Source organism: Populus euphratica, unplaced genomic scaffold, assembly GCF_000495115.2.
Source record: "Populus euphratica unplaced genomic scaffold, PopEup_1.0 scaffold212.1, whole genome shotgun sequence".
NCBI lineage: Eukaryota > Viridiplantae > Streptophyta > Magnoliopsida > Malpighiales > Salicaceae > Populus > Populus euphratica.
The window spans coordinates 337,390-409,478 of record NW_011499976.1 but is presented as its reverse complement, the minus strand read 5'-3'; the positions used below and the strand labels follow the sequence as shown (position 1 = coordinate 409,478).

General features: G+C 31.0%; 7 protein-coding genes across 12 annotated transcripts; 4 read left to right on the top strand and 3 right to left on the bottom strand.

Moving 5' to 3' along the window:
- The first annotated feature begins 9,658 nt into the window (after nt 1–9,658).
- On the top strand, nt 9,659–12,022 carry LOC105139556 (probable inactive receptor kinase At2g26730). The gene is made up of 2 exons (XM_011046032.1): nt 9,659–10,952; nt 11,417–12,022. The coding sequence occupies exons 1-2, from the start codon at nt 9,659–9,661 to the stop codon at nt 11,959–11,961; spliced, it is 1,839 nt and encodes a 612-aa protein (XP_011044334.1). The 3' UTR covers nt 11,962–12,022.
- Nucleotides 12,023–15,912: 3,890 nt separating this feature from the next.
- LOC105139555 (RING-H2 finger protein ATL46-like) lies at nt 15,913–17,615 on the top strand. The gene has a single exon (XM_011046031.1). It carries the CDS (start codon nt 16,122–16,124, stop codon nt 17,247–17,249), a length of 1,128 nt encoding a protein of 375 aa, XP_011044333.1. The 5' UTR covers nt 15,913–16,121; the 3' UTR covers nt 17,250–17,615.
- A 7,627-nt stretch (nt 17,616–25,242) lies between these two features.
- LOC105139553 (RING-H2 finger protein ATL46-like) lies at nt 25,243–26,943 on the top strand. Its single transcript, XM_011046030.1, has one exon. It carries the CDS (start codon nt 25,450–25,452, stop codon nt 26,575–26,577), a length of 1,128 nt encoding a protein of 375 aa, XP_011044332.1. The 5' UTR covers nt 25,243–25,449; the 3' UTR covers nt 26,578–26,943.
- Nucleotides 26,944–35,676: 8,733 nt separating this feature from the next.
- On the bottom strand, nt 35,677–37,026 carry LOC105139552 (uncharacterized). Its single transcript, XM_011046029.1, has 2 exons — nt 36,259–37,026; nt 35,677–35,879 (listed from the first exon to the last, which is right to left on the bottom strand). The coding sequence occupies exon 1, from the start codon at nt 36,913–36,915 to the stop codon at nt 36,397–36,399; it is 519 nt and encodes a 172-aa protein (XP_011044331.1). The 5' UTR covers nt 36,916–37,026; the 3' UTR covers nt 35,677–35,879; nt 36,259–36,396.
- Nucleotides 37,027–44,136: 7,110 nt separating this feature from the next.
- LOC105139551 (uncharacterized) lies at nt 44,137–45,425 on the bottom strand. Its single transcript, XM_011046028.1, has 3 exons — nt 45,214–45,425; nt 45,038–45,108; nt 44,137–44,775 (listed from the first exon to the last, which is right to left on the bottom strand). Exons 1-3 carry the CDS (start codon nt 45,274–45,276, stop codon nt 44,370–44,372), a joined length of 540 nt encoding a protein of 179 aa, XP_011044330.1. The 5' UTR covers nt 45,277–45,425; the 3' UTR covers nt 44,137–44,369.
- Nucleotides 45,426–45,959: 534 nt separating this feature from the next.
- LOC105139550 (probable alpha,alpha-trehalose-phosphate synthase [UDP-forming] 9) lies at nt 45,960–52,490 on the bottom strand. 6 transcript variants are annotated; one of them, XM_011046023.1, is made up of 6 exons: nt 52,078–52,463; nt 51,778–51,842; nt 50,532–50,953; nt 47,392–49,495; nt 46,888–47,161; nt 45,960–46,793 (listed from the first exon to the last, which is right to left on the bottom strand). In XM_011046023.1, the coding sequence occupies exons 4-6, from the start codon at nt 49,368–49,370 to the stop codon at nt 46,473–46,475; spliced, it is 2,574 nt and encodes an 857-aa protein (XP_011044325.1). In that variant the 5' UTR covers nt 49,371–49,495; nt 50,532–50,953; nt 51,778–51,842; nt 52,078–52,463; the 3' UTR covers nt 45,960–46,472. The 6 variants fall into 6 exon arrangements, with proteins under 6 accessions (XP_011044325.1, XP_011044326.1, XP_011044329.1 ...); XM_011046024.1 differs by having other exon boundaries at nt 50,808–50,953; XM_011046027.1 differs by lacking the exon at nt 52,078–52,463 and adding an exon at nt 51,968–52,049.
- A 14,149-nt stretch (nt 52,491–66,639) lies between these two features.
- LOC105139549 (uncharacterized) lies at nt 66,640–69,706 on the top strand. The gene is made up of 4 exons (XM_011046020.1): nt 66,640–67,078; nt 67,461–67,541; nt 68,976–69,115; nt 69,209–69,706. Exons 1-4 carry the CDS (start codon nt 66,761–66,763, stop codon nt 69,456–69,458), a joined length of 789 nt encoding a protein of 262 aa, XP_011044322.1. The 5' UTR covers nt 66,640–66,760; the 3' UTR covers nt 69,459–69,706.
- The last annotated feature ends 2,383 nt before the right edge of the window (nt 69,707–72,089 follow it).

Genomic DNA, 72,089 nt, shown 5'->3' with positions numbered 1-72,089 from the left:
TTATGAGACTTATTAAAAAATTGAGTTTGAAATATAATTTTTATAAAATAGTTTTTATATGATTTTTTAACTAAATTTTGTAAAACTCTATCTGTTTTTTGTGTTTTAAAAAGATATTTTTTAAAATTTATTTTTTTTTCTTTATTTCAATTTTTTTTTTGTATTTTCATATTATTTTGATGCATTGATATCAAAAATAATTTTTTAAAAATAAAAAAATTATTTTGATGCATTTCCAAGTAAAAAACATTTTTGAAAAAGTAACCACAACCAAAGATTTTATACATGTTTTTTGATGCACATAAATCTCAACTATAATTTTTATCAAACATGTATCTAAATTCAGCTAACAATACTTAATCATATTTTTTTAAAATTTATTTTTTTAAATTACAATACTTAATCATATTTTTTTAAAATTTATTTTTTAAATTACAATCATAAAAACTACTTGAAAAACAAACACACTCATACTCAATGCCATTCCTTCGTGATTATTTTATTTGGGAGTTTGCAATTTTTTTGTTATGAAAAACAAACACACTCATAGTCAATGCCATTCCTTCGTGACTATTTTATTTGGGAGTTTGCAATATTTTTTGTTATGTTTTTTTTAAATATATATGTTTTTTATAATTAAATTAATATATTTTCAATGTTATTTTATGGTTTTGATACGATAATATTAAAAATAAAAAAAATTATATTAATATCTTTTCAACTAAATAATATTTTTAAAAATCACTATCTAATATAATACTTAAACATGTTGTCTAGAAGAAAACTAGATTATTAACTTATGCTATGTTATGAATTAAGTTAATTTTTTCTTGAATGTAAAAAAATTATTAAGATATTATTAATGTTTTTTTAGTTAAAAAAATCAAATTATATGGAGGTTGACTCGATGTGATTTAGTTGACTTTATGGATAAAAAAAAAAAATCAAATGACTTATAAAAACATAGTTTGACCCAAAATTTTTTCAAGAAGATATCTTTTATTTAATAAGATAACAACATATTGAATTGACTTGGGTCAACTTAGGTGAAAATATCAAATCCATGATTGACTTATGAGATTGATAATTACAAAGAAAACAAATTATAAACCCTAATTATCAAAACACTAACAACAAATACTTTTGCTTTTGTATTAACAAACCTTTTTTTTCCCCTTTATCCCTTATATGAGTTTTCTCGTATAACTCTATTGGAGTCAATTCTTGTTCAAGCTATTTTTCTTGCAAATTAAATATTTGATTAAAAGTCTCATAAACAAACATGTAATTAAAGCTTCAAGAAAAATAATAAATTATATAACAACAAGCTCTTATTAGATACTTTGTATGATTGATAAATATAATCACATATTTAGTATGCTTTCTCGTTAACAAGTTTTTTTATTATTTATTTTGTGTAACAGATCATGAGCACTTTGTAAAATTTTTTGATACCATAAATTTTTGATACAATGCCCAATTACTCTTTATGACATGCCTCGACTTATAACTTTTCCACTTCTCCACACCCTCCAATCTAGCCTTCTTAATTGCTTGTTTATGGGCATTGTCGCGGGGGCGCGAGCCGACGAGACGTCATCGAGTGATGGTGAAGGCTTTTTGTCGTGCCTCCTATGTGAGGTGTGGTGTGTTGGGAAGATCTTTTGGATTTAATCATAAAATCATGATTAAGGTTCAGGAGTCGCCACCTAGTATGATGATCACTATAAACCTATGGTCTGTGAGAGTCTAAGCAAGGGACTGGTTGTGCAAGGGGAAGACGAATCACCCCTAGTGCACCTTACTAAAGGTAAGCTGCATTGTTGTTTGATTGTTTTTCTAGGTCAAGTTTCTATTCGTTGGTTTTTTCTAATGTTCAAGGCAAATCTCCTATTGTGCAAGGGGAAGACGAATCACCCCTAGTGCACCTTACTAAAGGTAAGCTGCATTGTTGTTTGATTGTTTTTCTAGGTCAAGTTTCTATTCGTTGGTTTTTTCTAATGTTCAAGGCAAATCTCCTTTCATGAGAGAGTCTCTACCTTATCAGGTAAAACTCTAACCATTCTAAAGTCTGAATTTTAGCATTGCATTTATTTGCACCCTGTATCTTTAATACCTAACAATGTATTTTATCGTATAATTTTACACCCACAAATATGAAAGTCTACATTTGGACCCTAAAAGAATTGGAAAAAGGTTTTTTTTTTAAATATTTTGGCCAAACCCCTAAAAGAATTGGAAAAAGGTTTTTTTTTTTTTTTAAATATTTTGGCCAAACCTAAATGGATGATTATAAACTGATTATGATATCCATTTTTGGATTTTTTTTTAAAACATGGAAAAGATGTAATGTTTTTATTTTTTTATGAAAAATATGCTTGGAAAAATTTTAAGATTTGGCCATATGCATGAAAACAAAATCTTTTTTTTTTGGTTTTTTTAAAAGGGAAATTAATTTAAAAGTTTTTGAGGTTTTTTTTTGAAAATTTTTTGAAGGAAAAAATGAGTATTTTAATATTGGATTTGTATTTTACAATATAAATATGCAACCCGATATTATAAAAAATTAGTAAAAAAAATATTTTTAAAAATCATAATTTTTTGAAAGGATTTTTGAAAATTCTTTTTGAAAATTTTTGTTTATTTTATTTTATTATTGTTTTAGCTAACATTATATATTAATTAATTAATTAATTATTATTTAAACATGTGAGTTGGGCCAGCTCAGATAATTGGGCTAAGCACAGACCCAAAAACAAATGGGCTGATATTGGCCCTAAATGGTTGGGCCAAACTTGACCAGCTCAGATAATTGGGCTAAGCACAGACCCAAAAACAAATGGGCTGATATTGGCCCTAAATGGTTGGGCCAAACTCGACCCAATATATATATATATATGTTAAATTTTAGGGACGGGCTAGACCCAGCCTAACCAATTGGGTTGGGCTAGGACAAGTCCAGCCCAAAGCAATTTAGTCATTAGCACAACCTAGTGACTAAGTTGCATGAGATAGTGCAACTTGAATTATAATTCAGGTTGCACTGTTCTCATGCGGTAGTAGCAAGGAGGAAGAAGAAGAAGAGAGGAGGGAGGCTTACCTAGCATTAAAGGAGTTGGTGGCCTGATTGGTGGTGCACGGTGCGACTGGAGGTGGTGAGGCTAGAGGCGGGCTTTAGTTGCAGCTCAAAGAAGAGGAAGAAGCAAAGGCATGTAAAAGAGAAAGGAAGGTTGCTGTTGGAGTGATTGAGGAGAGAGCTACTGCTCTGGCTGCCTTTGGGAAGGACAAAAGCTTCTGGGCAAAGTGGTTATCGTCATTACTGCTACCAGGTTCACTGTGGTAGAGAAGAAGACTTTTATGAAAAAGAGGGAGAAGTGGTGTAACCACCACATGAGATGGTTTGATGGCTACTGGAGGTGGGGAAGATGGTGAGAAGATGGGTGGTGATGGCTGAAAGCCACGGTGGAGAGAGAAAGAAGAGAAAAGATCGGTTGCAGGAAAACTGAAGAGGGAAGGCTGGTTTTTGGCCAACTTTGCGTTCAATTTTCTTCTTCCTCTTGAAAGTGAAATTTGATCCTATTTATATGGGTGGAAGAGGGTAATCTTATCTTTATAGGGGTATAATTTTTAGCCCTTGATTTTATTGGCAAGGATCCCAACCGCTGGCTCAAAGTAGGCATAGTGCAGTGTCAAATCTACAGCTGCAGGCTACCTGAGGTGGCCTTTTTGGGGTGGTGTCACTTCTGTTTATTTGCCAATGAGCTGGTGATGACCATACCCAGATGTAGAGGCATTTCTGCTGATTAGTTTCATGCAAGGTTTGGCAAATTTGGTAAATGTTAGGTATGTTAAATGCACCTGTAAAGTCAGTGATGGGACTAGTTTTTTCAAAAAAAATGAAGAAGATAATGAATAGTGACCAGACGACACGTTGTCTGGTCCTCTCTCTCTTTGTTTTTTTTTCTTAAATTAAAACGATGCCGTTTTAGGTTTTAAATAGGGATTTCTCTGAAGTTCAAAGCAGTAGTTGAGCTTTCAATTTTATGCAACTGTACCCTTAATTGACCTTAAACTTTTGATTTAATGCAATTACATCCATGTTGAACTTCAATTGGAACCTTGGATTTACACGCTTTTTGCACATTGGTTCTTGATCTTGGATTTACGCAATTTAACCACTAATTGACCATTAAAATTTTAATTTCTTTAATTTAACCCCTGATTTTTGTCAATTAGGCCCCTATAATCCGACACCTTTTGTAAATTGGTCATTGGCTGCTAATTTCTTCAATTTAACTCCTACTTGACCCTAAAACTTCAATTTCCTTGTAATTTGCCCCTTATTTCAATCAATTAACTTGCTAAAAATTAAATTTGATCTCTTAAAATTCTAATCCTCTCAATTAAACCCAAATTAGGCCTGTAGACTTAATTGTTCATCAATTAAGCCCCAAATAAAATTTATTTGTCCCATTTAAAGTATAATTAAGTCCTTACACTTAATTAAATCCTTCAATTGGACCCAAATTTATTCTTAAACATAATTAAAATTCAATTTGGCTCATGATTAAATCAAATTAGCCTATTAAAAATTTAATTATATCATTGGTCTTAATTTTTATTTAAATTAATTTAATAATCATTTAATTTAACCTTGAACATTTTTTCTCCATTCTTAGGCATAATGGGGTACAATTAGGTTCTGAATTTTCTTCAAAAATTACAGCTTGATTTTTTTATATTTTTGTAGTCCTCCTTATTATGCTCTCTCCACATTTCCTGCCTTTATTTTATTTTTTAATTTATATTCTAAAAAAAACAATGATTTTTTAGGGAATAACCTAGAATTAGGTTATGACAGTTACCCTTCTCTAACCTAGAATTGGGTTATGACAGTTACCCTTCTTTTTATAATGCTTATGATAGAAAGTCTCGTAAGAGACTTTTGATAATAAGCTTTGTAAAGAAAAAAAAAGAAAGAGAGATAACAGACTCGTTGAGAAAGAGAGATAACAGACTCACCCTATCAAGAGATGATTAACCTTTATGGAACTATTTGAAGTGAAGGCTAGAAAGCACATCTAGAGGGATGATTAAAAGGCTCGTTGACACACTCTGATGAAACGGATAAGACTGTAGAGTGCACTATCTGGAAAGGTTGAGAGCTCAAAGAGGCACTCAAATGGAAGGAGGTATGACTATAAAGCGTATTAATTAAGATGATCGAGGGTTCGAAGATGCACTCAAATGGAAAGAGGTAGGGCTATAAAGTGCATTAGTTGAGATGGTCGAGAGCTAAAAGGATCTCTCAAAAAGAGGTAGGGTCAAGAAACTCACCACCTGGGAGATTATATCTCAAATGCGCATTTGAAAGGGAGATAAGGTTATGAAGCGCAATGTCGAGAGTTGAGGGATTAAGGGCTCACTTGAAAAGAGATAGGGTCAGAAAAGTACACTACACAAGAGGTAATGCGTTATGATATTGGGACATCAATTTGTTAAAAGTGACAGTAATGCATTATGACCAAGATGCATGTATACTTGTGAAATATAGGTCCCTTTTCTTCACTCATTTCCCTTCTTGAAAATTCGAGTCTTTGTAGTAAGGTTTGGTGGCTTTTCTGCTTTGGCTTACTTGAGCAATATCTTGTGATCTTAACTTTCGAGAAGGATATGACATGAGTATATCTCTTTGCCCATAGATCTTTATCTGAAGGATCACCATATCTCCTGTTTTATTAGAAAGGGAATCATTGAGCCAACCTTATATGTTTTGCTAGATTGCCCCTCAGTTTGATCATGCCTGCAAATGTTTGTTTGGGGGTTTTCTTTAGGGATGAGGCCATGTGAAAGAAGATTTAGTTATTTACAAGGAGTTGTTTTCATGAAGAATTTTTGGAATTTCAAAGCTATTCTGAAAGTCATTTTGATGTTTGTTCAAAACAAACTTGTTTTGAAAAATTCAAATGATTCTTATGGATAGGTTTGCATGAGCGTTGAAAAATTTTGTTTTGCTTTTGGTGAAAATGTGAAGTAATGGGTTTAAGATCCAGTCCGAGGGTTTTAAAAAACTGATTTTCAAAGAATTTATTTTGCTCCCATGAGTAATGACTTATTTTGTATGGGAAAACAAAGTTTATCGATCCGAATTGCCTGTCTTTGATCATGAAGGGTTTAATTGGGCACATAATGTAGGTTTTGGCTATGAAGAAAAAGATATTTATAGGCTCAAAAAGTGTTTAAGGGACTTTAATACTACAGATCACTAGTACTTATATCCCTAACTTCTTTTCTTTTCTTTTTTAAATTTTTTGGGCCTTAGAATTGATTTGCAAAATGGTGCCCCCCTTAGGTTTGGGCTTCTTTCTTTTTTCATTTTGTTTTGAGCATCATCTTGTTAGTAATTTTTGTGGCATGCTCAAATCTTTTTGACTTTTTTAAACTCTTTTATACCCCCTAGTTTTGTTTGAGCACTTTTGATTATTGATGATTTTCTATCATACCTCCTAGTGTTGTTTGGGCACTTTTATCATTGAGAATTTTTATGCTCTCCCTAGATTTGTTTGAGCACTTTTAGTCATTAAAGCTTTCTTTGCACTTGCCCCCCAGTGTAGAGTGTGATTTCAACCAAGGTTTACACTCTTACATTTCATGGTGGACTTGCTGTGGCAATAATTTTATTTTTTTTAGTCCTCAAACTTTTTGTAGTTCCATCATTTTTTAGGCCAAATTGAAGCCTAATTGCATCAAATTTTTTGAGCAAATGCAAGATTGAAAGAAAATGGACTAAAGTGAAAATAAAGGGAATTGGTGGTAATTTAAAAAATGGCATGAAAAATTCACTTTGATCTTCATACTTTTTATAATAAAAATTTTTAGTTTGTATATTTTTGAAAATTTAATTTTGTTCCAAAAATTTATTTTTTATTTTTATTTTTACATCTCTAGTTTAAAAGAAAAAAGAGAAAGTGGGTAAATTTTGGTGATAGAAAGATAAAGTCTTGGTTGACACTAATTTCAGATATGAAAAAGATTAATTTTAGTGTCAATGAGTTCCATTAGATGAGGAGAGATTATCATAGGTGTCAAATTTGTTGAGCAAATGCAAGACTGAAAGAAGGGGGGCTAAAGGGAAAAAATAGAGAAAATTGGTGGTAGTTTAAAAAATGGCATGAAGAGTTCACTTTGATCCTCGTACTTTTACATTAAAAACTTTCAGTTCATATAGTTTTTGAAAATTCAATTTTAGTCCAATTTTTTTTATTTTTAAGTCCCTAATTTGAGAGAAAATAGAGAAAGTGGCTAGAATCTGGTTATAGAGAAAGTCTTGGTTTACATTAATTTGAGAGAAAGTTTTGGTCGACACTAATTCCAAACACAAAAAGAATTGATTTTGGTGTCAATGTGTTTCATTAGATAAGGAGAGTTTATCGTAGGTGTTATGTGCCTTTAACTTTGCCTGCTTTGGTCGATTTGAGATCAATAATGTTTCTGGTTTCTAGTTTTTACTTTGGTTGACACTAATTTTTAAGTTTCTAGTTTAAGAGAGAAAAAATCTAGGTTAACACTAATTCAAAACATGAAAAAGGTCAATTTTGGTTCAGTAAGTTCCATTAGATGAGGAGAGTTTATCATAGGTATTATGTGCCCTTAACTTTGCTTGCTTTGGTTGATTTAAGATCAAGAATGTTTCTAGTTTCAGGTTGTTTTGGGTTTTTGGGTTGATTTTTAGGTTTTTTTACAGTCATATACCGGTTTATCAAGGTGTTTATTGTGTTTTATAAGTGTCTTTGCATAAAAAAAGGTTAAAAATAGGTTTGTAAGTCTAAAAATCATCAACCTCATTTTTCTAGCCATCTTTGTGGCTCGAGTTGAGGAAAAGACAAGAGAACACATCGCCTATTTATATTTAAAAAAAAAACTAAGGTAAACAACAGGTCATCCACCCTTTAATAAAAAAAATTACACACCTGGGCTTTTTAAAGCTTAGGTGCGCTCAACCATCTATATCAGGCTCATGTTTATGCTTTTTTTTTAATCTTTTTTTTAATCTTTTTTTATTGGCACCTTTTTTTAATATTTTTTTATTGGTTATTTTTTTTTAATTTTAATAATCTTTTGTAGTGTTTTTGGATAAAATATGATTTAAGTTTCACTTAGTTTACTGGTATAATTTCATTATGTTAAGATGCATTCTTTCTCTATAAGCCTGCTTAATGTTTATCCTTTAATTTTATTTAATTATTATTATTATTATTATTGAATAAAACATTATTATTATTATTATTACTATTATTATTATTGAATAAAACATTCATTTCAAGAAATAATATTATTAAATATAATCAAGTTTATTACTCATGTTTCGAATTTAGATATCTATAGTCACATTCACATCTCAACTTTTTAAATTGATCTTTGATCAAATATCACTTTTTTTTTACTTGGTTTCACATAAAATTATAATATATTTTTTTTAATATGTGAGGCCTCGTATAATTTTTTTCTTTGGTTTTGTTCAATCACTTTAACATCTATGTCTAATTTTATTATCATTTGATTAAATAAAAAATTTATTCTAAAAAATAAAGTTATTAAACACAATTAGTTACATGGTCTTTGTTACAATGTCATATATTTTGATCTATAGTCTTTAGTTATGATTTTTTTTTATTTTATTGGCACAAATAATTGTTTAATTAAATAAAAAATTTATTTTAAAAAATAAAGTTATTAAACACAATTGAATACAGATTTGTATTGTAAGATGGAATATCTTGATTTATATCTATCTTTTGATTTATCCACTATAATCTTTATTTATTATTAATAGTAATTAAATAAAAAAATTATTTTAAAAAATAAAGTTATTAAACATAATTGAATACAGATTTGTATTGTAAGATGGAATATCTTGATTTATATCTATCTTTTGATTTATCCACTATAATCTTTATTTATTATTAATATTTTTTTTATATTTATTGACACAAATAATTTTTTATTTATTTAATTAAATGCAAGTTTAATTTTTCTATTTTTGATTTGGAATTTTTATGGCAAAAAATACATTGATATATATATATGTCTTAAAAATAAAATTATTTAATCCAAATCCCGGGTCCAATTACTAATTGATAATCTAGAAGCTGTTGAAAAAGTATTAGCTACAAAGGTCAGACAACCACATGGAGAACAGAAATGCTATAGCATCAACGAGAAGGTTTCTTCTTCTTTGTTATTAGCCAGCAAATTCCAGTGAGAATCAGATCAGCAAGAAAGTTACAACTGTATCATTTTGATTTGTTTAGTGAAACATCAAACACTATTAATTTTGTAGAAATCAACCGAGATGGACACAAAATTGAATATAATTTTGACCCCTCAATTCTGCCGACTCCTGATTCGAAGATCTTGTTTCAGGCCTTTTGGCATGTTGTTTCTTCAGGACCTTACGGCAACAAAATTTAGAATAATGCTACCTCTCTTTAGAAATTCAGCCAACTGGCACTGAAAACTGGTTTAAGCAACCGCATCGATTTGGTTGCTTTCTCCTTTGTTTTACATACCTAGCCAGCCAATCTGAGGCCACTACCAAGGAGGAAACCACAATATAGTTCCATTTTTGCTGAACTCACTTAGTTCATCCAAAAAACATATGGATCGAATTCTCATCTGGGTGTTCCCCATTTTGATCTTCCTCGTTCTTCCAAAGTCCAATTCAGAAGATGAAAATGTCAAAAAGGCACTGCTGCAATTCATGGAGAAACTTTCAGCAGGACATGAGCAAAATGATCAGAATTGGGGTTGGGACATCAATTCGGATCCCTGCAATAGCACATGGAAAGGTGTGGACTGCTTGGGATCGCAAAATGTTAAGAGGATTGTTCTTAATAAGTTCAACTTAACAGGAATATTTGATGCTGCTTCTGTCTGCACAGCGAAGTCTCTTCATGTCTTGAGCCTGAAAGAGAATAATATTTCTGGCTTCATACCTGACGAGATAGGAAGTTGCAAACGTCTAAGCCACTTGTACGTAGGCGGGAACCGATTTACTGGTTATATTCCTGACACTATTTCCCAGTTACGTAACTTGAAAAGGCTTGATATATCCAACAACAACTTCTCTGGTGAGCTTCCTGATATGTCCCGAGTATCAGGCCTGCTAACCTTCTTTGCTGAAAACAATCAGCTCAGTGGGGCAATACCGGATTTTGATTTCTCCTATCTCAAGGAATTCAGTGTCGCCAACAATAATTTCAGTGGTCCAATTCCTGATGTCAAAAGCAAGTTTGGGGCAGACAGCTTCACAGGTAACCCTGAATTATGTGGGACACTATTATCAAAAGCCTGCCGACCATCCCCTCCACCGTCAAAAAAGGGATCAAAGCACTCATCAGCTGATCGGTTCCTTATCTTCTCAGGCTATATACTACTTGCCGTGGTTGTGCTGCTCATATTTGCTTTATATTTATTTAAGAAAAATAAATCTAAGGAAGAAACGGTTAAGGTAGTCAAGATGGGGAAGGTAGCTAATGCGAGTGAAGAGCCTAGTAGAACTTCAAGTGAATCCAAGACTGGTGGTAGTAGATCAGAGTATTCAATAACATCCGTTGAGGCTGGAACGACATCATCATCACTTGTGGTTCTTCCCAGTCCTGTGGTGAAGGATTTGAAATTTGAGGACTTGCTTCGAGCTCCAGCTGAGTTGCTAGGTAGAGGAAAGCATGGAAGTTTATACAAGGTCATGCTCGATAATGCTACGATCTTGGCACTGAAAAGGATCAAAGACTTGGGGATTTCTGCAGAAGACTTCAAGAGCAGAATCCAGAGGATAGACCAAGTGAAGCATCCCAGAGTATTGCCTCCAGTAGCCTTTTATTGCTCCAAGCAAGAGAAGCTCCTGGTATACGAGTATCAGCAGAATGGCAGTCTCTTCAAGCTTCTCCATGGTAAGTCTAGTATTCTAAATTGTAAGATTACCACATTTTAAAGGTGGAAACTGGAAACGCACTCGTAGGATATAAATGACATTGCAAAACAGGAAAAAAATATATTAGAGATTATAGGATAAGGGTAGTTTAAATTTCCACAATATTAAGTGCACCATGGGGATGTAACTAGAGGAAATACAGGACAAGTTGCTGAAAAATCCCACAGGAAAAACATTTAACCGAGAGAAATGGTAAATTTCAGTCTGATTGGTGTTTCCTGGGCTGTTTGATAAATGAATTCAAGTTAAATTTTCAATCAAAACACCAGACCATGCCACAGATTTGAATATTCTTGATTTGTTTTTTCATTTTTGGCTTTGGCTTCCTTCTCTCACGCCCAAGCAATTTTATAAGTATAAAACAATAATATAAGCTTAAATACAGGAAAATATAATAACTTCGAATTGTTGTTGATGGTTCAGGATCCCAGAATGGTCAAGTATTTGACTGGGGAAGCAGACTCAATGTTGCAGCTACTATTGCAGAGTCCTTAGCATACATGCACGAGCAGCTTCAAGAAGGTGGGATTGCTCACGGGAACCTGAAATCCACCAACATTTTATTCAACAATAAAATGGAGCCCTGCATTAGTGAATATGGTCTTATTGTGGTTCAAGGCCAAGACCAAGACCAATCATTCCTTTCCCAGTCTGATAGCTTCAAGTTGGATGTTTATGGCTTTGGTGTGGTTCTTCTTGAGCTTTTGACAGGGAAACTAGTCCAAAACAATGGCTTTGATTTGGCAAGTTGGGTGCATTCAGTGGTTAGAGAAAAATGGACAGCTGAAGTTTTTGACAGGGCCTTGATCTCAGAAGGTGCTTGTGAAGAGAGGATGTTGAACCTGTTGCAGGTAGCATTGAAGTGCATAAATCCATCTCCAAATGAGAGGCCAAGCACAAACCAAATTTCAGCTATGATAAACACAATAAAAGAGGATGAAGAGAGATCCTTTATTTCAGATCCATGATTAAACTATGCCATGGAAGTCGAGTCCACATTAGTAATAAAATATTATACAATTTGGTCATTAACCCTACATCAAATCTTAGAGTTCGTTTAAAACATGTTGGTATATAAAATAATTCCTCTTTTTTATAATTTTTTTATCGTAAAAACACTAACAAAATACAATCTTTAATATGCTGAAGAGTAATTAGTCTTGTTAGGATTATTTCAAGGTAACTTGAATTTAGAGTGTGGATTGTCTAGTAAAAATGGAATGCATTTTGTAATGTTTAAGTATAGAGATGGTCGAGTCACGTTTAATTTCTGGATTCAAGAACCTTGAAAGTAGGAAGAAGTACCCAAAATATCTTGGTTACGATGTTGTCTGGACAACGACAATCATCACATCACGGAAAATTGTCAAACCACTACAAATATGGCAAATCATCATCACCTTGTCGAGTGGGCATGATTAAAATAAATAAATAAACTTCAAGAACGTTATTATAAAGGCCATGCGTCCTGAGAGCTCATGTGACCTACCATTAGGTTTGGTCTGCATTTTCACTGTTCTTTTCCTTAGTCATCAGAAGAAATTGCTTTGCATAATCACATGTGCTCATATATATAGGCTGTGTTTTGGTTTTGCTCTACTTATCTGAGATTTTCAGACTCAAAAATGGTTGGAAAACCTTCAGGCTTGCCAATATTGATGGTAACTTTCTCGTGATTAGCAGGCCATCATACCAGAAACTATCATTGAAGGGTAATTATTTCTGTAGATCCAGAAGTCACACAGACTACTGTGGACAATCAGACTGTGAGTGGTGGTGGACCGATCAATCATTACGCTTTTTTCATTGCGGCACTCTGGTCTTTCTACTAGCCTTTCACTACATGCATCAAAACTTTGATGAAGAAGACAATAGGAGGTCTAAAGAAGAGTCTCCATATCCCAAATGAGCTTCGAACAGTTAGCAGCGGGCATGTGCACAATCACAAAGTCTCCATGTGAAAAAATAGTAACCCTATTAGTGCCTATTGCAAATTATCATAATCAAGATGGGCCAACAGCTCACACTCCTCTACAACCACTCGTAGTAACCACCCCCTTCTTCCCTCTAACAGTCTAATATAACAGACAAATTAAAAATCCCTTGGGTGAAAAACTCTGCCTTGAATGTATAAATTCAGGTCTCTTATCAACTTAGCATAGTTTAATATATTTTTTAAAATAATATAAAAAATATTAAAAAAAAACACAGTTTTAACTCAACTACCATTGAAAAACATAGCTTTATTAACAACAACTACGGGTAATAGCGATTGTTTAAAATTGCTAATGATAACAATTGTTATTATCCTCAATATTTTATTAAACAATCATTATTATCATTAGTAATTGTTCAAAACTGTTAAACAACCACTAATAATAAAAATAGCGGTTGTGTCCAAACCTAATTTTCATACAAAACTAAGTTTAAATCACTACAATCAAAAGCCAAGCAAGACTATAAATTATCAATTTATAGTGGTAAAGACTTGGGATCAAGGGATTTGCTCCCTCTGTGGTCTCGGGTTCGAGTCCTTGGTTGCTCATATGATGGCCACTGGAGACTTACATGGTCGTTAACTTCAGGACCCGTGGGATTAGTCGTGGTGCGCGCAAGCTGGCCCGAACACCCACATTAATCTAAAAAAAAAAAAGACTATAAATTATCAAACCTCAAACCCATGATTCAAAGTGTAATATTTTATTATCATTTTTATTTGTTAATTATAATCCTAAATTAATATATGTGTTTTTTAATTATCATATTTATTTGTGTTTTCTTTAAGTTGTTAATGAATGATTTGAAATTTTAAACAACTTGCTCATATGTTTGTCTATTTTTTGATAATATTAAATCATGTAAAACAACTTTAAAATTAACATCATAATTAGCAAAGCCAATATTACAAAACTAGTAATAATAAAAATAACTCTTAACTAGAAAAATAATATAACATATTATACACAACATAATAATACATTTGAAGCTATCTATGTTTTTTGCAACGATGAATGAATGAAGTAGCTTCATCAATAGTACAACTTTCACCTCTCTATGAGATTTCTTTCTTTAAGACAATATCATTTAGGCTCAATGTCTCTTTTAATAAATCAAGTGTAGTATAGCATGTCTCAAACCAAGAAGATGCGTAATAACAAACAAGTCCATCATAATCATCTCGAAATCATAACGATCAGCCGCAGCATGTCGACCATCATGTAGCAACTTTCCAACATAATATGAAGTAAATAAAAATTATTAATCCATAAATAAAATAAAATAATTTTGTCAAAGCCTATAAAAAGTAATAAATACTCATAACATTTTTAATCTAACATGCACGTGGTTAATATTCCATCTCTTCACGTGGAGGAACTTGTGATGTGTGAGGTGTAATGATTCAGCGTGCTATATTTATGTACCAGTCATGCATTCCTCCTCAAAAATTACAAAATACGTATCTCTAAAAATCAAATTTCTTTATACATCTCGCATTGATGTATTCTGAAGATGATAGATCATCCAATTATAATTAACGTGCCTACTTAAACAATTAATAATAGAAATAAAACTATAATTAATTGCAAAATTTTAATTATGATAATTTTTACAACTTATCAATTGAACAATTTTTACAATTAAAAATTAAATTACAAGAATTGAATGTCAATTAAAAAGTAGATGATCTCAACTAAACAAAATCTATAATTATGATAATTTATACAAAAATTCAATGCGAACTCTAGTTGCTACGATTTCGACCATTACTTTATTAATAAAATCAATTGATTAAAAGCCTATTTAATTGCATCAATTAAAATAAAATTTATATCAATTCAAAAAATATAATTAAATATAAAAATTAAGCCAATAATTAATTTAAACTCTAATTTCTCTAATTCAAGTCTAATTGATTCCATAAATAACATCAATTTTAATAAGAACAACATATACTTACAGTATTCAAAATCTAACATAATATAATTAGCAAACACAATAGAAATTTCTATTTATTAAACACAATATAAATACCAAATTAAATCAAAATACAAAAAATATTACTTCAATAATTAAACTCATCAAATTAAGAGACAATATATATGTTTTACCTTGCTTTTGCTATGTGTAGGTGATTAGTAGTGGAGGCAGTTTTACCAGACACACAAGCTTGGTCAGCAATTTACAACATAAAAACATTAGAGATACTCATTGAGACAAGGAAAAAATGATTATGGTATTTTAATGGAGGATTTGATAGTGTTTTTAGTAATTTAGAGGTTACTTTCTCTTGAAATTTTTGGGGTTTTAAGGTTTTTTATTTATTTATTATGAGCGGCTACAATTGATAAAAAAAATTGTGCATATATATATATATATTTTAAATTGAGATTATTAAACAATCACGATTGAAAATAATAATTATGTAAAAACTATATCATTCTCCCGAAACTTTTTAAGGATATATAATTTCCTCACTATTTTATTGAAAATAATAATTATGTAAAAACTATATCATTCTCCCGAAACTTTTTAAGGATATATAATTTCCTCAATATTTTTTTTTTTTGAAAACTGTGTTAGATTTAAAAAAGATGCAGAAATTCAAGACAAAGGCTCCGTCCCGTCATCACCAAATGACCAACCAAATACAATTTCTTGCACACTTTTGGAGTTTTGTGGTGTATGTGTAAAAGGCTGGTTCTTGGAAAACCCTACCTTACCTTCTTTTAATTTATCATTAAGCAAACGCAAAAGCCCTCGGCGCTCACACTTTGTTAAAACTTAAAAGACAGTCTTCTTTTTTAACCACATAATCCTCATTTAAGAGCTAAGGAAAAAACAAAAAAAAGAGCTAAAGAATTTCCTCACAGCACACTCAATTCCTCCTTAAGAATATGTTATGTTCTTAGCTTGTTTGTGCACTCCTTTTTATCCTCTCATTCCTCCTTAAGAATATGTTCTTAGCTTGTTTGTGCACTCCTTTTTATCCTCTACAATCTCAGTTGAAGCAAGAATGTCTATGTGAGGGCAACCAATATCAGTTGTAAAGGGCTGTCAGAAGTCTGAACAGACTGAACTCGAATTACTCATGAGAAAGTGTTGTTCTTGAGCGCACCCATCTGCTAAAATGTGTAGAGTTCTGTTTGATGTGAAACAAAAGGATGGTTTTACAATAAACCGAACTCCTCTACCACCTCCTCTATCAATCTCAACTCCTTACAATAGTCTCAACTATGAGAAAGAATCAACCCCGCCATCATCTTCTTTTAACAAATTTAGTCCAGTGCTTCTTCTGGTTATAGTAATTTTTGCTGTTGTTTTCTTTGTTTCTGGTCTTCTTCATTTACTTGTTAGATTTCTCCTAAAGAGGGCATCTTTTTCCCCAATTTATCATTCCAATAGGTACCCAGAAACCTCAGGGTCTCATTCTCTACAAAGACAGCTTCAACAGCTCTTTCGCTTGCATGATTCAGGTCTAGACCAAGCTTTCATTGATGCTCTACCTGTGTTTTATTACCAAGACATCATGGGTTTAAAGGAGCCATTTGATTGTGCAGTTTGTCTCTGTGAATTCTCAGACCAAGAAAGGCTCAGGTTGCTTCCTCAGTGTAGTCATGCTTTTCACATTAACTGCATAGATACCTGGCTTCTCTCAAACTCAACCTGCCCTCTTTGTAGAGGGACCCTTTTGGGCTCTAGTCTTCCAATGGAAAACCCACTGTCCAATTATGATCTCTCAAGGGAATTATCAAATGGATTCTCCTGTGAAGAAGAGTGTGGATCTGTCAATTGTCAAAAACCAGCTACCATTGTGGAGGACAAAAGTGATGGTGAAAAGAGGGTATTTTCAGTGCGACTTGGCAAGTTCAGAACTTTGAATGACGGGGAAGGTATTGGAGAGAAACAACAAGGAGAGACCAGCAGGTGTAATTTGGATGCTAGGAGATGTTACTCAATGGGGACAGTGCAGTATGTGGAAGGTGAATCCAATTTGCAAGTGGCCTTGTCTCAAGGTAATCTTAACTGCAGAGGAAGAGATAATGGATGCCCTTCAACTGACGGGGATTTGGAAGACAAGAAAATCAGAGGGAGGACAAGAGGTGATAGCTTCTCAGTTTCCAAGATTTGGCTGTGGTCTAAGAAGAGCAGATTTCCAACTTCTTCAAGCATTCATGTGGACATGCCATCTTGGTCTTCTGTTGCTGTAAGTTTACCGATCAATGATACCAGCACTGAAATTGTAAGAGATACATAAACTATTCACTCACTAAACTATTTTGCCCTTTCTTGACTGATCAATTTGTATGTATTCTCCTCCATGTTATGTACTATAAATTCATTATTTTAGCTGAGGATGCCCATTGAATATTGTCATGTAAAATACTGCAGGAGTGCTTATGAGTTGAGATGAAAATGTTACATGAGAGACGTGGAGTGGTCGCCTGTGATCACTCATCCATAATCTTTAAGTTGTCTAAATATCTCGAAACTCCAAAGCCAGAATTGGTTTGGTTCACAGAAAATATAAACAAGCCAGGGTTAAAGCATCCCGTTTCTGTAATTTTATTGCCTATAAGTTTGATCACTTGATTAAATTCTGTATAACATTAGGAATTTTCAAGTCTGAAGAATCCAGATTTGCTGAACAGCACGTTATTTGATAAAAGCTGAGGACCTGAGTGAATAGCATGAAAAAATTGGATATTGACGTGAGAATGCAATTATTCAAAAAAGACATGAGAATGCAGCAGTACCCCCACTCTGATGCAAATTTCGTAAGTACCACAGCTTTCAAAATTAATAAGCTGGGTCGAGTGTTCAGCAAAAGCTGCATTCCTCTGCTATAAGATTTATTTTTAGAAGTTTTTTTATTTAAAAATATATTAAGATAATATTTTTTAAAATTTATTTTTAATATCAACATATTAAAACAATTAAAAAATATAAAAAATTAACTTAAAAAAATCAAATTTTAACAAAAACAAAATAAAATTCAACTACAGTAACAAACAGTAATTTCAGATGCAGAAATTTACCACAACCACTTTTCTGCTGATTGAAAATGTGACATCTCACCTCTCAACTCTTCTTAAAAAAGCTATGGGGAAAGCTTATAACACTGCGCCAGGTCATTGCAATAAAACTGCGTGCTGGGGGCAATCAGTCTTGCATAGAACATGATGACCACCCTAGAATGCCCAGATTTGTGGCCTTGGCAGATGGCTACCTGCTAGTACCATCATTTTTCTTTATCTAGAGATCACATGGCTTACAGTAACTTCAAAGATTGTCGCAATGGATTTTTTGTGTTGTTCTAATTGCGCTTACACTCGTGATTGATGTGAACTGTGCTCAAATTATTGTCTTAAAATATGTTCTAAAGTGATATTCTGACTAAGGATTTGGAGAGCCTTTTCATCCAATTCATGTTATTTGACCTTTTTCTATCTTTACTACCAAGCTAGTCAATCTTTTTAATATATTCGTGATGAAAAATTTCATCATCTAAGGAGGCCTAAACTTTAGAATATATGATCTCCCATGCTGTATTGACCAAAAAGGCAGGCGATCATTACTTTTGTGTCTAGATGCAGCCGCTAATAGCATGTTGATGTGGAGGTAATGTGCAAACATATTCTTTTTCTTATACACTAGTTTACACTACACTTCGGATCAAAACTTTCTTTTAGTGTTCAAAAAGTTTGGATTGCAAATAAACTAATAAACTAGTGTTAAAAAAGTTTTGGACAAATAAACTATTTATTGTTGTTATTAAAGTTCATCTATGGAGTTAATTTTATAATTTATCAATTCAATTCTTTATTTAGTCTGAATTTAAAACTAAATCGTGTAAAATTTATTCTGACATGACTCGATCGACCTTAATATATTTAAAGGCTAACTCTGATAACAGGTAAAAAACATGATTTAACTTTAAAAAATTTTAAAATAATTTTTTTAATATTAAGATAACAACATATTAAATCGATCAAGGTTTTATAACTTAATCTGTCAGTCTCGTGACCCAAATCATGGGCTCACTAGGTTTGATAATTTCTTTTAAAAATTATTTTTTACTTCATTATACAATAACAAAAATATATGCTGGCAAAATCACATACAAACTAAATGACGGGGTGTTTGTTTGAGAATGATATAACCTTCTAAAAATTAAATTGAAGCAAATTATAAAAACCAACTCAAAATCAATCAAATATAAATGGATGAAAATGGAGGCAAAAAAATTAAAAAAAAAAACTTAATAAGAACTCAATATTAAATGAAAAAATTAGAAAATAAAAAAAGAAAAAATGACAAAAAAAAAGAGGGCAATTAGGCTTCTAGGCCATAACCAATGCCCAATCATATAGGCTATCTAGCCTAGCCTTGCATGTCTAGGAAATATTTTATTTTTCTTCTTTTATTAAAAGGCAAATGGCATATTTTTTTTTTTTGAAACAAAAGTAACAAATGACGTGTCACTCGTGCAAATAATGCAATGTATATTGATTAGAAAATCAAAAGGATTCTTGTTTTACCAAAAAAAAATCTATTTTTAATCCATTTTTATTTAAAACCCCTAATAAACACTCTTAAAACCACCCAAAACCAATTTATTAAGCAAGAAACAACTCCAAAGAAAAGAAACCGTCAAAAAAATACAAAATCAAATTGAAACAATTCTCTCCTGAGACAATTCTACTTTATTGCTTAAGAAATTGGTTCCTAGCTTATTGTTTAAAAAATTGGTTTTATTTTACTTTTCAGCAAGATGAAGATAAAAAAAAAAAAAAAAGCTATCACCATCAAAATCCTCTTGTTGAATGGAACCTTTTGACACTAAACCTGGACATTTTGGTTCCCAGCTTATGATAACCAACAAATTTCTCATTCCATTACTATTTTTTAAATAAGTTTCTCTCTATTTTCTCAAATCCAGTGATTAAAAATTAAATAAAATGAATATTTGGATCAAAATAAAAAATAATTATGAATATAGAGGAAGTCATGTATTTTTTTCCTTTTCAGTCCTTTATATTTTAATTTCATATTTTTTTCTATAATTTCAATCCCAATTGTATTTATTTAAGTCATATAATGACTCAATTAAATGAATAAAAATAAAAATAAATAAAAAATAAAGAAGTAAAAGTTTCGCTATTCTCATATGAACAATAAAGCTTTATAACAAACCCTAAATCTTTTAATATAGTTGATATTCCAAAGGAAAAAAAAAGGCCAAAAAAATCTAATTCAGCTTGCCTAGGCTTAGCCCAAGTGAGCACAGTTTTTGTTCACCTAGGATAGGCTAGAAAAGCTGGGCTATCCCAAGGGTGTAACCAGGCATTTAGGCATGCCCTCAAGCGCAACTTGGCTATGTGAAAAACCCAGACCTTTTTTGTTTATTTTTTTATTTTATTTTTTATTTGTTATGCATATTTTAAACCATATTTTATCATGCCCTTTCCTTCATATATAAATATTTTTTATATTTTTCTATACACAATCTCATAGTTTCTTTCACTTTTGTTTCATACAATCCCATAAATTCTACATGTCTTCACGCCAACATATTTGTTAGACCACCTATATAGCCAATCAAGTATTGTCCTCTAAACCAATATATAAATTTATGTATATATATTAAGAGTGACATGAACAATGTAAAAATGATGACTTTAACTAGTACTTTAAGTGGTACTAGTGGCGTCAATTTATCTGACGACTGAGAAATTTTTTTGACCAATACCCTGGGTATTGTTAGTGGTATTAGTTTGCCTAACAACCATGTTTTTTATTGACTAGTTATCATAAAAAATGTTAGTGGCATTAAAGAAATTAATAATCAGGATACTTGAGTTAATTAACTTTTTTGAGAAGTTTCGTGGTATAAGTAGAATTATTAAACTAATAATAGTAAATCTCTAGCTAGAATTGAATTGATGACATTAAAGATTAGTTTTAATTATGTATTATATGATTTAGTTCTTTAACTCACTTATATTGTATATGTTATAATAATTTTTAGGTACATCTCAACCTTGTTTAGAGCATTAAATTAGCCTTATCACTTCTTTTTATTAGAATTTAGTGATGTAATTATGGATTAGTTAAATTCTCTATTGTATTATTAAGTTGTCATTAGTACCTGTAACATAAAGTAAACTATATTTAAGATTGTTTATGATCTTTGAATTCTATAAGTTAAGTTTGAATTTGATATGATATTTATTTGTATTTATTAGGTTAAAAGAAATATACATGTAATTAGCTTATTTTAATCTTTAGGATTTAATTTTGTCCTTTAATTTGGTGAAGTACTTTTAATGTGGAAAATATTTGGATTATCAAAGAGAATGTAATTTATGTTGCTATTAGGTAAAGGTTTAAGATGGTTGAACTGTAACTTGAGATTGAATGTGTGAATTTATTGTGATGTCAATAACTTGATATACTTAAGAATAAGAAAAATTCTACTATATATTTATAGAGATCTATGAAATAAAAATAGAACCTAATAAAACAAAATCATGGTTTTCAATTTGACCATAATGATGAAAAGATCTAAAGTGTTTAAAAGTTAAGAATGCTACATTAAGTTATTAACAACTATAAAGGTTAACCAAATTTATTAGCATTCTTAAGGGATAGCCATAGTTGTTGGAAATCATAAGAGTTAGTCAAATTTATTAGTATCCTTGAGGGATAGTTGAAGATATCAGCAATTATAAGGGTTAGTTGAATTTATTGGCATTTATAAAGGATAACCAAAGTTATTAACAACTATAAGGGTTAGTCAAATTTATTGGCTTTCAGATGGGATAGTCGGAGTTATTGGTGATCGTAAAGGTTAACTGGATTTATTAGCATCCTTGAGTGATAGCCAAAGTTATTGACAATCATAAGAGTTAGCTGGATTTATTAGCATTAATAAGAGGCAGATGGAGTTGTTGGAAATCATAATAGTTATCCTGATTTATTGGCATCCTTAAGGGTTAGCTAGAGTTGTTAGCAACCTTAATGGTTAGCTAAAGTTAATGGCATCTATAAGAGATAACCAGAAAGAATTGGCCTTCATGTTGGATGGTTGTGCTTAATTTAGCATCAATAATGATGATTATTTAAGATGAACTAAATAATTAAAAAGCATAGATGAAAAGTAAGATTATTGATATTCAGAATAAAATTACTGAAAATGCAACAAATGTAGGTTGTATTGAGAATCAAGGAAAAATGAGAAGAAAAAAAAAGGGAAAGAAAGGAATATGGAATATAAAATGGATTAGATGAAAGTTGTATAGCTAACCGCATGAATAGAAAATAGTGATGAGTCAACCTTAAAGTGAAGACTAGAGAAACTAGTGATTTATAAGGAATTGGTTTGTTTTGATTTGTATGTCATTTGATAGGATATAATATATCATTAATATTCAATTTATTTTTTATTTTCATAGTAATAAGAAAGTCTAATAGTGTTAAAAGATAACAATATTAGAACCTATTGGATAGTCTGTCATGGAGGTGGTGACTAATTATACTAAAGATATGTTTGAGGTTATATTTGGGGTATAATTTTTAGGTTGTTATGACATCATTTTATATGAGTCAGTAAGCTATTAAGGAACAATAATAGGATGCATTTCAAATGTTGTTTCGAACAATATATGTATGAGAACTCTAAGGATTGTAATAATAGTAAGATGGGTTATAACGAATGATTGGTTTGAACAATGTGGCGGGGTTAAATAAAGGTGTTTTGTATGGTGTACTTGTGAAAAGAAAGGTGGTTATTTGATCATGTTGAAGGACATAAATATAGGCTGATTAGGGTAATATATGCTAAGAGATTTAAGAACTATCTTAATGGTCCAATGGGATAATAACATGGGCATTTATATCTGTATATTTCAAGCTATATGATGGTCAATTAAAATGATAGATAAGTGTATTAATACATGTAAAGACATGAATACACAAAAGTTTGTTATAAGATGAACAACTAATGATGTGTTAGCTCAAACTGAATCAAGTAAATCAATGTTAAAGATTTTTTTTTATGAAAAATAGATAAATTATTAGTTATACTTATTTGGAATTATAGGGTGATACCAGCAAAGTGTTTGATTGTTTAAAGAATATACATAACAAAGAGTACAAAGAATAATTTGCCCTTGTTAAAAACATGGTAAGATGTGTGGAATAGGCCTTTACCATTAATAAATCTCGGGGTGAGCTTAAATGAATAAAGTTATCAAGGTGGTGTCTTTACAAGGTGCAACTTCTGGATGGGAAGATAAAGGTTAGAATTACCTTGACGAGATGACTATACAATACTCCAAGTTATACAATACTCCAAGTTAGTAGAGATTATTGAAAATGAGTCAATTTTGTTATTATAAAAACAAATTATGGAGATTTGTTCCATGAAGAATCATGTGCATGTTGCATCTGACATACCTTAATTAGATTGTAATAGATATCTTATTTGAATTTATATGTTTTGTAAGTTTATAATATGAAATATCACTTGATATAAATTTCTAATTTTCTTAGTTACTAATCCAGCTAGAAGTTAGGGTAAGGATGTGCAAGAAGTCTAAAAAAAGACTAGCTCAACAGATCAATCAAAAGTATGGTTATAAAGGTTATCAACCAATGGTTTTCATTGATGGTCGAATTAGCACTCCAACATAATATGAAGTAAATAAAAATTATTAATCCATAAATAAAATACAATAATTTTGTCAAAGCCTATAAGAAGTAATAAATACTCATAACATTTTTAATCTAACATGCACGTGGTTAATATTCCATCTCTTCACGTGGAGGAACTTGTGATGTGTGAGGTGTAATGATTCAGCGTGCTATATTTATGTACCAGTCATGCATTCCTCCTCAAAAATTACAAAATACGTATCTCTAAAAATCAAATTTCTTTATACATCTCGCATTGATGTATTCTGAAGATGATAGATCATCCAATTATAATTAACGTGCCTACTTAAACAATTAATAATAGAAATAAAACTATAATTAATTGCAAAATTTTAATTATGATAATTTTTACAACTTATCAATTGAACAATTTTTACAATTAAAAATTAAATTACAAGAATTGAATGTCAATTAAAAAGTAGATGATCTCAACTAAACAAAATCTATAATTATGATAATTTAAACAAAAATTCAATACGAACTCTAGTTGCTACGATTTTGACCATTACTTTATTAATAAAATCAATTGATTAAAAGCCTATTTAATTGCATCAATTAAAATAAAATTTATATCAATTCAAAAAATATAATTAAATATAAAAATTAAGCCAATAATTAATTTAAACTCTAATTTCTCTAATTCAAGTCTAATTGATTCCATAAATAACATCAATTTTAATAAGAACAACATATACTTACAGTATTCAAAATCTAACATAATATAATTAGCAAACACAACAGAAATTTCTATTTATTAAACACAATATAAATACTAAATTAAATCAAAATATGAAAAATATTACTTCAATAATTAAACTCATCAAATTAAGAGACAATATATATGTTTTACCTTGCTTTTGCTATGTGTAGGTGATTAGTAGTGGAGGCAGTTTTACCAGACACACAAGCTTGGTCAGCAATTTACAACATAAAAACATTAGAGATACTCATTGAGACAAGGAAAAAATGATTATGGTATTTTAATGGAGGATTTGATAGTGTTTTTAGTAATTTAGAGGTTACTTTCTCTTGAAATTTTTGGGGTTTTAAGGTTTTTTATTTATTTATTATGAGCGGCTACAATTGATAAAAAAAATTGTGCATATATATATATATATTAAATTGAGATTATTAAACAATCACGATTGAAAATAATAATTATGTAAAAACTATATCATTCTCCCGAAACTTTTTAAGGATATATAATTTCCTCACTATTTTTTTTTTTTTTTTGAAAACTGTGTTAGATTTAAAAAAGATGCAGAAATTCAAGACAAAGGCTCCGTCCCGTCATCACCAAATGACCAACCAAATACAATTTCTTGCGCACTTTTGGAGTTTTGTGGTGTATGTGTAAAAGGCTGGTTCTTGGAAAACCCTACCTTACCTTCTTTTAATTTATCATTAAGCAAACGCAAAAGCCCTCGGCGCTCACACTTTGTTAAAACTTAAAAGACAGTCTTCTTTTTTAACCACATAATCCTCATTTAAGAGCTAAGGAAAAAACAAAAAAAAGAGCTAAAGAATTTCCTCACAGCACACTCAATTCCTCCTTAAGAATATGTTATGTTCTTCGCTTGTTTGTGCACTCCTTTTTATCCTCTACAATCTCAGTTGAAGCAAGAATGTCTATGTGAGGGCAACCAATATCAGTTGTAAAGGGCTGTCAGAAGTCTGAACAGACTGAACTCGAATTACTCATGAGAAAGTGTTGTTCTTGAGCGCACCCATCTGCTAAAATGTGTAGAGTTCTGTTTGATGTGAAACAAAAGGATGGTTTTACAATAAACCGAACTCCTCTACCACCTCCTCTATCAATCTCAACTCCTTACAATAGTCTCAACTATGAGAAAGAATCAACCCCGCCATCATCTTCTTTTAACAAATTTAGTCCAGTGCTTCTTCTGGTTATAGTAATTTTTGCTGTTGTTTTCTTTGTTTCTGGTCTTCTTCATTTACTTGTTAGATTTCTCCTAAAGAGGGCATCTTTTTCCCCAATTTATCATTCCAATAGGTACCCAGAAACCTCAGGGTCTCATTCTCTACAAAGACAGCTTCAACAGCTCTTTCGCTTGCATGATTCAGGTCTAGACCAAGCTTTCATTGATGCTCTACCTGTGTTTTATTACCAAGACATCATGGGTTTAAAGGAGCCATTTGATTGTGCAGTTTGTCTCTGTGAATTCTCAGACCAAGAAAGGCTCAGGTTGCTTCCTCAGTGTAGTCATGCTTTTCACATTAACTGCATAGATACCTGGCTTCTCTCAAACTCAACCTGCCCTCTTTGTAGAGGGACCCTTTTGGGCTCTAGTCTTCCAATGGAAAACCCACTGTCCAATTATGATCTCTCAAGGGAATTATCAAATGGATTCTCCTGTGAAGAAGAGTGTGGATCTGTCAATTGTCAAAAACCAGCTACCATTGTGGAGGACAAAAGTGATGGTGAAAAGAGGGTATTTTCAGTGCGACTTGGCAAGTTCAGAACTTTGAATGACGGGGAAGGTATTGGAGAGAAACAACAAGGAGAGACCAGCAGGTGTAATTTGGATGCTAGGAGATGTTACTCAATGGGGACAGTGCAGTATGTGGAAGGTGAATCCAATTTGCAAGTGGCCTTGTCTCAAGGTAATCTTAACTGCAGAGGAAGAGATAATGGATGCCCTTCAACTGACGGGGATTTGGAAGACAAGAAAATCAGAGGGAGGACAAGAGGTGATAGCTTCTCAGTTTCCAAGATTTGGCTGTGGTCTAAGAAGAGCAGATTTCCAACTTCTTCAAGCATTCATGTGGACATGCCATCTTGGTCTTCTGTTGCTGTAAGTTTACCGATCAATGATACCAGCACTGAAATTGTAAGAGATACATAAACTATTCACTCACTAAACTATTTTGCCCTTTCTTGACTGATCAATTTGTATGTATTCTCCTCCATGTTATGTACTATAAATTCATTATTTTAGCTGAGGATGCCCATTGAATATTGTCATGTAAAATACTGCAGGAGTGCTTATGAGTTGAGATGAAAATGTTACATGAGAGACGTGGAGTGGTCGCCTGTGATCACTCATCCATAATCTTTAAGTTGTCTAAATATCTCGAAACTCCAAAGCCAGAATTGGTTTGGTTCACAGAAAATATAAACAAGCCAGGGTTAAAGCATCCCGTTTCTGTAATTTTATTGCCTATAAGTTTGATCACTTGATTAAATTCTGTATAACATTAGGAATTTTCAAGTCTGAAGAATCCAGATTTGCTGAACAGCACGTTATTTGATAAAAGCTGAGGACCTGAGTGAATAGCATGAAAAAATTGGATATTGACGTGAGAATGCAATTATTCAAAAAAGACATGAGAATGCAGCAGTACCCCCACTCTGATGCAAATTTCGTAAGTACCACAGCTTTCAAAATTAATAAGCTGGGTCGAGTGTTCAGCAAAAGCTGCATTCCTCTGCTATAAGATTTATTTTTAGAAGTTTTTTTATTTAAAAATATATTAAGATAATATTTTTTAAAATTTATTTTTAATATCAACATATTAAAACAATTAAAAAATATAAAAAATTAACTTAAAAAAATCAAATTTTAACAAAAACAAAATAAAATTCAACTACAGTAACAAACAGTAATTTCAGATGCAGAAATTTACCACAACCACTTTTCTGCTGATTGAAAATGTGACATCTCACCTCTCAACTCTTCTTAAAAAAGCTATGGGGAAAGCTTATAACACTGCGCCAGGTCATTGCAATAAAACTGCGTGCTGGGGGCAATCAGTCTTGCATAGAACATGATGACCACCCTAGAATGCCCAGATTTGTGCCTTGGCAGATGGCTACCTGCTAGTACCATCATTTTTCTTTATCTAGAAATCACATGGCTTACAGTAACTTCAAAGATTGTCGCAAGGGATTTTTTGTGTTGTTCTAATTGCGCTTACACTCGTGAATGATGTGAACTGTGCGCAAATTATTGTCTTAAAATATGTTCTAAAGTGATGTTCTGACTAAGGATTTGGAGAGCCTTTTCATCCAAGTCATGTTGTTTGACCTTTTTCTATCTTTACTACCAAGCTAGTCAATCTTTTTAATATATTCGTGATGAAAAATTTCATCATCTAAGGAGGCCTAAACTTTAGAATATATGATCTCCCATGCTGTATAGACCAAAAAGGCAGGCGATCATTACTTTTGTGTCTAGATGCAGCCGCTACTAGCATGTTGATGCGGAGGTAATGTGCAAACATATTCTTTTTCTTATACACTAGTTTACACTCTACACTTCGGATCAAAACTTTCTTTTAGTGTTAAAAAATTTTTGGATTGCAAATAAACTATTTATTGTTGTTGTTAAACTTCATCTATTGAGTTAATTTTATAATTTATCCATCCAATTTTTCATTTAGTTTGAGTTTAAAACTAAATCATATAAAATTTATCCTCACATAACTTGATCAACCTTAATATATTTAAAGGTTAACTATAACAAGTAAAAAGCATGATTTAACTTTAAAAAATTTTAAAATAATTTTTTTAATATTAAGATAATGACATATTAAATTGATCAAGGTTTTATAACTTAAGTTGTCAATCCTGTGACCCAAATCAAGGGCTTATTAGGTTTGATAATTTTTTTAAAAAACTATTTTTTACTTCATTATACAATAACAAAAATACATATTTGCAAAATTACATACAAACTAAATGACGAGATGTTTGTTTGAGAATGATATAACCTTATAAAAAGTAAATTGAAGCAAATTATAAAAACCAATTCAAAATCAATCAAATGTAAATTGATGAAAATGGAGGCAATTTTTTTTTTAAAAAAAACTTAATACGAACTCAATATTGATGAAGAAATTAGAAAATAAAAAAATAAAAAAAAGACAAATAACAAAAAAAAAGGTAGTTAGGCTTCTAGGCCATAACCAATGCCCAATCATATAGGCTATCTAGCCTAGGATCGCATGTTTAGGAAATATTTTATTTTTTTCTTTTATTAAAAGTCAAATGAAATATTTTTTTTTTTGAAAAACAAATAACAAATGACATGTCACTAGTGCAAATAATGCAATGTATGTTGATTAGAAAATCAAGAGGATTGTTGTTTTATCAAAAAATCTATTTTTAATCTATTTTTATTTAAAACCCTTGATAAACACTCTTAAAACCACCCAAAACCAATTTATTAAGCAAGAAACAACTCCAAAGAAAAGAAACCGTAAAAAAAAATACAAAATCAAATTGAAACAATTCTCTCCCGAGACCATTCTACTTTATTGCTCAAGAAATTGGTTCCTAGCTTATCGCTTAAAAAATTGGTTTCATTTTACTTTTAAGTAAGATGAGGATAAAAAAAAAAAAACTATCACCATCAAAAACCTCTTATCGAATGGAACTCTTTGACACTAAACCTAGCCATTTTGGTTTCTAGTTTATGATAACCAATAAATTTCTCATTCCATTACTATTTTTTTAATAAGTTTCTCTTTATTTTATTAAATCCAGTGATTAAAATTTAAATAAAATGAATATTTGAACCAAAATAAAAAATAATTATGAATATAGAGGGAGTCATGTATTTTTTTTCCTTTTCAGTCCTTTATATTTTAATTTCATATTTTTTTCTATAATTTTAATCCCGATTGTATTTAGTTAGGTCATGTAATGACTCAATTAAAAAAAATAAAAATAAAAATCAATAAAAAATAAAGAGGTAAAAGTTTCACTATGTCATATGAACAATAAAGCTTTATAACAAACCCTAAATCTTTTAATATAGTTGATATTCCAAGAATAAAAAAGAGCCAAAAACCCTGATCCAGCTTGCCTAGGCTCAGCCCAGGTGAGCATAGCTTTTGTTCACCTAGGATAGGCTAGAAAAGCTGTGATACCCTAAGGGTGTAACCAGACATTTAGGCACGCTCTCAAGCGCAACCTGACTATGTGAAAAACCTAGACCCTTTTTGTTTATTTTTTTATTTTATTTTGCATGTTCTTATGCATATTTTAAAACATATTTTCTCATGCTCTTTCCTTCATTATATGAATATTTTTATATTTTTCTATACACTATCCTATAGTTTCTTTCACTTTTGTTTCATGCAATCCCATAAATTCTACATGTCTTCACGCCAACACATTTGTTAGACCACCTCTATAGCCAATCAAGTATTGTCCTCTAAATCAATATATAAATTTATGTATATATATTAAGAATGACATGAACAATGTAAAAATGGTGACTTTCACTAGTACTTTGAGTGGTACTAGTGGCGTCAATTTATCTGACGACTGAGAAATTTTTTTGACCAATACCCTGGGTATTGTTAGTGGTATTAGTTTGCCTAACAACCACGTTTTTTATTGACTAGTTATCATAAAGAATGTTAGTGGCTTTAAAGAAATTAATGACCAGGATACTTGAGTTAATTAACTTTTTCGAGAAGTTTAATGGTATAAGTAAAATTCTTAAACTAATAATAGTAAATCTCTAGCTAGAATTGAATTGATGACATTACAGATTAGTTTTAATTATATATTACATGATTTAGTTCTTTAACTCACTTATATTGTATGTTATAATAATTTTTAGGTACATCTCATCCTTGTTTGGAGCATTAGATTAGCCTTATCACTTCTTTTTATTAGGATTTAGTGATGTAATTATGGATTAGTTAAATTCTTTGTTGTATTATTAAGTTATCACTAGTACTTGTAACATAAAGTAAACTATATTTAAGATTGTTTATGATCTTTGAATTTTATATGTTAAGTTTGAATTTGATATGATATTTATTTGTGTTTATTAGGTTAAAAGAAATATACATGTAATTAGCTTATTTTAATCTTTAGGATTTAATTATGTCCTTTAATTTGGTGAAGTACTTTTAATGTGGAAAATATTTGGATTATGAAAGAGAATGTAATTTATGTTGCTAATAGATAAAGGTTTAGGATGGTTGAACTGTAAATTGAGATTGAATGTGTGAATTTATTGTGATGTCGATAACTTGGTATGTTTAAGAAGAAAAATTCTACTATATCTTTGCAGAGATCTATGAAATAAAAATAGAACATAATAAAACAAAATCATGATTTTCAATTTGACCATAATGATGAAAAGATCTGAATGTGTTTAAAAGTTAGGAATGCTACAATAAGTTATTAACAACTATAAGGGTTAACTAAATTTATTGGCATTCTTAAGGGATAGCCATAGTTGTTGGGAATCATAAGGGTTAGTCAAATTTATAATATCTTTGAGGGATAGTTAAAGATATCTGCAATTATAAGGTTTAGTTGAATTTATTGGCATTTATAAGGGATAGCTGAAATTATTAACAACTATAAGGATTAGTCAAATTTATTGGCTTTCAGATGGGATAGTCGGAGTTTTTAGTGATCGTAAAGGTTAACTGGATTTATTAGTGTCCTTGAGTGATAGCCGAAGTTATTGACAATCGTAAGAGTTAGCTGGATTTATTAGCATCAATGAGCGGCAGATGGAGTTGTTGGAAATCATAATGGTTATCCTGATTTATTGGCATCTTTAAGGGTTAACTAGAGTTATTAGCAACCTTAATGGTTAGCTAAAGTTAATGGCATCTATAAGAGATAGCCAGAAATAATTGGCCTTTATATTGGATGGTTGAGATTAATTTAGCAGAAATGATGATAATCGTTCAAGGTGAACTAGATAATTAAAAAGCATAGATGAAAAGTAAGATTATTGGTATTCAGAATAAAATTACTAAAAATATAACAGATGTAGGTTGCATTGAGAATCAAGGAAAAATGAGGAAAAAAAAAAGGAAAGAAAGGAATATGAAATATAAAATGAATTAGATGAAAGTTGTATAGCTAATCACATGAATGGAAAAGGGTGATCAGTCAACCTTAAAGTGAGGACTAGAGAAACTAGTGATTTATAAGGAATTGGTTTGTTTTGATTAGTATGTCATTTGATAAGATATAATATATCATTGATATTCAATTTATTTTGGATTTTCATAGCAATAAGAAAGTCTAGTACTGTTAAAAGATAACAATATTAGAACCTATTGGGTAATCTGTCATGGAGGTGGAGACTAATTATACTAAAGATGTGTTTTAAGTTATATTTGGGGCATAATTTTTAGGTTGTTTTAACAACATTTTATATGAGTTAGTAGGCTATTAAGGAACAAGAATAAGATGCATTTCAAATGTTGTTTCGAACAATATATGTATGAGAACTCTAAGGATTGTAATGATAGTAAGATGGGTTATAACGAATGATTGGTTTGAATAATGCGACGTGGTTGAATGAAGGTGTTTTTTATGGTGTAATCGTGAAAAGAAAGGTGGTTATTTGATCATGTAGAAGGACATAAATATAGGCTAATTAGGGTAATACATGGTAAGAGATTTAAGAACTATCTTAATGGCCCATTGGGATAATAACATAGGCATCTATGTCTGCGTATTTCAAGTTATATAATGGTCAATTAAAATGATAGACAAGTGTATTGATGCATATAAAGACATGAATACACAAAAGTTTGTTATAAGATGAATGACTAATGATGTGTTAGCTCAAACTAAATCAAGTTAAATCAATGTTAAAGATTTTTTATGAAAAATAAAAATCAATAAATTATTAGTTATACTTATTTGGAATTGTAGGGTGATACCAGTAAAGCGTTAGATTCTTTAAAGAATATACAGAGCAGAGAATACAAAGAATAATTTTCCCTTGTTAAAAACATGGTAAGATATGTGGAATAAGCTTTCACCATCAATAAAACCTTGGGGTGAGCTTCAATGGATGATTAGTACTTAAAAGTATATTTTTATCAAGGTTTTATATCATCATTTTGCACTTGAAATATCAATAACTCTTTAACTAAAGCATGTTTTATAATAATATATCTAATAATATAAGATACCTTTAATTTGTGGTAAATGTTCATTTTAAATGCAGGCCTATCACATAAATGAAAGGATTGATTGATGAATTTAAGAACTGAAATTGAAAGGATAAAGAGATGGCCAAACTTAGAAAAGAGATGTCGGTGCAATCCAAACAGGAACACTATTCGGTAATTGGGTCATATCTAGAGCTATATATCTCAGATTTAGGTCCAATTTATATGGATGGAAAGGTAAGACATAGGCCTACAACTTTCATATGGAGCCCAAGATCTAAAAAGGCCATTATCAAGTCCAAATTGTAGCAACAACAAAGAAGCCCGAATCTGTCTTCCAGCCCGAGCACTGTTCGGTATTTTGGCCATATCTGGAGTTCTAGAAGTCCAAATGAGCTGAATTTTTTACACAAGAAAGCTGAGACAATTGCCTACAACTTTCATGTTTGCAACTGGCTCCAATTTTGACGTTATCAATGACGTTTTGGGCAGACAAGAGAAGATAAAGATTGTCACCAAGTCAAAAGTTGGCCACCCACTTATCAATTAGTCATCAAATCAATAGTTCCTAATTTTGGCCTATAAAAGGAGGCATTTGCCATGAATTTAGGCATCTTGGTTTCCAGATCAAGATCATGCTCTTCCTTTCTCTCTTTGTATTTTTTATGCTTTGTTTTCATTAATATTAAGTTTATGCCTTTCATTTCCTTTCCTTTACTTAGTTAACTTTTATGTTCTTATTTTGTTTATCTATTTTGCTTTCTTTCATTATGTCTAGCTAAGTTAATTATGTCAAGGTGAAAAGGTTACACTAATGGTGTAAGAATAAGTATAATGTAAACTTAATATGAACTTTAATGTTTGATACTAACATGTTTTATATTTGTTATCTTGTTCACTCTTTAATACTTTGCTTGTTAAATGACTAATCTTGATTTATGTTATATAACACTATTATTATTGTTGTTATTGTTATTGTTATTGTTATTGTTATTGTTATTTATAATTTGTACAATTAACCTCCATGTGGTTCGACCTCGGTCTTGCCGGGTTATCTATTACTTCGACACTCCTGCACTTTGGAGAAGACATCAATCTTTTCGTCATGTTAATGGATAAAGTTATCAAGGTGGTGTCTTTACAAGGTGCAACTTCTAGATAAGAAGATAAAGCTTAGAATTACCTTGACGAGATGACTATACAATACTCAAGGTTAGTAGAGATTATTAAAAATGAGTTGATTTTGTTATTATAAAAACAAATTGTGGAGATTTGTTCCATGAAAAATCCTGTATATATTGCATTTGACATATCTTAATTGGATTGTAATAGATATCTTATTTGAATTTATATGTTTTGTAGGTTCATAATATGAAATATCACCTGATATAAATTTATAATTTCCTTAGTTATTAATTCGGCTAGAAGTTAGGGTAAGGATGTGCAAGAAGTCTAAAAAGAGACTAGCTCAACAGATCAGTCAAAAGTATGGTTACGAAGGTTATTAGCTAATTGTTTTCATTAATGGTCCAATTAACATTTTAAAGAAAGTCACATACTTATGGAAAATAAAAATCGATAAATTATTGGTTATGCTTATTTGAAATTGTTGGTGATATTGGTAAATGGTTAGTTTCTTTAAAGAACATAAAAGTAAAATGTACAAATGATAATTTACCCTTGACAAAAACATTGTATATGATAAAATGTGTGGAATAGACCTTTACCATTAATAAAACCTTGGGGTGAGCTTCAACAGATAAAGTTATCGACATGAATTTTTGTATGAAGTGCAACTTCTGGATTAGAAGATAAATCTTAAAATTACCTTGATGAGATGACTATACAATACTCAAGGTTAGTAAAGATTATTGAAAATGAGTAGAGTCTATCATTATAAAAAGAAATTATAGAAAAATTATGTAGATGTTGTATTTGGCATATCTTAATAGGATTATGATAAATATCTTAATTTAATTTATATGTTTTGTAGGTTCATAATCTAAAATATCATTTGCTCAAACAGAGCTTTGATTTTCTTAGTTACAATATTAAGTAGATTTTTAGTAATATATTGTAATTCAAATGGATAAAATGGATAAGGATTGTAATATGAATAAATACTTATAATATTGTTCCTGTAATGATGTAATGAAATGTATTCTAAAAGTTAAGCTTAAATTTTTGAGTTGTACTTAATGAATTTCATTGGATGTGCACTATTATGAATTAAATGATTAATTAAATAATTAGGACGAATACTTGGATATGAATTGTTGTGTTTGGAATAATAAGCTAAGATATTTCTGATGAAATGATAAGTAGAAAGACTCGGTTAATTTGGTATGTTTTTCGTTGTCCTAATAAGAGGCCATAACGCCCCTTTGTGAATTGTGAGTCAACTTGTCTTAAAGCAAAGGAATAAAGCATTTCCTCCTTATCCTCTCATCATTATCCACGAAGGATCCAATTATTTTTCTAATTTGACCCAAAAGAAAGTGTTTGGTTTATTTTTGCAGACCTTCACCATTATTTGCTTCAAAATTTACAAATTATATTCCATAGAAATATCCCATCATTTAATTATTTAACCGATTAATTCTAATTAGAATAGTTAAAAATGATTAAACGCAATTTCAGGATTTGTTCTACCAAAAAACAATCACTATAAAAAAGAAAAAATGGCGTTGAAGATGCTAAAGCTGAGAAATAGTACTGTTATAATTAGTCACATAGTAACAAAAAAAAAACATTATTTTATTGTTAAAATACTAATTTTATTGTTTTTTTTTATAATCAAGAATATAAATACTGGTTTATGCATACTTTGATTAATCAATTTACACATATCTCTCAATTAATCGTTAAAATCCTAAAATTAAAAATAAAGTGATAAGTAGATGAATGCTATCCCACAACATCCTCAACCTAATTTACATTTATATTTATTGAGTAATAAATACTATTTAAAAAAAACTATGAATATTTAACTTATTACCTATTAATAACAGGTATAAATAAAGTAAAAAGGTAAATCTGTAATTACCCATTTATCATCCGCATGACACAACATCAACATAAATATTTTTTTTGTTAGGTACACAGCATGCAAGAGAAGCAATACCAGAATATTGTCGGAAGAAGAAACCCATTTTATATATAACAAAATACATTTATAAAGCAAAGAAGCCAACCAAACCCCCTCTCTTGAATCCTAACACGCATGCATGTTCTTGTCTCATCGCCGTCTTGGTATACCCTATTTCAATAAATTAACCAAAAAGTTTAGGAAAAGAACATCTCAAGAGGGCTTCACGAGAATCTATCACTCCCTTGTGCATCACAAAACTCTATGATTGAAGATAACAACGGTCGGTGATAAATAGATTTGATTTGATTTTTTTAATAACTTATTATGGTTTTATCTATTGAAATTTAAAATAAAACTTTTTAATTTTTTTTTAAAATCTTTTGAGAAAATCCTCCACCATAATATTGCGGGTACAGCTAGGAGAGTTCACGCTGCTATTTTAGGTGTTTGAGAATATGTAATTTTTTTTTAATATATTAAAATAATATATTTTTTATTTTTAATAATGACATATAAAAAATATAAAAATTAATTTTTAATAAAATACCATTTGAACGGCCGCGTTTCATGACCGCGCCTGCGTCACGGAGACAACACACACTTCACCCCATCCGTGACCCTCCTCAGCGAATGTTAGCATCAACGGCGCGCGCGCGCTTCCCTTCCCTTCTCTTATCTTCTCCTCTCAAACCATAACCGCCACATCTTTACTCTTCGACGCATCCACAGCAACCGGCCGACCAGAAGCAGAAACGGAGGCGTAACGGGAGGAGAAATCGCGAAAACCATTATAATCATCCAAGTCATCGAAATTTCCATTCTGTCCTCCTGGTCCTTCATCGAAATTCAGCGAATAACTAAAGGGATCGTACTGGAATTTCCCATGGTGCCTTCCGTTACCGCTGCTGCCGTTTTTATTTCTATTGAATCTCCGAATGAAAGTTTTCCACTTCGGACCCGCAACAACTTCTGACCACTCTCTTATCTTCTTAAACGCTCTCATCCCCTTGGCCCACCATTGATTAGGATGAGGGTCATCGTCGTTTGATGAAGGTGATGATTTGATTCGCTCCCAGAAGGATAATCCGACGCTGGAGGATCGTCGGGAAGAAAAGCAGGGAAAAAGGAAGCCGCAGCGTGTGTTTGTTAGGAGAAAATTCGACGTCGTTTCTTCTGGGATCGGTTCTGCCTCTCTGAAGGCCATTTCGATTGATCGAATTCTCTCTTCACGAGAGAGTGATCTTTAAATGCGAGAGAGACGCAACGGAAAGATACCGGGAACTGACAGCTGCCAGTGAAGGACGATTTGAATCTTTCTTTATAATTATTTATTTTGGAGAAACCACTAATTTTTTATGTGTTATTTATTTAAAAATATATTAAAATAATATATATATTGGGCTAAATTGTAGGCTTGCATTTGCTTTCCTTTAGTGGAAGTGTAATCGATGGGCTGTGTCTGAGCCTATATTTTTGGCTTTTATGGAGAGATAAGCGTGGATTTAAGAGCATTATCTGATAATTAATTATGCTGTTAATTGCTCGAGCGTGATTGTGGGCCCCTGTGTGGGGAATGAACAGAGGAGGCAATCAGGTACTTTTCGAGAGACGTTGGGTGGACTTCTTAGTGGGGTCCAGATGAGGTGTCACGACCAGAAAAATTGATTGAATATCACCAAGAATCCATTTGATTTTATCATTGCGGAGCCAGCTGTATCATCTGACGGACAGGAAAGCGGGATGATACCGCTTTATGAACTTTGTCTCATGCACTTTTGTGGAAATTTCGGTCTCTCCGCCCTTTTATAGTTCGGTCCGCGCTCTGCTGCGGACATATCAAAATCCATGCGTAGCTTTTTTTTTCATGCATGCCATAAATAAATAAAAATCTGGTGAAGTTTGGTCGACCTAACGGTTCAAAGCATAATTTTTAAATTTAATCCAGTTCAAAACTTAGGTTTTAGATTTTAATTAGGTTATTAAGTTATTCAGATTAATTTTTTAAAAATTTAAAATGATATCTTTTTAGTAAAAAATCCATAAAAATTAATTGATTATAACCGGATTTTTGATCGATTCTTGCCAATTCACCCTGAGTTTTGTCTTTTTTTATTTTTTTAAATCTAGTCTGGTTCTAACTTTGGATAAACTCCTATATCGACCCATCAAATCAAGCCTAGTTTCAAAATTATGTTTCTTCAACTTTGGATAGACTTGATCCTGGATCGACCCATCTAATCAAGCCTAGTTTCAAAATTATGTTTCAAAGAAACAAACCAGTCAACTTCTCAAATAGTTATTCAATTTTTTTAATAAAAAAATAATATTTATTATGATTTTAACCATTGTATAGCTCTAGTTCAAATGGGAAACAATAAAATCTCAACGTATTTAATTATAAAAAAAATAAATTTAATGAATAGAATAAAAAGATGATGAAATATTACACTAACTCGTGATAATTTTTAAAGTTGATGACTTAACTAATAGACACGATTACGGCTATAAAACTCATGTTGAAAAGAGAGATTTTTAATTGAAAAAGAAAATGAAGGAAAACTTTCATAATTAAAGAGAAAAAACACTTAGTATATTAGTTAAAATCTTCAGTAAAAAGTAGAAAAGAATTTGTACAATAAAAAATATCATAGATTGGAGTTTTGAAGAAAATATCATGTATGACATAAAATGAGTGATATTATCATAATTTTTGGAAAAATTCCTACTTCTTCCTCTATTAAACCCGCCAGCCATAACAATGGATGAAGAATTAGAAATTTTGATTTTTCTCCTCCTTTCTTCTCCAGAACTAATGGGCAGGGAAGCATGATTAGATGATTTCTATCCAGTACAAAAAACCAAATTACATAGGGGGGGTTGAAAGCTTGGGAATTAGAGAGGGAAAGTGCATAAAAACTTGAAGAGGAAGGGGAAAACGTTTGAATCTTTGCAAGAAACACATTCAATTGGATGATTTGGTTGTGGTAAGAGGTTCCTAGCCAATTAATTTCAATTCTTAGTTGGATGTTGATTTTGGGTTTCAAAATCCTCAATCTACAAATTTTAAGGTTTATTATATTTTATATTGGAATGTTGATTGGGTTAATTTTTATTGGTGTTGGGTTATAAAAATAACATAGGAAAGGTTCGATTTGGTTAATTAACAGCTAGGTTCGATTTGGTTAATTAACAGCTAGAATTAAAACGCCTCGAATTTCAGGTTTATATGAAATTAAAAGAGAAATGAAAATTTTGTTAATTAGGGAGTAATATAATGTAAACAACTTGACTAGAAAAGAAATTGAAAACTAATTTTAGGGAATTAGTGCTGACCATAAACTGAAAATTTGGAGAAATTAGAAATGTGATTAATTCATGTTGTTTATGGTATTCTAATGATATAGATAATGTTTATGATTGATTTCAAATGTTGTTTGGTAGATAATTAAAAGTTTACTTAATATAATATGAATGTAATGATGAAAATACTATAAATTGTATAAATTAGGTTGAAATCTATGTTCTAAAAATGTTATGAAAGTTGTGTATTTGGTGTAATGATAGAAATGAAAAAGAATAAATAAATTATAATGAGATTTTTATGTCCTAAGAAAATTATGGAAGTTATGTGATATGTAAAATGATAAAAATATGAAAGATTGGATAAACCGTGTTGGAATTGATGTTCTAATAAAATTATAGAAATGATGTATTTGTTAAAATGATGGGTTTGTGTTTAGGCATGATTGTGATCTATATGAAATAACAGGTTTAGATATAGGGTTATTTTTGTATAAGGTAAAAAGAAAATTATGAAAATTAATGAAATTATATAATATTATTGTTTTAATGTTAAGGTATGCTTGTAATAAATTATGAAGTGTGATTAAATGATTATTTATGTTAGGTTGTGGGTTAACAAATTGGTAATATGAAAAATGAGAGATAGATGTTAGATGTAAAATGATGGTAAGAAAAATATGAAATGACATGTAAATGCAAATGAGTAATATGGAAAATGTCAAATTGTATTAAGATACAAATAAGTGGTAAAGAAAGAATAAATATTGTGTTTGAAAAATGCAAGGAATAATCATGTTTTTAGTTAGTATGAAAAATAGGTTAAAGTAAATTAAATATTAATTAGAAATATTTCCTTGAAAATCATGAGGGGCATTCAAGGGTAAACCAGTGGTTGAGGGAGCACATGCTACTAAATTTTTATTTAGGTGCTCATCACCTCACCTTTTTATTTATAGTCAATACAAAATTTATGTTTATATGTAGAACGTGTCTTAAAAATAGATATAGAAAACCATCCTGGAAAAAAAAACATAAATCAGTCATATGAGAGAAAGTTATTAACTTGGAAAAATAGTTAAGTTAGTTGCAAGAGAGGAGGCTAAAAACTTACAGAAATAGTTAAGGTTGTCACATGAGCAGTAGTTAATGATATAGAAAAAGAAAAGCAAAGAAAAAAGTCCAGTTTGTTGTACGAGCGGGGAATCTTGGTTTAAAAAAGGATAAAAGTTAATTATATGAATAAGAGCTATTGACTATATGAGAAGGGGCTAGGGTTAAACTCGTCAATTTAAATAAAGCAATTAAGTAATCAGAGTTCATATTAGAAAAGGTTAAAATCATCACAAGATCGAGATTTGATTGAAATAAACTAAATCAGCAACTTTGGCAGGGACTAGTTATATAAATTTAGTAAGTTTCGCTAAGAGGAATTAGTGGTGCAGAAATGAGTAGGTTGTAGCGATGAATTTATTTAGAAAAATTCATTAATCATAATGATGAAATTATGGTTAAAATGGGAGTCGTTCCATTATAAGACAACTATTGTATTTGTGTGTGTTTTTAAAGTAGTGTTATGGTACTTAAGTGCAAAGTGTAATTCTATATAACTAATTTTTGTTATATATATATATATATATAGATAAAAGATGAACTTTGTGTAATTCTTTAGTTGAGTTAATCAAAAAGTTGAGACTTTTTCTTGTAATTTGCTGCGTTATTCATTTCATTAATATTGTTCTGCTTGCTTGTGACATTGAAAGGGTGTGGGAATCTCTTAGGTTTGTGGGACAAACTAGTTGTAGGTAAAACACGAGTGAATCAACAAAGGAAAGGCTGAGTCTAGTGGGACTATACAGCCGCGCGAGATTTGTTTTGGGGATGAAAAATTGACCTCATATATATATTTAAGGTTTATCCTACATACTGCCATAACTGTAGCATTTTATAATCTGTGTTAGGTAGCATTTTGTAACCAACGCCCACGTGTTTTCCCTCATATCCACTATCATTTTATCCATCATACACAAATTCCTCTTTTGCCACCAACCACCTTGGTTCTTCTTCACTGTAGGTAACCTAAGACAATCATCTCTTCTTCTTAACAATAATGCCTCAAGAGCTTCTCCATAGGCGAAACCATTTTTTTCATGAAGTCATCCAACACACAAAAAAAAAAAGCCCCTTTGCAATCTTCCTCTCTTTCCATCTTCAATGAGTCATAATAGCCACTATCAACAATAACAAGGCCAGCTTCAATCCTTACTTTCTCATGACATTTTATAACAACCACCCTTCATTAACGATTAACAACAATAAAAAAAATTATCAGAAACAATCATGATAAAGAAGAACCAAAGAGGAGGAACAATCACGTGATAAGAAACAAATGAGAAGAGGACTAAAGCTTTGGAAGGCCAAATCTCTTTTCTTAGAAAGCATGAAGAAGCACTGACGGTGTAGAAGCACCTGATCCACCAACCCATGCTTGAGCAGCAGCGGTGCGTGATTCCATACGCTATTAGTGATGGTGGTACAAGTTACACATACCGCCACTGTTTCATTGGTCTTCCAGTGTCTATTTTAGTATACCCTAGACATTTCAAATGCTTTGGAAAGTCGATCTATAAACTCAAATCATTTTGGACAAATTGTTTATTTTTTGTATATTTTTGGACTATTTTGGACATTATTTGATTTAAATTCATGTGTGTTTTTTATTTTATAATTTATGTTGAATTGTGATTTTAATTTTTAGGGTAGGGTTTATGTTGATTTGAACATTAAATCTTGATTCATGGGCTGTGCTTGAATTGATATTAATTTATTTGAATTAGTATAAAATTTGAATATAAGTTCATGAAATTAATAAGATTTATATGGATATTTGGTATTGTTTGGTTTTGAGTTGATAAACGATAAAAGATGTGGGAGTGCTTCTCTTTATAGCAAACTCCTAGATTAGAGGCTCTGTCTAACTAACTTCAAAAAAGATATTTGCATTAACTAAATAAAAGCCTTTAATTACTTCATCGTGAATCATATGAGAAAATGATTATATATATGGGGAGAGGAGTATATATGCAGGGTATGTAAAGCTTCATACTTTTATATTGTTTAATATGTTTATTATTTTTTTAACTTCTTTGGTTTAATTTCATATTCAAAGGAGGAATCTAAGGTATAAGAGATCGGGGAAGGGAATGTTTAGGCTAAATGAGCTAGTGTTGAGGTCAAGGGCGGAGCCTTTGACAAGGTTCAGAAAGGTTGTAGCCTAGATAACAGCCCTAATAACAATACTAATTCTCACAGCAATCCTGAAAAATTAATTGGTTCACACTTTTTTTATAGCAAAATGTAAAGAAACCTAAACAACAATAAAATTGTTACCTGTGCAAACCTAAACAACAATAATTAATTATATGCACACTTTCTTTTTGGTTTTTATAGCAAACCTATCTAAACATAAATAATTAATTGGTTCACATGTCTTCCAAGTAACTTAGGCTTTTAGTTTTTTGTCTTCTCAACAATATACAATTTTAGTTTAGATTTTAAAGAAAAATCTATATAAAGAGTCATAAGAGTGTAAAATCATCAGGTAAGAATTTACAAACCCTAACTTTTCATTTTGAATTCAATATTTCACATTCATTGCAGTAAACTGTACCCTAGAAATCTAATAGTTTGAATACGTTCAGTTTTTTTAATACACTAATGGGTTTCAATTCATTTTTCACAAATATATTTCTATTAAAAAAACCCTTGATTTGGTTAGTAATATAAGTCATGTAAAAGTCAATAGCTTGTTAAAGATACTGATTTAAATTCAATTATAAATGAATTCTATTTTACGAAACATCTAAGAGTACAACTTTAATAGTATAATTTATTTTTATTTTTTATTTTGCATACTTTAAACTATATATATATATATATATATATATATAGTGTTATGTATTTTAATTAAAATTTTATTATTATCTTAACAAAATTTATATATTAAATAATTAATCTTTAAAAATAATTTTTATATATTTATATTATAATTCAGGATAGGAAAATTTACTGGTTCTGCCCCTGGTTGAGGCTATGGATACATCTAGCTCTTAGACTGTGGAGATTTAGTAAGCTTGTCATGAGATGAGATGGATAGTAACTCTACTGACAAGCCCACCATCCCGAGAGGAAATTGATCATTGATCTCCACGAGGAGGGGAAGGCCCCTTCCTTCATATTCTAACGTGGCAACTGGGAGAGAGCCAAGTATCTACTGGTGAGGATTTCACACCCAAACTTCCAACATGATATATTTGAAGGGATTTTATCGCTTCTACATGAATCCAAGACTAACAATACCTCTCATTTATGGAGCCGCGAATTGCCTCTAATGAAGGTATATGGTATCATGATTCAAACCCAAACAGTGGACGAGTCAACATAGTATGTTGCGTTGAACAAACCTTGCCTTGTGCTTATATGCAGGGTGCTGTCGTGATGGATACAGAGTACCACCACCAAAAATGCAGAAAAATCCCTGATTATTGCTCGTAACAATCTTAACCGTATGTATCCTTCTAGTACTGTTTCCCCCCTCTTATGAATCCTTCAAATAGATAGGTCAACGAAATAACTAGTGCCAAAATTAGTCACCAAATAGTTATGACAGAAGTTTGGTGTTGCATTCAAATTTGTAAAAGACTCAAGTAACTCAATCTCACCAGTTACGCAAGTTTTTTCCCTGAAAAGCTCTAGCTAGTCCCTGACTGGAATTACCTCCTTAGATTAGCAAGAAGCCCGTCAACTAGGTGAACATTTAAAAATGATACTGAATGCAAGTTAGGATCCATAAAAAGACATGCTAATCTGTCCGTGAAACTCAGCAAACTAAATGATTTGTCTCCCATCTGCGCCGAGACACTGTTAAGAGTGAGTGTATAAAAGCCATGCGTCTTCTACTCAGCATTATATTGTAAATGAATGACAGGACAAGCGGGCATGACTATTAACATCTCTGCTGGTTAAAAAGTATTCTTTCACGCTCATAGGGCACAATGTTGCAGACATTTCCTAACTCTAGTCAAATAAACATAGCCCAGAAAAGATTGCCAAAGCATACACAATGTCACGCGAGTAAGAATGAAAAACTAAATACAGGGCATTCTGAGTACATATATATTACCAAATTCAGAATCATGGCACCCAAATCTTAGTTACATAACTATACTAATAGTCAAACATATATAGAAGACCATAAGCAACTCACTAATAGTTCATGCACTAAAGCGAATCCCCTACCTAGACAAATACCACAGCTTAGCATACATGTTCTAATATCAGGGAAAACAGAATGCTCGCTCACATAACCATTTCTCTTCCAACCTCACTACCGTGAACCTTCCAAAACACAGAGCTAGCATTATCGACCTTCCTGGTATCAATAGCAATAGCCCCAAATATCGCCCTGAAAGCACTGCAAACCACTGCGGGAGCAGTTGAATTAGTCTTGGGAGAAACTCTGACTACCCTATGCAACCCCAGTCTCATCCCATCAACAGCACACGAAGTGTCCACTTTAGCGTTTTCTGATATCCAGCGGTTAAGGTCTTTCGGGGAGATTTCAATGTCCTTTCCAAGGTAATACATAGAGACAGATGTGTCGATCACATTTGATCCCAGAATGCTCAATGCCTTATTGTTCTCCTGAGAGAATGACGAGTGTGTCATTGCTCGGCGAAGATAACCAATGTTCTTGAAAGTGTAGCTGCAAATTGAAGAAGCACAACAATGACACTTCTTTTTGGTCCATCAAGAAATAAAAGAAATAGAATCAAAAGGATAAAAATGAAACTTTACGGCGATTACAGCTACTGGATCTTCATTTATCATAAATTATAACCTTTTTTTCTAAGTTTATCTTTTATGTATAATATAATACTTCATTTAAAGAACCCAGTTTTACATTTGATTTTCTTGGCAACAAAAATACAATTTTATGATAGAGAAGGAAAAAGGGGAAAAGTTACCCGATTTGATTCTGCAGCGTGTCAAGTGCTGACTCAAATGGCGACAATTTGAGTTTCCTTGATGCTCCAAACTGCATAAATCACAGTCGCTGAGTAAATGAAATCTTCTGGTTCTCTTTAATAGCAGACCAAGCAAAACACTTCAGGGTTATTAAAAATAGGGTTTCTGAATATACCTGTGCAAGGGAGTATGTGGACAAGATGACCAGTGCAAAGACAGTGAAACGACAAGAAGCCATTTCTTACTACCTCTTTCGATCTTTTGAGGATTGAGGTTGCTTTTCTTAGGATTTCGTTCTAATGCTTCTCAGTTCCAGGGAACTTTCCCTTCTTTGCGAAGTAGCTTGACTTTAAGGTTGAACTGAGATGTCAGATGTCAGGTTATGTATGGTCAATGGGCGCTTTCGAATGTTTTGGTCAGAAGGGATGGGTCCCTGATCGCAAAAATTTTGGATAGGTGGTATTCCTCTACGTAGTTTGTATTTGTAGTTTAAAAATATTTAAAAAAAAATTGATTTTTTTTATTTTTAATTTTTTTTAAATTATTTTTTTTAATTTGTTTTAAATTATTTTTTTAAGATTTTTTTATATATTAATATTAAAAGTAATTTTTAAAAATAAAATAAATATTATTTTAATAAATTTTTAAATAAAAAATATTTTAAAAAACAACTTTATTATATTTATGTAAAAATTTCAAAACCCCAGGCATAGAGTTGAGTTCTTTCCTACTTGAATTCTCTCATCAAATTGCAATTTTATTCTTAATTTCGAGATGAATAATGAAGATTTAAGTGAAGAATAAAGATTATAATTAAGTCAACCTTCTTTTTTTTGGTCATGCATTGCATTGCATTTGTATTGTATTATATAATATCAATTTCATTTCATTTGAATTTAAAAATTCAGATATGCCGAAAGATGGTAGAATGGAATTCCTATCAACTTTCATTGCTCAAAACAAGATAGAAAAGAATTGGGCCCTAAACATTTCCTTTCTTGTATAAGCAAACGCATGTATACAAAAAACTGAGTTCTTTCATGGGTAAACACTACCTATGATGATAAACATATGAACCTGTGAACTACACGGTAATAATATCTATTCCCCCTCCAAACCAGAAGATACATACACCAGCCCTCATTTCCCTGAAATTTAGAGCAACAACAAAAAAGAAAGATAAATGTTTGATTGAGGCCACAAATTCTTCATCGTCCCATCTTGCGTGACGCAAAGCGCCAGCGATGAACACCTCAAGAGCATGCAACGAATAAGTTGACATCAGAAACCAGCTTCAGGAGAAATCTACTACATCAAAGCGAAAAAGAATCATCCGAACAAGCATCTTTCTTGCACCAATCCATATTGACACTGTCGTGCTTGTTCAACCTGCGTCATTCATTGCATATAGAAAGGGCAGAATCACAGTTCCTTTCAGACAACATTATCGAAAGAAACTTGTGTTTCTGTGCAACTTGACTTTGAATTTGATGCATCAGCCAAGCATTGAAGTAAAGCTAATACATCAACAGTATCATCTAGATAGTATCTAGCTTTGCTTGGCTTTTGGCCAACAGTGCATGCAAAAATCGCTGGAGCTGAAGGGAGTGACGAACCATAAGCTGTGTTTGACATGCTTTCAAACATGTCTTCATCAGATCTGTCATCCCCAATGCACAACACAAAATCTGGGGGTTTCCCATTAGCAATCATCGAGGAAAGAACCTTCTCTGCAACAAACCCTTTAGTTACTCCCTGCGCATTTTTAAGTTCAATGTGAGACCAATTTCAAACAAATAAAAAAAAAAAACGAACATGGGAACAAGCCATGAACAAAAAGCCTGCATGCCTGTGGTTTTACTTCAACAATATTCTGGCCCCTCTTAACAACTACCGGATCATTTGCAAGGCCATTTTCCAGATGATCCAACAGGTCCTTTGCCTGGCAAGATCCAAAATCTGGATCAGCATCTTGGTGGTGCCATACCAAGGCACTCTCCTTAGTCTCTATATAGGAACCATCAGTGGCCTCTGTATACAATTTCATGACAGGTTCAGCAATGTTTTTCCAATCAAAATCATCAGCGAAGGATCTCGTTTCCCAATCAGACATCCCACTCCACCTACAATGAGAAAAAGCAACCCCTTAAAAAACAGAACTTATACTATACAATGAAATGAGTTGAAAACCACTAGCTTCATTCACAATTGCAATGACCTAATCAGTAGAGAAGTTAATTTTACTTAAATGAGCGCTATGTTTGAACCTTATGTGTTCCATTTAATAGACAAACAATGTCTTGCTAGCAAAATTATTGAGCTAGAAATTCAATATTAATACCGATTAGCATACCTCAAGAAGTATCCATGTTCAGCTGCTATACCCAGATTTTCACATTGAGCAAACCAATCACTCAGAGTCTTTTTTCCTCTGCCACTAACTATAAACACATTGTTCCTGGGATCAGAACAAAGATTGCTTATAACAGAGATGACTTCAGGACTGGGGGCTGTAGGAATGGAAGTTCGAGCCACCACTGTTCCATCATAGTCCAAGAATATTGCCCTTTTAGAAGTTCTCTTGTACGCAGAGATGATGTAATCATTGGAAAGCTTCCTAAAGCTAGGAGAAAGTGACAAGATTCTGAAATTCAGACCAAAGCCAATGCCCCAGCAGCGTTTACTATAATGATCTTCACATGCTCGTGTCAAATCCTGCATAAAACTGCGGGCCCAGTGAGATATATCATGGGAGCTAACATAGCGGTAGTGCTTTTCATGCCGCAACTGCTTCTCTAAATCAGGCATGGTGATGGCCACATTCAATGCATTGGCAACAGCTTCAATGTCCCATGGGTTCACTCTTATCGCTCCACTTAATGATGGTGAGCAACCAGTAAACTCTGACACAACAAGTGAACTTGTATGACGTGACCCAGAGGCAACTCCTAAAGCTTCATCCATCATCGGCGTACCCTGCCTGCACACAATGTACTTGTATGGGATCAGGTTCATTCCATCTCTCACTGCATTTACAATGCAGCACTCAGCCAATGCAAAGTAGGCAGTTTTCTCACAAAAGGGGACATGACGATCAATCAGGACCACTGGTTCATAGCCTGGAAAACCAAAAGTATCATTTATCCGTTTGGTAATTGTATGTGTCTCCATTTTTGCTTCTTGTACAGCTTTCCCTGAGCTCCTAGCAGGATTAACAATTTGAACAAAGACTAGTTTTCCCTGCATCCCTGAATTCTGCTGCAAAAGATGCTCCATAGCTAATAATTTCAGACTAATGCCCTTGAATATGTCCATATCATCGACTCCAACAACAAGCCTTTTCCCCTTAAACTGTTTTTGGATTTCTTTGACCTTGATGGAAGAAGATGGGTGATTTAAAGCAGACTCAACTCGACCCATATGAATCCCCACAGGCAAAATTTTGATGTACACTGTGCGGCCAAAATACTCCAGACCAATATGACCACGTTTGGATTCGTAATATAGGCCCAACATCCGGCTGCAACATGATAGAAAATGGCGAGCATAATCAAATGTATGAAAACCAATCAAATCTGCATTCAGCAGTGATTTCAGAATTTCATCTCTAACAGGCAGAGTCCGGTAAATTTCTGACGAGGGGAATGGGCTATGCAGGAAGAAGCCAAGCTTAATTCGATTAAAACGTTTCCTCAAAAAAGTAGGGAGAACCATTAGGTGATAATCATGGACCCAAACAAAATCTTCTTCTGAATTAATCACTTCCATGACTTTATCTGCAAATATTTTATTAGTAGAGACATACGACTGCCACAGCAATCTATCAAAGCGATTACCATGATCTGGACACATAGGCAGCATGTAATGGAAAAGGGGCCACAGATGATGCTTACAGAAACCATGGTAAAAGTTTTTATAAACTTCAGAAGGAATAAATGTGGGTACACAGTTAAATTCCTCCAGCAATTGTTGAGAAACTTCTTCTTGCTCACTAGTATCAACATCAACCCTTAGAGATCCCACATAAACAACCTCAGTATTTTCTGAGAAGCCATCTTTCATTTGCAACAGAAGTGAGTCCTCATCGAAACTGAATGACCATTTGCCAGATTTTAAATCCTTCTGAGCATTCAGAGGGAGAAAATTTGACACTATAATCTTTTTTACAGATGATGGAGCATCAGAATTGTCATCATTAGTTCCATCTCCATCTATGTCAGAAATTATTCCTGGAACAGTCATTATCCTTGGAAGAGCTCTAGGAGCCTGACTGAAATTCATCATATTCCCAGATGCCAAGTCCAATAAACTTATGCAAGAACTTGACACCATTGTTGTCAGATTGTAGTATTCTTGTTTCTGGCTATGGAGTTAGAAGAAAGGAGATGATGCACAATCAACACCTTCCTACCAAAAAGATCTTGAAGGAGTAATGCAAATATTAGAGAACTAAAGACCTGCAGGAAAAGGCAGAAAACATGTTTAACTACCACATGATGTGATGAATAATGCTCATCTTTGAATCAAATAGAAATATAGAAAGGGAATAAAGTATAAATCTGTAGAACGTAAATCATTCAATTCTGCTGCCCTGTATATGCATGAATACAATGTGTACTCGCCAGCAATGCAGGTTCACCATTTGCAATGGATCTTAAAACTATTACAGGTTAAAATTCAGGAAAAAGCAAAGGCTTGGAGCCTTGGAAGTCAGAAGACATATCTAGGTCCTTTGAACATCTTAAGAGCCCTATGCATAACATGTAGGCTCTGTTAATTTGAAAACAATAAAGGGAGGCATAGTAATTTCCAGAAAGTACGTACATCACTCATAGGACACTTTCAAGATCTTGGCCAAGATCTTGTTTGTTCGTATCACTGTGATACCATATTCAGTGTCCCAAGAAATATCCTTTGATTCTTTTCTGTGGGCCAAGGTCCTTGAAAATTTTAATGGAGAATAAACACTTATAATCAGATGATCAAATTGCCAATTAGAGCTAAGATCATTATTAAGATGAACTAGTGAACAAACAGAAAGAAATGTGTATCGTCATAAAAAGAGAAAATAAAGTGAAAATATTTCCAGTGTGAACTTGAAAGGGGAATAGAGTTGTCACAGAGAAACTGCTTCTTTTTATATGTTTGTCTATTATTGGCCCAATTTTTATCATATACTAAAAAGAAAGTGAAATTGCAATTGCTAAAGCCTATCTAGTCTTATTACAATTATCATTCCTGCTCATGAGTCAGCAAATGAAAACAAAGATGTTAACTATTAAATCCATGAAATAAATTAGAGAACAACCGGAGGGTCAGTCACCAGAAAACGGTGACCTACTTGTTGATTACACGCACAAAAAGGGAGTAAGGCCACACATTCCAACTCGAACATGGAGATTTAAAGTATAGCCAACATTCATCATGTTAATCTATGGATCAGAGGAAATAAACAAGTAATCATAAACGCAACCAAATGATTCGTATACATACCTAGATTCACTAGGAAAAATGCAGGCAATGGATTCTTCTTCCTAGATCTTTCTTATTCCTTAGGCAACTCAAGGGAAATTGTTTTGTAAGAATTCGTGGTTGGACACAAATTTATGAAGCTGCTGAAGTGAGAAGGGAGAGTACGTTTTGAAATGAAAAGGTTATCACTGTGAGTTGTATGAATGCAATATAGTCTTCTGATACATGCCTTTTAAAACCCTGTTCCAGCCAAACAATTAAACCACAGAATCTGTCCTCCAAATCAAAATCACTGACTGGGATTACATTTTTATGAGTTGGATTAGCCAAATAAATCCATCCTTATCTCCTCTTGCATCGAAATCTTCGCACAAGCCGACAAATAAAACCAGAAAGAAGAACGGCAACGTGGACGTACTTGATTCGCGGAACAAATGTGTGTTCTGTAATTTTAGATATTCTGATTATTTCAACAAAAATATGACTTCTGAAGACCATAATCTGTCAATTGCATTAACTTATACAAGCACCAATAATTCGAAGTATAAGATTACACTCCGCTATTCATGGCAAAACCTTCTTGGTGAAATACTTTGAAATAAATGAAAATAAGAAATGACATAAGAAACACAATTCTAGCTGCATTTAATTGATATATGTTACTTTATTTTCCAGATTCTACAGCTGGACATTATCAGCAGCAGCTAAGAAGGATTTTTCCTTCAAGGACTCCAACTTGACTTCAAATACACAAGCATACACCATTTAAACATCTCTTGTCCTGAAATTTCACCATTCTTTTATTGGAAACTAATTATACTGAAAAATGGTAATAAAGGAGACTGTATGATAACAATAGCAATCATAAATAGTGGCCTGCATACACCGTTTTAAATCATGCCTTGTGCCCTATCATATGAACTTGAGAACTCAAAATGCCCTTACACCTTATAGCTACATCAAAGCAGAGAAGAGCGGAGACAATCTAGAAAAAACTGTAACATGAAACACTCGGAGACAAAAAAAAAAGTTTCTAGAAAAGATTTTGAAACAATAAGAACATTGGCCTTTCTTTAAAAAAAAACAAGGTCATGAAATCTTAAACATAAGAGTAAAGCCTATTATAAAAGACCCAGAAAAGGAGAGAGGTGATCATGGTTCTTGAGAAAGAATAACTGTTAAATTTAGAAAAAAAGAGTGCAAATGCCACATCAAAACCTATGGATCTCACAGTTCCCATTTAAAAACATAATCTAGAAAGGGTTACCTGAAAGCAAGGAAACTGATTCAACAAAAAGAGCTTCCTGCCAGCACTAAGAACCGAGAGTTACCCTGCCACCAAAATCAATAGCATCAAAGAGTTAGTTGCTGCGAAACAATACAATATACACACTAAAGTAAAACCCAAAGAAGCAATTCATCACAGTAAAGAAAGCCCAAAAAGAAAAACTCCAAACCTAATAGAACCCATCATTTCTTTCACACTTTGAAAGCAAGCAACAAGAGTTAAAGAATCAAAAACAAAAGAAACCCAGAAACAAACGGATAATGTGAAGTGTTTACTTACAAGAAATGAAGTAAATGTTGTGAGAGAAAGAATACTAACAGGGCATTTACAATACAAAGATGTAAAAGAAGGTGATAGAGAAAGAGGAGCGGGTGTTAGGTTCAAAACTGGTGAGATTTTGAGGGGAGAGTTTTATTTATGGCAATGAAACCGACGAAGCAAGGAAAAAATAGAAAGTTCTGAACAAAACGAATAGAAATGGAGAAGAAAAACAAATACAAGAAAAGATGGAAGCATTTTTATACATAAATATTCCTACAGTTTGGTTTGGTGTGTGGTGTTTGTCGATCCAACAAAGGAAGCTGAGATGGATCGAAACGTAGAATATTAAAGTCAAAAAGAAACATGGATAATGGATTGGATTGGAAAGAGCCTCTGTTCTTATGTCTCACACCTACATTGCAACTCTGGTTGCTCTTACGTTATGGTCCTCTGTGAACACTTTTTTTTTTTTTTTTGTATAAAATTTGAAATAGTTCTTTACATGATTCACGGGAATCATATTTATTAAAATTTAATATAAAAAAAGCCTATGATATATATATAACTCATTCGATCCTTAACACAAATACAGTAATGATTTTCACTTATTAATATATGTTTATTAATATATAAAAAAAAAGTTTAGGGTTGAATTATGAATATCCTTGACTCTAAGATCCCCTTCGCACGTGGCAAAATAAGAAGGGGTGAAATGGTATTTTAGAAGCTATGTCAATTAATTAAGATGTACATTCAAAATATCTGAAAATATATATATATATATATATATATATATATATATATAAATTTACCTTGCCTAGGACCTAAGTCTTTGAGGTACCATCCCAAAAGGTAGTCTTCATTATTGAATAAAGAACATTATCCTTCAGCTGTGAGTGTAGTCTCTTTTCGGAGCTCCAAATTTCTGCACTATAATACTGTTGACCCTCTCTTTCTCTCTCTGTATTTACACACGCCTTCCGTACACATATTATTTTTTATTTGAAAAGTATTTAACACAATTTATTTTTTAAAATTGTTTTTTTATAAAAAATGCATTTTAAAATAGTAAACAAATCGGACGGAGGGCAAGCCGGGTGATGTAAACTGAACTGGAGAAATCTAAATTTTAGAACAAAAGGAAAAACTAACATAAAATCCGATTCGTATAGATAAGATGGACAAATTAGAGATTATAATTGACAAATAGATTAAGCATAAAGATTGCATCTTTTACAGTACTTGTCATGCAATTATTAAACCTCCAATGAGTCAATAACAGAATTCAAACCTATAATTAATTTGATGCTGGATGAGTGTTCATTTGAGCACTAGAAGCCAACTTACCAGCGTGTAATAAAACAAGCTATTTTTAACATTAGTATATTAAAATAATTTGAAAATATTAAAAAATAATTTTAAAATAAAAAATAATTTTTTTAATTTTTTTCGGAACGCAAGTCATTTGGAAGAAGATGAGCAATGTTAGGAGTTCAAGGAGAGAATTATGGCGAATGAGAGAAGCAGAAGGGGATATTATTATTATTATAGTCAGGAACCAAAATGAGCTGTGGTATAATGATTAACAGCTCAGCTGTAGTAGAAGTAATGGAACAGACCAGACCAGCACTTTTGACGCCCTCGTTTATTTCGATTTTTTTTTTTTTTCTTTCTTCCTTTTAGACAAACAGATATTGATAGGGACAGGCTACAGGGAGAATGTGAGCGTTCCGACAATGCACGCGGCTGCTCGACCTCGCCATTTTCCCACCTGGCATCCATTCTGGACATGAACCCCCACCCCCACCCCCCTCATTTATTCCCACCGCGTCTCCACCCACTTTCTGTTTTTACCAAATCACCCCTCTCCCCTGCCTTCCATAACCAAAAAAAAAAAAATCAACCTCACACCCTGTCCTCTTACTGGATTTTATTGGGCTATTTTTATATTATTCTCAAAACTAGTTATAAATTAATTATTTTTATATTTAAAAAATTAAATTTATTTTTTTATTGTTTTAAATTTATTTTTTATATTTTTAAATTGTTTTGATATGTTAATTTTAAAAAATAAAAAATTTATTTCAATATGTTTTCAAGTAAAAAGTATTTTAAAAAATAATTACCATTACAATTTTAAACAACCTATTAATCTTTAATTCTTAGTATTTTAAACAACCTATTAATCTTTAATTCATTCATATTCAAATTATACATTTACATAAAATTATTTTCCAAGAAAATAAAGGTAAGAAGGTCATTTGGGGGGATAAAAAATGAAATTTGATGTGTTTGTTCACCAAACAAATTATTTTCTTTATATGGTTGGATGATAATACAGTTTATTTGTTAATTTCATTAATAGATTTTGAAGCTTTGCCTTATCATAACACATTCTTTTATGTTTTGGTTCTTCAGCAACAAAAGAAAAAAATGATGAAAAAATTCTATGAATTCACCATTTATATATATATATATATATCATGGCACAATGGATTTGGATGGCAGAGTTGTAATATAGAGGAACAATAAGTCCTTCCTGGTAATGCGGAGCACGATGCGGATAAAATGTAGGGGACAATGATCCTTTCGATTGCACTTTCACCAGACTCCTTCCATTTTCCTCATCTTATCCTCTTTTTGTAAATCCCACAACCTCGTACGGACTTTTTCTTGCTTAATTACAACAATACCCTCTTATCACTCCATTGTTTCTCCTGCTAAACCATCCCTGGGCGGAAGAGCACGCTCTAGGAGAGATCACAAGGGGTGTTTCAATTTAATTAAAATTAAATATCCATTCCATGCCATTTAATAGCATATCCTTCATCATGTGGCATATAAGATCACAGAGAAATTTTAAAAATATTCACAGGATATTTTTTATAATATTAATAAACATTTTATCATGTGCAGGTAATAATTATCAATTTTTTTTATTTAATTCAATTGATTTATTATTGTTATATATTTTTTAATTATATTATTAAATTAATTGAGTTTATTAAACTCTTGTAAGTCACATCCAACATCACAACACTTGATGTAGAGTGGTTGGTTCTCTCGAACACTCACACGCATATATATATATATATATATATAGGAATAACATTAGGAATAACTTAGCGTCTTGATTTTAAGGAATAACTTAGCGTTTTGATTAGGACTAGGAAGGCAAGTTGTGGAGTCAAATTCCCACTAAAGAATATAGTCAAAAGACAATAAACCTGGAGACAGCGTGAAGGTTGTTTTGTCCAGTGGTTTATCATTCAAGCCTCTCAATCGTTATCCTGATGGTATAATTTGGTCGGTCATTGTTTTTTCATTATTTCCGTGGTAAATATTCATTACTAAATGATGTGGGTTTAATTTATATATTTAATATGTCAAGAGTTAGTGTTCGCATTATGCGTATTTGATATTATAAATTAATGTTAATATTTAAAATATCTATAAAATCAGGGTGTTTATCTTTTTTAACGCATGTATTAGAAAGTTTCTAGGAAATAAGAAGTTTAGAAAATTTCTCAAAATTTGTTTCTGGAGAAAAATTAAAATGTGTTAATTTTGATAAAAAAACAAAAACAAATTATAAAAGTTTGTTCTTAAACGATGCAACAACAAGATATAAAAGTGTTTGGTTAAAAATACTTTTCAAATTGAGGTTATAAAATAATTTAAAAAATATATATTAATATTAATGATTTTTAATTTAAGTATTTTAGATTTAACTACTATTGTTACATCATGAAATGAATAAAACTTAATATAAAATATTTTTATTGTTTCATTAAACTATCTACAATTCTATCACGTATGAAATACATCCGACAAGAACTACAATTTCATTAGTTTCATAAGTGCTCAACAATATTAAGTAAAATATCATCAGGAATAAAATTTGGATTGTGATCAAATTCTATAAATGTTACATCATCAAGCGATTTTCTTCTAATTTATGTAGTGTAATTGAATAATATAAAACACTAGTTTTTTGAATAAAAAACAATTAAAAATAAAAAATAAAATTTAATTTTTATTTTATTTTACTGGGTCAGACCCAATTCAATACATTTAATTTTGAATTGGATCTGGTCCAATCAAAACAGTAAACACATTCTCTACTATTCAAATGAACAATAAAGTTACTCTTACTTTACGTAGAAGAGAAAAAGAAACAGATAAAAATTGCTTATCATAAATTGAGGTTTAACCTTAGCTTCTTAGCGAGACCTAATGAAAAAAATATGATTAATATTAATCAAATATTTTAATTTAATATTTATTTTCTACTGTTGCTGCTATCACAGTGCCAAACGGGCACTTAATATATAGAAATTGGAGGCAATATAACAACTGATAAAGTTATTTTTCTCAATAAAAAAAGAGTTATTATTTTATATAGATTTTATTAATTGTTTTCAATCTAAATATAAAAAAAATTAATTTTTGATTGAAAAGAAAAATATTTATATATATATATTTTGCATAACCAACAATAATTCTCTTTAAATTTTGAGATTATAAAATATCTTATAACGAGATGGAACTAAATAATAATTTACACAGTAGAGGACAATTGCCTTTCTTTTTACATTTAAGGTATGTTTGTTTTACATGTAAAACGTTTTTCATAATATATTTTACATCAAAATAATTTATGATCCTTGATAAATAGTGATATAAAAATTATTTCAACAATAAAATAACAAAAATAATGTATTATGATGATAAAATATTGATGATATTAATAATAATAGAAATGATGAAAGTGGAGTGATAAAATAGTCTTGATAGGATATAGATGATAATAACTATAATGGTGGTGTCATTTTTTGTGGCAAGTGATGGTAATTAAAAGTACATGTTGGATATTATTATAAGTGAATTAATATTAATAAAATATTTTATAAAATTTTATAAGTTAGAAATATATCTTAATAAATAAATTAAATTTAAAGATTTATTTTAAGATAAAAAAAACAAACAAACATTACTATATCTGTTAGATGGCATTACAAATAAACAATTATTTATCAATGTTAAACTAATTATTATAAAATCAATATATATATAAACACAAATCAATAAAATTGACATTAACTTTTTAAAGAAATAAAATCATTCAAAGGATTTGTTTTATTACAGACACAAGCAAAAATACATGTAGCTTTTACACTTGTTTCCTATATGTAATGCCTCCTCTAAGATATATTCATGCATAATAGCATGGCAATATAATTTTTTATTTTCATTCATATTTTGATGTAAATCTCGTGATTATATAGTCATATAATTTATAATTAAGATTAAAATTTAATTTTAAAAAGCTAAAAAAGATCTGATAAAAGTGTGATACCATGAAAATCTATTAAAAAACATAAACAATATTAAAATTAAATCAAATGATATCATGAAGCCAATTAATTTTTGATAAGTTAGTTTAGATTTTTTTAGAAATTCAAAAATACAAGAATCACTCTCACACATAAACTGAAAATTTAGAATTATATTATTCAATGACTGTCTAATTTTAAACTTATAAAGAGTTTAAATACTCTTAGAAAATAACCATAATAGATCTACTTTTGAGGAATGAATTAGTCTACTTACAAAATTGACCCAAAACCTATCCTCTAACCCAAAACACTAATCCAAATAAATCTTGAATTTTAATTGAAAATTAAGTATTAATTAAGCTCAAATAAGCTTTGGGCTATAATTAAAATAATATAAATAAAAATCATAAGTTGATTTTCTATACTGCCGTGAGAAGAGAAGAAAAAAAATACAAGTTTGATATAATACTTATTTATAGCCTACAATGTCACCCAATAATCCTAGAAACCAATAAAAAAGTTGTCACCCTATAATTTTCAAGATAAAAAGGAATTTTAATTGTAGCCTTGTATTTATCATGTTTTTGAAAGGAAAAAAATTGTTTTTATTGTTCTTTTTTAGTGCCAATTAATTGTCCTTGCAAATATAGGAAACTTTGCCCTACATTGTTTTCTTTTTAAGCTTGGATTCTTTGTTTTTTTTTTGTTATGTATTCTCCTCTTAATTAACTAAGATATCATACTATATAAAAAAAAATAATTAATGTTCTCACATGTAATAGAAAATCCATAATTAGTTTGAAATTCACAAAGTAAATGGAAACAACACAAAAACAAGATTGACATAAACTAGTGCAGAAATGGTGGTCTTATTGCCGAAACTTCATAGTCCAAATAAAGTTAGGTTGAGCTCCTCTTGCATATAAATCAAATGTACTAAGATCTATTTTTGATGCTCCAATAAATCTCTAATTTCTTTATTTGCCGAAACTTGTAAGATTGGTCTATTTAATATTTTTTTCAATGCCTTTATTTTAAATTTTGTAATTGATCTATTTAGAACATCTAATGAATTTTTTTTGGTGTTCGTGAGTTTATCCACATCATATTTATTCCACAAAAACAAAAAAAAAATCATTTTAAATCATAACTCAATAAATTCATTCATACAAAACACATTAAAGTATATAACAAAATCAAACTATATCTCAAAGTTTATTTTTTTGAATGCGTCTAGCTAACTAACGTTAGAAAATCAGCTTTTAAAATTATTTAGAAAGGAGAAATAATTTCTATTGAAGTGTAAAAAAGTCCGAGCTTTTTGTCAAAAAAATAAAAAAGTAACTTGCAAAGCTACTTTGTTTATCGACAAATTTGTGGAAAATATGAAAAATCAAACTACTTTGCCACATAGTGAGAGAGAGGACTGACTGATATGGGCAAATACCTGCCTGTGCACTCCAAGGACAGCGTTTTAGATCACTGAGCATATAGGCCCTTGACGCCCACACGCTCCTTTGCTTTTGGACTTTACAGGCGAAGGAGGTGTCCTCCATTCTTATGAATAATTGAGAGTTCAAATTTTAGATAGCATTGTAAGTTCATTAAATTTTCCAAGAATCCTTTAACTTTACTAAAAGTGATCTAGTCTATGTAAATAAAAGTTGGCAATATCTTATTTTTTAATTAAGCTTTTCTTCTTAATAAAAACATAAGCTCAAATGGCAGAATAATATGTTTTTTTAAACAATCCAGAAGTGTAAATATATTGTATAATTTTGAAAAAATTATTTCCTTTTGATTTTATTTTCAAGACAGAAATTTCTTAAATTAAGTTTTTAACCAATAAAAGAATTTAACAACTGATACCAAGTTGGAAAAAAATAAAATGTTATAAAAAAATTTACTTTAAATATTTCTACATGTACATAATCTATTAATATTTTTGTTCAAAAAAATATAACTATAATAAATACAATCATGTGCATCTAACACCATATAATTATGATAACACAATAAAATCACTAAATATTATTTAGGTTTGTGGTCTAGCAGTCTTAACATAAAATTTTTTATTTTTGTATTTTAGATTTTAATTTTTATGTGTATATCTGTTATTTTCATAGTACTTTATTTATTTACTAAACATAAAATTTTTTATTTTTGTATTTTAGGTTTTAATTTTTATGTGTATATCTGTTATTTTCATAGTATTTTATTTATTTACTAATCTTATTGTTTCATGAATTTAAAAATTAATTATAATATATATATATATATATATAAATAGATGTGGATATCTGATTAGTACTTAAAAGTGCATTTTTATCATGGTTTTATATCATCATTTTGCACTTGAAGTATCAATAACTCCTTAACTAAAATATGTTTTATAATAATGTATCTAATAATATAAGATACCTATAATTTGTGGTAAATGTCTATTTTTAATGCAGGTCTATCACATAAATGAAAGGATTGATTGATGACTTGAAGAACTTAAATTGCATGGATAAAGAGATGGTCAAACTTAGAGAAGAGATGTCGGTGCAATCCAAACCGGAACACTGTTCGGTAATTGGTTTATATCTGGAGCTACAAATCTTAGATTTAGGTCCAATTTATATGGATGAAAAGGTAAGACATAGGCCTACAACTTTCATATGGAGCCCAAGATCTAAAAAGGCCATTATCAAGTCCAAATTGTAGCAACAATAAAGAAGCCCGAATCTGTCTTCCAGCCCGAGCACTGTTCGGTATTTTGGCCATATCTGGAGTTCTAGAAGTCCAAATGAGCTGAATTTGTTACACAAGAAAGCTGATACAATTGCCTACAACTTTCATGTTTACAACTGGCTCCAATTTTGACGTGATCAATGACGTTTTGGGCAGACAAGAGAAGATAAGGATTGTCACCAAGTCAAAAGTTGGCCACCCACTTATCAATTAGTCATCAAATCAATAGTTCCCAATTTTGGCCTATAAAAGGAGGCATTTGCCATGCATTTAGGCATCTTGGTTTCCAGATCAAGATCATGCTCTTCCTTTCTCTCTTTGTATTTTTTATGCTTTGCTTTCATTAATATTAAGTTTATGCCTTTCATTTCCTTTCCTTTACTTAGTTAACTTTTATGTTCTTATTTTGTTTATCTATTTTGCTTTCTTTCATTATGTCTAGCTAAGTTAGTTATGTCAAGGTGAAAAGGTTACACTAATGGTGTAAGAATAAGTATAATGTAAACTTAATATGGACTTTAAAGTTTGATACTAACATGTTTTATATTTGTTATCTTGTTCACTATTTAATACTTTGCTTGTTAAATGACTAATCTTGATTTATGTTGTATAACACTTGGTACAACAAATGCTTGGCACTTTCATAGCCCATAATGTATGGTATAACCGACACCTGAGCTATGAAAGGAACTTGATTTGTTGTTAACATAAGTTATAATCATGAATGCTTGACGAGATTTACAAGTATTAGCATTAATTGAATAAGATGACTAATGTAATCATGTTAACAATATATATACTGATTGGAACCTCCTTTGTGTGTGGTTTCCAATTCAATAATAAGAGTTTATACTATACTTGTTTGATATACCATTAGTGGAACCTCTAACCTTGACATTTGTTATTATTATTGTTTAATCCTTACATTAATATTTCATCTCCAAGTTCTCATCATCTTTTTCTTCTTCTCTTTCTTTATTATTATTATTATTACTACTACTAGTATTACTACTACTATTACTACTACTATTACTACTATTATTATTATTAATATTATTGTTGTTGTTGTTATTGTTATTGTTATTGTTGTTGTATTTTTGTTATTTATAATTTGTACAATTAACCTCCCTGTGGTTCGACCCCGGTCTTGCCGGGTTATTTATTACTTCGACACTCCTGCACTTGGGAGAAGACATCAACCTTTTAGTCGTGTCAATATCTCAAGTTATCAAAAATTAAATAAAAAAATAAAATCACTAAATGAAATGACGGCATCGGCAGCTCATAAATGGGCCACGTTGACTAGCAAAAATGATTATGACCGAGCAATTGTTTGAGAATCAATTTTAATAATGCATTTTAGTAAAACGCAGAAAAAAAAAAAAACGCATCTTCTTGCATTTACATCACGAAAAAAGGATGGACCCACCTTCCCCTGGCAACCGTGTTTCATGGCGGGCTGTCGCAAGAATTTTGAAGGCGTGTGGGGAGAGGCGTGGGTCTCCGGTCCTTATCCTTTAAAAGCGAAAAAGAAGAAACCCATGGGTCCCACAGAATTTCTAAAAGTTTTTTTTTTTTTTTTTACCTTATGATTGTTCCCAGACATGGAAGGCTGCAATTCCCGCAGCCTAAAGATCCGTTTACAGCAGGCTATAGCTCCAAGGCCCAACCAATGCAGATGTGCTCTGACAAGATCCATGAACATTCATGCATATCCAGCTCGTGGTCAAGGCCCAAGGGTGGTATGGGCTTCAAGTTCGAGAACATTCTTGCATATTCACTCGACGTGAACTTATGGCTAATGAGTGTTTTTTACCCTAACAAATTATTAAAAATATTATTGATTCCCATGTTAATTTACCGAAACAAATCTTTTGATATTCGAAATGTACGAAAGGACACATTTATATCATTGTCTTTGATAAAATATGGTAATGAGTGTTTTTTACATGAATAGTTGCCTGACCGAAACAAATCTTTTGTTTATTGTTTTGTTTACGATTCCTGCATTTATTTATTTCTACTATTTTATTTATATGTTTATATTTACATGTTTTTAATTAATTTTTTTTATTTTCAAAGAAATTTAATTTTTGTTCTTGGTTTTAGATATCAATATGCTAGATGTGAACTTATGCAGTTCCTTATGTGAACTCTTTTAGTTTCCTCATTGTTGATTTGCACGATACCGAATAAAATCTCTTGTTTTTTATTTTTTATTTTTATGGATGTGCAAAAAATTAAAAAACTGATTAAATAAAAAAATAATCAAACTGTAAAAAACCGGTTAACATATTAAAATTATAAAAAAACTATTCGATGCAGTTTTAATTTTATAAACTTTAAATTAAAAAAACCAAACCAGAGCAGACGCCTCCATCCTCACTATCACCGTCCACCGTGATCGCTGCCAAAAACAGCAGCCCTCACTTCCCTTTCTTTTTCCTCCGACCAATACTGCCACCATCTTGACCAACCTGCAATAGCCCCCCGCAACAACAACTTCTCCTTACACCAGCCACTCTCTGCAAGACTGCACCCCCTGTGAACAGTGCACAAACCAGAAACCTACACTCCTGCTCCCCAGCAGCAAGCTTCCTCTCTGCGGACTGGCACTGTGCGCCTCCTCCAGCTCCATCAACATCCAGAAACCACCACTGTGCTCTGTGAGCATGCACTAGCCATAGCAGTAACAACGTTCTCTAACAACCTTCTCTTTTCAGTAGAGACGAGACAGAGGAAACCAGAGAACAAAACAGGAGGAACAACACGGGGAGGGGGGGGGGGACGAAGAAGAACATAAACACAGACACAGAAAGACAAATACAGAGAGAGAACAGATGACCCAGAAAGTGAAAGACGAGAAGAAGCAGAGGAGGGAGCTGGAGGAACAGAGGGATCCAAAGCAAGCCACCGCCTTCGACTTCACCTCCATGCACAGGTAAGCTCTTCATTTACCTCTCCTTTGCAATTATAATTACATGGGTAGTCTACATATGCAAATTTAATTCACAGCTCACTGTTTAGCCAACATATAATTCACTGAGCTGTACCAGTGACCAAGCCCGGGCTGGTTGGACGGGCCAGGTCTGATCTTAAAAAAACATTGTCTCTTCTTCATTTAAATTCAAAGTTTACATATTTATTTATTGGTGTCAAATAAGAATTACCGTCAGAATAAAAAATACCGAAAGTTGTAGATTGAGCAATATTTATCAAAACTATTAAAAAAATATTTATAATTATTTATTTACATCATATTATAGAACCTTAAAAATAAAACAAAACAAAGACAAATTCTTAACAATTTATTTATCGTAAATAGAATTTTTAAAAGGTAATAATATCTTTTTTTTTATATAATCAGTTTTGTACCATAAATTTTTTATTAATTATAAAATTTTTATTGATTAGTTAAAATTTCTAATAATTATAATATTAAGTAATGATTCTTTAAATAATTTTTTTTAAAAATAAAATATAAGATATCTATTTTGTTTTATAATAAATAATTTTTAGTTGGTCACCCTCATATCTCACAAAAATAATTTTTTTTTGATAACACGATCCCAAACAAGAAAATTCTATTTGTTGTATGAAAAGCACTAAAGAAAGTGTGCACCTCTAATTGATAGCTGACCCTTCAATGGACACCATATAAAAAAAGGATTATCCTTATATATAGTTTATCATTAATAATAAAAGACTTCGAGGGACACAAGGAAACAACATGGAGGGCGTGAGTGGTTGTATAAAACTTAGTTAGCACAATTGATTTTTTGCAAATTCGGAGCAAACTTAATGACCATAATTGGCTTTTTATCAACTTTTAAATAAACTTAGTGACCATAATTGATTCCTTGTCGCGTTATGGTGAGGTCAGTGACCACGTATTGGCCCTCTGTAACCTTTACATGTTGATTTTTGTTTGTGTTTAAATTTCAATAAACAAGGGCAATCTTAACTATAAATGTTTTCAGGATTTCCTTCGATAAATTAATGGCAATTCACTCATGATCATCTAAGATGCAATGGATGATCTTATGCATACTAAATGTATTATTTATGCAAGAATAATAGAGAAGACATGGGGTAAATAATAAAAATCATACTCTTTAAAGTTACAAAGATTTAAGAGATTTATATACCTCATCTTTAAAACATTTCCATTATTAAGGAGCTAACTTTTCCCTTATTCTTTAAATCCAATAAGATTGAAGAATTTTAACTTAAGAGAACCTTAAAATCTATTTCTGATTTTTTTTTTTAATTGTATCTTTAGCCTTAGCATGAACATAATTATTCTTTTTGATATTTCAATTAGAGGTTTTGATTAGATTTCATGATTTATTTTAATTTATTTTTTATTATATTATCATAGTTTTATAATCTGGATCACAAGTTTTAAAGGTTAATCTAAATTGATTCAGGTTATAATATTATGTTCTTTTTTTATATTAATTTTTTTTCTACTTTAATTCTTCTACAATAAAATGATTGAGAATTATATTTTATAATTTATTTTGATTTACTTTACATGGATTTACTCTAGTCTTATGATACGAGTTACAAATTTGGTAGGGCAACTCGGGTTGACCTGAGTTGTGTTTTTTATTTGCTTTCTGTAATGTTATCTCGGACTATTAACTCAGATCATGAGTTTAACGGGTTAATTTAAGTTGATTCAAGTTATTTTTTATATTTTTTAATTTATTTTTTTAATTTTATCTTTTAACATCAAGTTGATTAAAATTAAGTTGTATACTATGTTTTAATTGACCTTTTATGGTATTATTATGGTCTTATTATCCAAATTACCAAATTATAAATTTAGTAAGTTAATTCTGGTTGATTTAAATCTTTTTTTTAAATGATTTTTTTTAATTTCACCATTTACTATTATATTGATAGGAAATTGAGTTTCATAATTTATTTTGATTTATTTTATATGAGGTCATTATAATCTCATAACTTAGGTCACTAATTTGATAGGTTAGCCCAAATTAATTCAGTCGATTTAATATATTACTATCTCAATATTAAAAAACAAAGATTTCATCTTGAATTCTTCTTATGTAAACTAAGTTTTTACTGGTTGATCCAATAGCTTTCGGACCTAACTGGATTACAATGAATTAATCTTCATATAATTTTTTTTTTGGTTTTTACTAGAGAAAACTTGGACCTATCAAGTTAACTGGATTACAATGAATTAATCTCCATATATTTTTTTTTTTGGTTTTTACTAGAGAAAACTTAACAATGCTTGAATATTTTTTATATTAAAAAAATTAATATGATCTATAGCATAACGGGAATTTAGTACTAACCAAAATCAAGATATATATATATATATATATATATTAAAATATCCCAAAACTTTAGAAAAAAATAAATCCTTAAGCTTCTCAATTTAATATACATAGTTTATATCAAAAACTACTTTATGTTGTGTTTGTTTCTTGGAAAGTAGTTTTTGAGAAACCATTTTTCAGACTTTCTTATGCTTGTTTGCTATTAAAAAAGTTGATCAAAGGAAAACCCTTTCTGGTTTAAGAAAAATTTGGCTTGGCTTTCAAGAAAGTGTTTTCCTGAAAAATTTGAGCGGAAAACACTTTGCGGAAGTTATGAAAAATTTATAAATGTCATATTATTTGCTGATTATATCAGATTTGATCCTCTAATTTTTTATTGTTATATATATATATATTTTATTTTGATTGCTATATATATTTTGTTTTGAATATTTATTTTTCAATTTTATCTCATAAAATTTAATTTTTATATTAACTTTGGTCCTTATGTTTATAATTGTTATTTACTTTTTTCTTATTATTTTTTTATTAAAATTTTTTATCTGTCAAATTTGATCGTCATTCTTTTAATTGTTACTTATTCTATTTGAAATAATTTATGAAATGTTGATTATTATTATTTTAATTTTTAATTTTTTAATTTTTTAGATTTGATCTTTATTATTTTACTTATTATTTATTTTATTTGAGATAATTTATGAAATTATATTTTTTTAATTTCATTATCTTTTGATTTTTTGATTTTTTAGATTTGTTTCTCATTATTTTAATAAATTTGAGAAAAATAAAATATTAATAAATTATTTTCCAGCTTATTTTTCATTACATAACCAAATACTGAAAAATATTTTTTAATTTATTTTTTATTATATTACCAAATAAAAAAAATTATTTTTCAGTAAATAAACAAAATTTCAAAAAAATAAATAAATAAAAAGTAACTGATCTAGATAAATGAGTTTTGAAAGTACACTAATTTATTTATTTTTTTAAAAATTTATTTTTCAGTAAATAAACAAAATCTCATTGTGAAAAAAATAAATAAATAAAAAGTAAATAAATGAGTTTTGAAAGTACACTAATTTGGGTAAAAACTGGCGCCGGAGTTTGGAACCAGCATCTTACATTGATAAAAATATTTTTCAGTTACTAATTCAAACCATCATTAATGTGTTGTTAGTTTTACCACTTGCTAACCAAAAAAGGAAAAGGAAGAAGAAAATAAAGCTCACTAGCTAGCCATGCTGATCATCAAACAGTCCTACCAAGCAATAGGCAATAGCGTACGAACTCAGCGCTCAGTCGTCAACAATGCCAGGCCCCGGACCGCACTTGATGTACACCATGGCTTCGGGTCTGGCCCTTACCACGTTGACCAGCGGCCGGTTCAGCCCTCACCACACCCTCTTTTACACCATCAACGCCTTTTTTGGTCCAGACATCGGCTCCTTCTCCGAGTGGCTAGGCTCCATCCTGGGTTCTTCCTTGCAGCTTTTAGGCTCTTCACTCGCTGACTATATCCACGACCCCTTTTACTATATCTTGATTTTGGGTCTTCCTTTGTGTGTTTTGTACGCCTGGGTCTCCAAAATTTTGCTTCAATGGAAGCTTCTTGATTCAGTTTCTGGGGTAAGACAATAGACTGTTGTATTTTTGAACTTTTGTCAAGGTTACGTTAGTTGAGTTGAGGAATTTGGATCATTTGGGTTGTTTTGGTTTAAGGTTGTTTTAATTGGGTTTGGTTTAAGAGTCCTGATTAATGATCTGAATTGACCAATTAAAATGTGGTGTGATGGGTTTAGCCTGTGGTGTTGTTTAGGGGGAAAAAAGGAAATGAATCTTGAAGCTTATTTCTTTTTTTGTTTGGTTTCCATTGAGTCTGGAAAATTGTTGTAGTCATTAGGAATCACTGCATTTGGTTCACCAATCTATTTCTAATATTGATGTTGCTTTATAATAAGTTACTAGCAGTTGGATTTGTCATCTGCTGGTGTTTTTTATTTTTTTGCAGCTGCCCCTTTCAAGGAGGCAATGCTTCTTGTTGGTGTCCGCTGGAAGTTTATCACACTTTTTCCTAGATCACTTGTTTGAGGTAACATCCAGTGGTTTGTATTATGATTCTCTGCTTAGCATTCTTGTTTCCTTTCTATTATTCCTGTGCTTCATGTGTGATGGTGTGGTGTTTTTAGAGATTTTGATCAATGGATTCAAGTATGTTTAATGCGTTGGAAACGTTTGTGTGATCTTTATAGCGTGAAATACTGCCAAATGACCCATTGAAAGTCTATTGAAATCCTGGAAATATATTAATGTTGTAACTTGACATAGCAAGGGTCGTGGTAAACATTTCAGCACAGCTTAGAGATTTAATTTGTGAAATAAAATCCAAATTTGGTATGCGTATAGTAAATGTTTCCTTCAATAGGAGATAGGAAAGTGAGTGGGGGTTTGATTAGAGAAGAAAGTTAAGAGTATTTACTTCTGGGGGGGAGAAATAATTAAATGATTATACCACTTATTTGTCACACAACATGCGATCTCAACGAGTAAAATGAGTTGCAGCTTATTTAAACAGCTGTAGCCAACATCATTTTATGATTGCCATGATCTGTGTCTTCTAAAGCTAGCATGTGAAGACAATTGAAAGAAATGAATTGGAATGCTATATTATATTGATATATAATTGCATCTTTGCAGCAACAGGTAGCTTGTGTCCTGGTGAAATTAGCAATTTTCTGATGGAAATTATTTCCAGAGCATTTCAAAATGCTACTGCTACTACTTGCATTGTTGTAGGTTGATGGAAGAGTATTATTTTAGATTGTCCAAGCATGTTGTAAGTAAATATAGCGTTTCCATCTTAGACCTGAAGATTTTAGTGTATGGCAATGCCCTGACCTTTGGGTAGGCTACAGACCCTACATCTGCATGATTTGGGTTCGTTGACATTATTGTAAAGCAGTTGTCATTCTAGTCTTTGATGCAGTTCTGTTGCTGGCTTAAATATGATTTTCTTTTTTCTTTATCTAACCTGGATAATAAAATGGAAGTGAATCTACAGTATGAACTTGCTGATCTGTTCCATACCATGGCTACCATGCATTAAAATGGCTCCATGCAAATTTTAACTCCAGAAACATTAAAACTTAGTGTTGATGCTTACACTAAATAAAAAGTTCCTGAAAACAAAAACTTTGAATTTAAGTTTGGGAACAGAAAGACTTCATTTTTGAAGACTGCTGTGGTTAGACTTCTTTACTTTCAAGTCTCTGCTTAGAGATTTTTTTTTCCGTGTTTTCTTAGGAGAACTTCAGTTTCATATATGGAAAACTTTATGACAGAAAGATAATGTTGGTATTTTAGTAGCTATTCCATTTGTGGAAGGCCTAGTAATAACAATCTGTTCTTGAAATTTGCTTTTGTTTTCCTCTCGTATTCATCATGCCTCTGGGTGCCACACATTCATTTATTTTTTCAGAATCATTTGTGCCACGAGTTGACCACATCTGGCTGTCAAAATGTACAGGAAAATGGACATTCATCAGTGTATACTTGGATATTGAGCACTGGTTGGTGGAAGAATCGAGCACCTGTCAATCCGGACGCTGTTTTTGTTGTTGGATTCTTGTGCACGTGCTTAATTGGTGGCTTTATTTATCTTAACAGGTCTTTATATGTTGAGCCTTACATGTTGATTTTAATGTAAGAATTGTTCTGCCCTTAACATGCATGTATTACTCAAAATGTTTTTACCTGCAGAGTGAAGCCTTCAAAGTCAACTAGAATACAATCGTACAAGTCATCGAAACTTGTCGTGATCATTGCGAGCCTCTATTGTGTATGGTGCGGAAGCCAGATATACATGGTGAATCCTCGTCGGCCAGCAGTCGGTGAAGAGGCTGATCTCGGAGTTCTTGTATTTTTAGCCACCTATTTTTTCCTTCCTCATTGGTTTTGTATTTTGTCCATGAACCCAAAAGACCAAGGCTCGGATCAGCTTCCAGTTTGATAGAATTATCACTACTGAGATGGTAGAAAATCCTGTTTATATACTTATATTTAGTTGCAATGATCGATGCTGAGCATAAAGGATTTTATTTTAACCACCTGGCATGTGAATCATGGAGACTGGTTACCTTGACCTTTGGACTGTTCTCTTGATAGTTAGGCATTATTATTCCAAAAGATTTAATGCCCAATTATTCACACCGTCATTTACTTTATAGTCACATATATAAAATTTGGTTTTGTTTTTAATTGTCATTATTTAAAAATTAATTTAGTTTAATATGTAATTCTAGATCTTTAACTATCATTCTTTGTACGTTCAATAAATATAGCAGAATCAATTGATGAAGAAAAACATACTTGAATTCGTAGGTAGAACCTTTATATGCAAAATATAAAAAATTATTTTCTTTCAATAATAAAGATAGGGAGGGATATAATTTTTAACTTAGTCTATTTCTTTAAATTTTTTTAATAAGTTGTGACTTATATTCATAGATAGGTAGATAACCATATTCTAATAAAAGTTCTTAGTTGTTTTGAAGCAGTAAAAGTTTCAATTTTTTATTGTTATAAATAAAATAATTATTAAATGTGTGTGTGTATATATATATATATATTATAATTTTAAATAAAATTTTGTTGTATATTTGAGTCTTATTGATTCTTTAAAAAGATATTTTCTTTTACTTGGCTCACCATTTAAGCCATGCGATTATCCATTATTTTGTAGGTATAGTTTATATTATGTGCCTTTGAAGTCTTTTATGATAAAAAACAACTTGTTTATATTGAAAGGTGTCAGCCTTCATAATAAAAAAAATTGTAACCTTAATGTGCACGGCAAGTCATCCTATGTCATTGAATCATCCATTCCTTACCAATAAATGGATAGGTTTATTATGACATAAATAAGATGTTTTCCTTTTGAAAGCCAAAATTACCTTCGAGATCTTGCCGTATCAAGTTTGCCAAGCAAAATTCATTTGAGCCATTTATAACCAAAATTTGAGGTAATTTTCTTTTCCGCAATCCTAACAAGCATTTGCTCCATATATCAAAGTACATCCTATCATTGAATGATATTTTTTGGCTTCTTAACCATAAAAATCTAATCTGTATGAAAATACTTTCAAAATTACATTTTAATAAATTTTTTAAATTTGTGGCATGTTTCCAAGATAAGAAAAATAGTTTTTTTTAAAAGTTCATTGATCGAGTTTAACTTTGGTAAAAATAATATTGATGCATAAAAAGTTCATGCGGTCCACCAAGAGAGCAATACCTATAGCACAAGGTCAAGGTTCCCTAACCATGAAGTAGTCAAACATATTAATCATATAGGCAAAACTTGATTGAGATAAAGAGTCAAGTGCAAACTAAGCAAGAGAGATGGTGAAGAAAATAAGAGATTAATATTTCAAATCAGGTAAATATGTATGTATATAATCTAACTCAAAGCATTGCATAATGTTTTTGCAAAAAAATTACAAAAAAATCCTCGATGGAATCCAAAAAGATTTTAATAAATCCAAATCAACAACGAAGTTATCCTTAAGCCATGATACCAAGGAAATTTTGACCCTATACTTAGAAAATACTAGAAAGTCTTGTAGCCAGGTAAGTCAATTCTACACATTAAGACAGGTTACTACTCTAAATGATCAAATTTTAATATTTTTACATTAGATAGTTCACCCGGTATAATAAGACAATTTCTACTTTTTTTTCCATGTTGTATAGGTCAACCAAAAGAATGAGACAATCTTTTGGAATTTAAAGGTGTTAGATCCTTTTCCTTCCAACTATATGATTTTTTAGGGTATTAGATCTCTCAGTTGAACTTAAAGCTTTCAGATCCCTTTTATTTCAAACATCGTATTTCTTTACGAAGCTTACTATATAAAGCCTTTTACAATATTTTGTATTACAAGCATTGTAAAGAGATGACAACTTTCATTATTCAATTTTTGACCTAATGTTTTTTGTTAATATTTTGAAAAATTTGAAAAAAAAATCTAAAAACCATGTCTTTTCAGTAATTTTAGTTAATGTTAATCATTTCATTCTTTACTTCATTTTTATTTAATTTTTGTGTGTAAAAAAAAAAAAGAATATTGAAATTCATAAGAAATGAAAAATACAAAAAATACAAAGAATTAAAAATAAAAAAAATATAGTTGGGGTTGAAAATTAGACTAATGATTGAGTATCACTTGCAAAATAGAGTTTTAGGTTTTTTTAGGTACTAATTGAGGTTTGAATGAAAGAAAAAAATAGAAGAAAATAGTTTAAATTGGTTTAATTTGGTTAAAATTGAAAGAAATTAAAGTTCAAATATGAGTTTGAAATAAATAGCCAAATTAAAAAATCAATGAATGTTGAAATTGAGAGTCAAATTAGCTGAAAAATAAATAATTGAGAAATCAAGGATTGATGGAGAGCAATAGAGAAAACATAGGGCATGCTTGTAATTCATTTAAAGGCAAAATTGAAAGAAATTTAGTAATGAGAGGTTAAATTGAATCAGATTAAAAAAATGCAGAGGCTAAGGACTAAATAATAATAGGCATTAAAATATAAGGACATAGATGAAGTTTGAAACGATTTCGATCAAGAAACCTAATTATAA

Excerpts from the sequence above, each read along its gene's own strand:
- LOC105139556 (XM_011046032.1), top strand. The coding sequence starts at position 9,659 with ATGGATCGAATTCTCATCTGGGTGTTCCCCATTTTGATCTTCCTCGTT. Across the intron at positions 10,953-11,416 it reads TCTCTTCAAGCTTCTCCATG|GATCCCAGAATGGTCAAGTA; the intron begins GTAAGTCTAGTA and ends TTGATGGTTCAG.
- LOC105139555 (XM_011046031.1), top strand. The coding sequence starts at position 16,122 with ATGTGTAGAGTTCTGTTTGATGTGAAACAAAAGGATGGTTTTACAATA.
- LOC105139553 (XM_011046030.1), top strand. The coding sequence starts at position 25,450 with ATGTGTAGAGTTCTGTTTGATGTGAAACAAAAGGATGGTTTTACAATA.
- LOC105139552 (XM_011046029.1), bottom strand. The coding sequence starts at position 36,915 with ATGGCCTTCAGAGAGGCAGAACCGATCCCAGAAGAAACGACGTCGAAT.
- LOC105139551 (XM_011046028.1), bottom strand. The coding sequence starts at position 45,276 with ATGGCTTCTTGTCGTTTCACTGTCTTTGCACTGGTCATCTTGTCCACA. Across the intron at positions 45,109-45,213 it reads CCACATACTCCCTTGCACAG|TTTGGAGCATCAAGGAAACT; the intron begins GTATATTCAGAA and ends TGATTTATGCAG. Across the intron at positions 44,776-45,037 it reads ACGCTGCAGAATCAAATCGG|CTACACTTTCAAGAACATTG; the intron begins GTAACTTTTCCC and ends TTCAATTTGCAG.
- LOC105139550 (XM_011046026.1), bottom strand. The coding sequence starts at position 49,370 with ATGGTGTCAAGTTCTTGCATAAGTTTATTGGACTTGGCATCTGGGAAT. Across the intron at positions 47,162-47,391 it reads GAACATGGATACTTCTTGAG|GTGGAGTGGGATGTCTGATT; the intron begins GTATGCTAATCG and ends TTCTCATTGTAG. Across the intron at positions 46,794-46,887 it reads TTGTTGAAGTAAAACCACAG|GGAGTAACTAAAGGGTTTGT; the intron begins GCATGCAGGCTT and ends AAAAATGCGCAG.
- LOC105139549 (XM_011046020.1), top strand. The coding sequence starts at position 66,761 with ATGCCAGGCCCCGGACCGCACTTGATGTACACCATGGCTTCGGGTCTG. Across the intron at positions 67,079-67,460 it reads TTCTTGATTCAGTTTCTGGG|CTGCCCCTTTCAAGGAGGCA; the intron begins GTAAGACAATAG and ends ATTTTTTTGCAG. Across the intron at positions 67,542-68,975 it reads TCCTAGATCACTTGTTTGAG|GAAAATGGACATTCATCAGT; the intron begins GTAACATCCAGT and ends CAAAATGTACAG.